This window comes from Hyperolius riggenbachi, chromosome 4 (assembly GCF_040937935.1).
Source record: "Hyperolius riggenbachi isolate aHypRig1 chromosome 4, aHypRig1.pri, whole genome shotgun sequence".
Taxonomy (NCBI): Eukaryota; Metazoa; Chordata; class Amphibia; order Anura; family Hyperoliidae; genus Hyperolius; species Hyperolius riggenbachi.
The window spans coordinates 106322899-106394987 of NC_090649.1; the positions used below are offsets into that span (position 1 = coordinate 106322899).

Sequence of the window (72089 nt, forward strand, 5' to 3'; positions counted from 1 at the left end):
GGTAACACTAAAAGAAAGACATATACACAATAAACCACTGGTGGCGCTATATAAATACGACAAATAAATAGTTACTATTAATCAAAAATGCACTTGAATTACGATCTACAAACTACCAGAATGCACAAACAGCAGACTTGGGTGGGCTAGTGAGCTAAATAGAACAGGGATTAAATGAACGGTTTCATATACACAAGGGACAGACACACAATGTAAATCCTTTTAGGGCATATCACTGTTTTTCACTTCCTCCCGCCAGAGTGCTAATAGTCTGTCTGCACCCAGCTACTCTCTGAGGCCTGACAGGCTGAGAACTCTCCTGACATAGAGCAGAGGTAAGAGGAAACAGGTGTCCCTTTCTTCTCTTACATATACAGTTTAAGCTGTCAGAAAGACAAATACCTGAATCTTCTCCTCTCATGTGAATAGCAGGTTTTGTGTTACATTGTTTTCTGGGAGCTGAAAGGCAGGAAAGGGGAGTGGATGTCTAACCTCTACTTACAAAAATCACATTACTCACTGGAATGATACTACAGCTAGTTTATATAAAGTCCAATATTTCTTCAAATATTTTGCAAGATTATTTTGTTTCATGAATGCGAGTAAATATTTTATATAGTATAAGTTAGTTTATAAGGTGAAGTCTCCTGCATAGGTAATCCCTGTAAATAAAGTTCTATCACCTGTCACCTATTTCAAACTGTTGGCTGTCACTGAGTTGTCATCGGCACACAGAGCAGAAACGTACCCGCAGTGCCATCATGTTACTAATGAGAAAACAGCCTGTCAGGTCCCTGTATGGCACAACCCCCTGGGTATTGGAATAGATTGGAGAGTGCAGAGTACAAGACAGGCAGAACATCAGTGATGCAATACATTTAAAGTGTAACTGAGGTCAGAGATGGATTAAGATGTATTGGGGTCCCATTAAAGGGGAACTGAAGAGAGAGGTATATGGAGGCTGCCATGTTTATTTCCTTTTAAGCAATACCAGTTGCCTGGCAGCCCTGCTGATCCTCTGCCTCTAATACTATTAGCCATAGCCCCTGAACAAGCATGCAGCAGATCAGGTGTTTCAGACGTTAAAGTCAGATCTGACAAGGCTAGCTGCATGCTTGTTTCTGGTGTTATTCAGATACTACTGCAGAGAAATAGACCAGCAGGGCTGCCAGGTAAACCTCAGGTCAAAAAAACGGATACTTACCTTAGAAGAAGGAAGCCTCCGGATCCTGTAGAGGCTTCCCATGTCCTCTTCCGGACCACCGTTGCTGCCCTTGAACCCATAAAAGAAATCCGACAAGAGTTTGTTGGATTTCTGATCCCTCTAAATGCTCAAATGTGGCCATACTGCGCCTGTGCAAGTACGGCTGCGCCTGCGCAGTAAGGCAGGGACACTTGTGCATGCGCCTGCGCAGTGTGGCAGGGCCACTTGTGCATGAGTGGCTCTGTGCTACTGCACAGGGCAGCCACGTTTGCGTGAATGCAGCATGGCTGCGCTTGTGCATGAAGAGGAGCGTGGCCCAGATCTTCCTGAGGGTCTCAGCAAGTGGACATGGAGTGCTTCTCGAGGGCTGTTTTTTTGAGGTACTGATTTACAAAGTAGGTGGTTCCGCCGCTCAGCGCCAGCTACACTAATGCCATAGTGCTCACCCCATGCAAGGGTAATTTGGATCCCAAATTACCTCTCTCTCTGAGTTTATTTATTTATTTGTTGTATTTATTAAGCGTCAGCATATTACGCAGCGCTGGACATTAGTTTAGGTTACATACAATATTTAGGGGTGACATACAGCAATATGACAATTCAGGAATACAAGAAACCCAGATCACACAGCACAGTATCAGTAACAGGTAATGCTTAGTGAGTCACTGGATGAGAGCATGGAGATTAGACAAGTTAGGTTCACTCAAATGCATAGCATGGGTACACAGTAATGGAGGTGCATGATCAGGTAGAACACAAAAGGAGGAGGACCCTGCCCAAAGGCTTACAATCTAAAGGGAGAGGTAGGGACATGAAAGGTAGGGGACCAGAGTTCAGCTGTGGGTTTAGAGCACTTGTGAGGGGTAGTAGGCCAGAGTGAAAAGGTGAGTTTTGAGGGTCTTCTGGAAGATGTTGGAGGGGGCTGCCCTAATGGGTGGAGGTAGGGAGTTCCATAGTGTTGGAGCAGCTCTTGAGAAGTCCTGGAGGCGTACATGGGACTGGGTGATGCGGGGGGGGGGGGGGGGGGCAGTCAGGGGATGTTCATTCGAGGAGTGGAGTGAGCGGCTAGGTGTGTACCTCCTGAGTAAGATCGGAAATGTAGGTTGGACAGGTTTTGTGGACAGATTTGTAGGTCAGACACAGTATCTTGAATCTGATTCTGGACTGGATAGGAAGCCAGTGGAGGGATTCACGGAGGGGAGCCGCTGTGGCTGAGTGATGGGAGGAGTGGATAATTCTGGCTGCCGCATTCATGATGGACTGCAGTGGGGCTATTTGGGTCATAGGGAGTTGATGTGAATAAGGGGAATAGTATTTTACGGCGCCGAGAATTTGTGCGGCAGCAGGGTGACCCATTATTCGTCTCACTCTGCACCCAACTCACCAGCGACGTACATATACATACGCCTGATTTATGTCTCTTTCACTGCCTGTAAGCTCCTCCTCTGTACTGGCCAGGGACATGCTAGCACTCGGCACAGGCAGTGGAGGGGCGTCTATTGCATCAGGTCAGATCTGAGTACGGCCACGTTCATGCTCAGATGTGACTCAGGTGTAAAGAGTCCGACAACAAGCGTGCAGTTCAACCGTCCGTGTGAAAGAAGCTGCTGAGGAGTCTCCAGGGATTTCCTCAAGTGAACTAGCAAACCTAAACTTGATTAAAAATAAGGCTAGGTTCACTCTAGACACCAAATCTGGCTTCTTTCTGCAAAATAATCCAAAGGATAAGTGGGTATATCGAGGAGTCCAATGTTTTTTTATATAATTTATTGAAGAAGTAAGAATATTTCCATCTTTCATATCAATTCCAATACAACGTATCATCATATTCTCTTCTTCCATTTTCAAAATTATAGAATACATATTAAACAAAAGAAAAGAAATACCACCCTCTATTCTCCTCAATCTTCCAATCAACACTCTTGCAAATAACTCAACATCATTAGGATTTTTTCTTCAAAGATTCCCCCCACCAATTACCATCCAAAGTGCTAAGAAATTTCAAAAATTATATTTATAATTATAATTACAGGAGGCTCCCTCCCTTACATCTCCACCATATCTTCATAGACCAGTCCAATGTTACCTGACCCTGTTGCAGTTGCAGAACACAAAGTCTCGTCCAGCACAGCTTTATTCCAGAAACCGCATGTCCTCTATGGTCTCCGCTGTCTGCCATCCAACAATGGCTAACAAAACGGACGTGTAAAGGGTAACTGGATTGTACATCTGATCCGCTGTGACTGTCCATGTTGGCAGTGCATTGTAGTGTGTAGCCTCAAAGCGGACCCAAACCAAACATTTTTTTAATTCAAAATATTTAGTTGCAGCACTCTGACACATACAAATATAAATAAACACTCCTTCAAGCCTATGAGCATTTCAGTGCATGCTTTTCACCCTCCTCTTTTCATAACTAGGGTTATACAGGTGGCAGCCATTAGCAATTCCTCCTTTGCTGGATGCCATCTACTCCACCAGTTTGCCGGATTATTTGCCGGCAATATGAAAATAAGGGAGGGGTTTCTCCAATAAATGTAAAATATTTTATGATTATCATCATGCAGCTGAAAAAAAGGCTGCTATTTATTATTATAATTTAGAAAATAGATTTTATTTCTGAAATCTTGTATTTTTAGTTTGGGTCCACTTTAACAACTTATGGGCCACAGGCTTTACCCCCCCCCCCCCCCCTCCCCCAGTAACCATGCTATATTATACAAATTCGGTCACTGCATTTTTAAGTGCTCGCTTCAGGGCCATACAACTCAACACACACTTTTCTACCCACCAACAGAGCTTTCTGTTGGTGAGTTCTGATCGCTGCTGCAGGCCATCGTTTTTTTTTAATTAATTTATTTGTCATTATTTTTTAAATAAAATTTCCTTTTTTTTTCACGCCCCTCCCTCCCTCCCCCCACCAGCCAATGAGAGCCGATCGCTCCTGAGCCCCCCAGGGGGACAGCCGAGTGACACGGCTTTCCCCAGTACAGCACTGCCTTAGATTGCAGCGCTGCGCTGATAGCAGCGCTGTACATTGTTTCGCTGTATAACAGCCTCCTATCGGCAATCGCCGCTGAGAGACTGATGATGGAGCGGAGCTCCGTCATTCAAGCGGTGATGCGCACGCATCGGCGTGCATGATCTCCTGCAAAACACACCCCCAGGACTTCACGCCAATTGGCGTTGAGCAGTCCTGGGGAGCCGGCGCGTTCACGCCAATTGCCGTGGAGCAATTAGTTAAACAGATCCAGAACGAACAGCGATGGCTGCAAACACAGACAAAGTTTCATTCAGTCCAGGTTTGCTGGACCACTTATGATATCTACGCTGGAGACACTCTACAGATGCACGAGGCCTACAGTAAGTACCGGTAGCGGGTTCTAGATTATTTTTATTTATATACTAGCTGACCTAAGCCCGTTTAAAAACGGGCTCTAGGTCTGTCACTGCGCGTGCGCCCGCCGCGTGCGCACCTGTCACGCGCATGCCCGCCTCGCGCACACGCCTGCTCGTTGGCCCCGCCCGCCCCTTGAAGACGCACGTCACTCCACCTCAGTGTCTGTGCGCACATGTGCAGTTCGTTATGAGCAGGGACACACACAGGGACACACACACGGACGCAGAGACACTTGGATATTATCATATAGGATACTTACCCCTTCTACCCCCTTACAAAGCCAAGCAATAGTAGTAATCTATGATTAAGAATAATCAGAGCCATGCTATTCTCAATCTTAACTCCATGGTTGCATGATAGCCAATGCACTCTTTCTCTTCCTCCTCTACTGTTCTGTATGCAGGGAAGTCATAAAAATGATCTACTGTTTCAATTTGTAACAAGCTATGAACAGACTTGGAGAGATGTTACTTCCTCTGTATTGTCACGTTAATTACTGTGTGGACAACGTCAAGGTCCAGGGGCGTAACTAGAAATCACTGGGCCCCCCTGCAAAACTTTTGCCAAACTCCAAACCTGCAGAGAATAGAAAGCTTTTTCTCTCCATGCCCAGACTCTTTAAACATCACTACTTTAAACACAGTACTTGGGGAGGTGTAGAAAGGCTGGGGGATGAAAAGAGCTGGACACAAGACCCTGCTGAACACTGAATAGGGATTGTCTACAAATCTTTTTCTGCAAAACTTTGTACGATTCCTTATCAGTGGCTGAGCAGATGCAGTCATTAGAACAATTGTGCAGAGAGCAGAAAGTTTTTTTCGCTCCATGATCTTAATTTCCAGTCTCTCAGGATGGGGCCCCCTGTGGCTGCATCCCTTGCAGGGTCTATTGTTACGCCCCTGTCAAGGTCGACAAAAGAATTACAGTTTATCCAAAAGAGAAACCATAGATGATGGCCACAGTTAAACAGCTTATCAGGGAAAGGAATAAAGCCTTTAGAGCAGTGGTTCTCAACCTTTCTTAGCACGTGTACCCCTTTGTGAGTCATCCTTAGGCAAATGTACCCCTCCCGGAAAAAGTGTCAAAAAGTGGGCATGGCCATTACATGATGTGGGTGGAGCCAAATACTAGTGAAATACAGGTAGTCCCTGGTTAACAAATGAGATAAGGACCGTGTCCATTTTTAACCCGAATCCATTCTTTTTTGTCCTCCTCTGTTCTCCCTATGCTTCTTTTGTCCCCCTCTGTGTCACCTCAGTTTGTGCCTCATTTGTCTCCCTCTGTGTCACCTCATCTCCCCACATTATCTCTGTTCTCCCTGTGCCTCTTTTGACCCCCTCTGTGTCACCTCTGTTCCCCCTGTGCCTATTTTCTCCCCTTCTGTTCCCCCTGTGCCTCTTTTGTCCCCCTCTAGGTCCCCCTGTGTCACCTCTTGACCCCCTGTCCTAGCTAGGTATAGGTGCTCCCCATATAGGTATCCAGGTAAAGGTTCCCCAGAATAGGTAGCAAGGCATAGGTGCCCCCAGTATAGGTATCCAGCCATAGGTGCCCCCAGTATAGGTATCCAGCCATAGGTGCCCACAGTATAGGTTAGCAAGGCACAGGTGCCCCCAGTATAGGTATCCAGCCATAGGTGCCCCCAGTATAGGTATCCAGCCATAGGTGCCCACAGTATAGGTTAGCAAGGCACAGGTGCCCCCAGTATAGGTAGCAAGCTATATGTGCCCCAGTATAGGTAGCCAGGTACAGATGCCATAGTAGGCAGAGAGGTATAGGTTCCCCAGAATAGATAGTCAGGTACAGGTGGTGCCCCAGAATAGATTAGCCAGGTGAAGGTGGTGCCCCAGAATAGTCAGGTACAGGTGGTGCACCAGTGTAGGTAGCAAGCTATAGGTGCCCCAGAATAGATTAGCCAAGTGAAGGTGGTACCCCAGAATAGATAGTCAGGTATAGGTGGTGCCCCAGAATAGTCATGTACAGGTGGTGCCCCAGTGTAGGTAGCAAGCTATAGGTGCCCCAGAATAGATTAGCCAAGTGAAGGTGGTACCCCAGAATAGATAGTCAGGTATAGGTGGTGCCCCAGAATAGTCATGCACAGGTGGTGCCCCAGTGTAGTTAGCGAGCCAATAAGTGCTGTAGTATATATAACCAGGCAGTGCCCCAGTATAATCTTATGTAGCCCCGTTCCCGTGCAGACTCCTCTCGCCGCGTCTTCCCGCTGTGGTTACTTCTGGCAGCAGCTCTGATGTCATGAGAGGCTGCTGGGTAGCCATGGAAACAGGATGCGAGGCAGCAACAGGGAGAGCCCGGACAGGAGGAAAGCCCGGCGATAGGAGTCCATGTGGGAACGGTACTAAGTAGGTTGCTGCGCCCATGCCACCGAGCCTGCCCTGTCTGACACTTCTGTCCTGGGGCGAGACCCGCCATTTTGTCTGCGGCCTCTGGGGGACCCCCTGACAGCTGCCGATGTACCCCCAGGGGTCCACGGACCCCAGGTTGAGAACCACTGCTTTAAAGGGACCCTGAGCAGCTCGTAAAATGAAAATCTGCACTAACAGGGGGGATTGCTGCATCAAGGCTGGTAGAGAAGCCCTGCAGTGAGTTCCAACCATCACTGGAACTCTTGTATAAGACTCGCTGTATGGGAAGGGCCAAAAACATTATGGAGGACAACAATGCCTTGTTTGAGCTCCTACCATCGGTTTAATGTTTTAGGTCAATCCGCATACACACAGATAAACTGAAAAACAGCTTTTTCCTATAAACCTTTCAAACTCTGACTGTTCTGAGATCATTTTTTGTATCGAATAATAATAAAATTGCATGGATAGGGAACTGGATAATGGACAGAAAGCAAAGAGTTGTGGTCAATGGATCAAACTCAAAATGAAGGTGGGGGAGTGGGGGAGGGGGTGTCCCACAGGGGTCAGGACTGGGCCCAGTTTTTTTTTTATTTATTTAATAATGACCGAATAGATGAAGAAGAAAGTAATGTTATTTTTGCAGATGACACAAAATTATGCAGAATTATCAACTCAGAAAATGATAATGACATATTGCAGAAGGATCTGGATAGAATGGCTATATGGGAACATAACTGGCAGATTAAATTGTTGTTGAAAAAAGTCATGTATTTTGGACGTCCCAACGGTCCAGTAGCATACAAAATAAATGGGAGGCAGATGGGGATATCAAACTTATCGACAACAAGTTAAATAATCGTATTCAATGCCAAGCCACTGCAGCTAACGCAAATAAAATTTGGTGAAATGTATAATTTATATAAAATGATCACGTTATGGCTCAACGGCTTGATAAAGAGCTCTTAGGCTGGAAACAGTGGGCTGTCATCGCTGAGGCCATTTTTGTAACATTTGTCATTTTAATGACTTCCTAATAAAGAGCTATGTATTACTGATGGTGGTGCCTGATTAAACGGACTTTATTGTACTGTATGTGAGAAGCTGGTGGGTCCCATTGATCCTGTATAATTGCATCATCAACAGGTTTCTTAAGGCTAATTTCACACACGACAGCCTGGGGCAGGACCAGGGCCGGTGCTTGAATAGAGGCAAAGGGGGCAATTGCCCCAGGGCCTTATAGCCTGTGGGGGCTCCCTAAGGTGCCCCCCTCCAGCTATGGTGACCCATGAGAGGGGGGATGCTGTGTGTTTACTCTGAAAAGGAAAAGGAGGAGGTGAATAATGGGAACCCCAAAAATGCTTTTTAGGGGACATATAAAGACACCTAATGACGGAGGAGGGGAAGATTGGATTGAAATAATAAAGATATGGTATAATTTTAGATCAAAGAGGTGGGTATAGTGCAGGTACAGCACTGGTAATCTACATATGCAAAAAAGAGAGAGAAAGGACAAACCAGTATATGCTGTTCAAAAACTGCACAAATTTATTGAACAATTCACAATACCAACACCAATGTTACTCCAAAAATAGTGTGAGCTGTAAACTGACACAATATGAGTTTGTAATGATTGTCAGCAGAATATTGCACATTGCAATGCAAAAAAAAAAACCGGGTACAGTGTCTCACTATGGATATTAAACATCAATTCAACAAGCACAAATATAATTAGCCTCAAATTACAATATTGGCCACAGGGGCATAACTAGAAATCACTGGGCCCCCCTGCAAAACTTTGGATAGGGCCCACTCCCTCCAAAACAAATCTACAAATCTTCGTCTACAAAACTTTGCATGATTCATTATCAGTTACTGAGCAGATGTAGTCATGAGAACAATTGTGCAGAGAGCAGAAAGTTTTTTTCTCTCCTACCCTAAGTTGTCAATCTCTCAGGACAGGGCCCCCTGTGGCTTCTGGGCTCCCCCTGCGGCTGCATCCTTTGCAGGGTCTATTGTTACGCCCCTGATTGGCCATCATGCTTAGTGTTAAATAGCATACCGGAAGCACCCAGCCATCACCTAAGGAGGTAATCCAATCATTATCAATAATTCCAAGGATTGTAACCACTCACGGAGGATAACTGAGTACGACCAATATGATCAATTAATACATATTCATAGAACAAAAGAAGATCCACATATATTATTAATCTGCCGGTCAGTAGTAACAAGTGCTATGTTTGAAATTTAGGACACAAGTCGTCAGAAATAATCTATGCTTTTCCTCAAATATTGGTGATAGGAAGCAATTAGATTCCTGTTTCAGCTCCAATATAAAGATGCTAATACATATAGACTGTGTTGTGTAGCTGCTGCTGTATAACTATTCAAGGCTTGACTGATGAATCAGCTCTCAAGTGCTGCAGTGTGCAACAAATTCAGCGCAAAGTCTATATGGAAGTTCCAAAATGCAACACACGATAGTAAACAGTGACAAGTCCACTTATCAATACTTCAGCTCCATCTGCAGCACCAATCGCACGCTGAAAGGGTGGCAACAACACTTCAGTTGCAAATCATCCAAGAGCATACAGAGAATATCACTGTATTTGGCATCAGAATCCAGCATGTTATAGCAAACAAATGTGTATATCCACTGTGCTGAGCTCCAGGTCCGCGAAAAGCGCCAATCGCGCGCATTGAAATGGCAGAGTTATTTACAGTCTAATAGGTTGCAGGAGCATATAGAAAGTTTTACTTATCTGTCCCGCAATGGCAAAAAGAACTCCGGCTATTGATATCAATGGCGTCCTTGTATATAGGGAAAGATGCAAATAAGCCGGAGTTTCTGTAGCCACTGCTGGATGATTTTCAACTGAAGTGTTGTTGACACCCTTTCAGCGTGCGATTGGCGCTGCAGATGGAGCTGAAGTATTGATAAGTGGACTTGTTTCTGCCCTACTGCCCCCCCTCCCTTCCCCCCAAGTTACTTTTGCCCCAGGGCCCCATTGTAGCTAGAACCAGCCTTAGGCAGTACGATCATAGCACATCATTCTTACTTGCATATTACGTGCAGCGGAGTGCCCCCACAGGGTAATATGCCTAGTGCTAGAGTTGGGCCGAACCTCCGATTTTAGGTTCGCGAACCTGGTTCGCGAACTTCCGCGGAAGGTTCGGTTCGCGTTAAAGTTCGCAAACCGCAATAGACTTCAATGGGGATGCGAACTTTGAAAAAAAAAAATAATTATGCTGGCCACAAAAGTGATGGAAAAGATGTTTCAAGGGGTCTAACACCTGGAGGGGGGCATGGCGGAGTGGGATACATGCCAAAAGTCCCCGGGAAAAATCTGGATTTGACGCAAAGCAGCGTTTTAAGGGCAGAAATCACATTGAATGCTAAATGACAGGCCTAAAGTGCTTTCAAACATCTTGCATGTGTATACATCAATCAGGTAGTGTAATTAAGGTACTGCTTCACACTGACACACCAAACTCACTGTGTAACGCACCGCAAACAGCTGTTTGTGTAGTGACGGCCGTGCTGGACTGGTGCGCACCATGGCGAGAGTGCAGGTTTTGGTGGCTTTACAGCCCATATGGTCGCCTGGCTGATGTTGAATGACAGAACAGTGACTGTCCAGCTGATCAAATTTGGTCTGACCACAATGAAGCGGGTTCACTGAACAGAACAGGTATACAGTGGCGGGTTCACAGAACAGGTATGCAGTGGCAGGTTCACTGAACACAACAGGTATGCAGTGGCGGGGTCACTAAACAGGTATACAGTGGCGGGTCCACTGAACAGAACAGGTATGCAGTGGCGGGTTCACTGAACACAACAGGTATGCAGTGGTGGGTTCACAGCACAGGTATGCAGTGGTGGGTTCACAGAACAGGTATGCAGTGGTGGGTTCACAGCACAGGTATGCAGTGGTGGGTTCACTGAACAGGTATGCAGTGGTGGGTTCACAGCACAGGTATGCAGTGGTGGGTTCACAGCACAGGTATGCAGTGGTGGGTTCACTGAACAGGTATGCAGTGGTGGGTTCACAGAACAGGTATGCAGTGGCAGGTTCACTGAACAGGTATGCAGTGGTGGGTTCACTGAACAGGTATGCAGTGGTGGGTTCACTGAACAGGTATGCAGTGGTGGGTTCACAGAACAGGTATGCAGTGGCAGGTTCACTGAACAGGTATGCAGTGGTGGGTTCACAGCACAGGTATGCAGTGGTGGGTTCACAGCACAGGTATGCAGTGGTGGGTTCACAGAACAGGTATGCAGCCAGACAGGAACAAGTTAAGCCTAACTAATCTTTCCCTGAGAGACAGTCTGCAGCAGCTCGCCCTACTCTCACTAACGCAGGCAGCACACGAGTGACCGTAATGGCCGCCGCTGCCTGCCTTATATAAGGGGGGGTGGGGCTCCAGGGGCTAGTGTAGCCTAATTGGCTACACTGGGCCTGCTGACTGTGATGTAGAGGGTCAAAGTTGACCCTCCATGTGCATTATGGGGCGAACCGAACTTCCGCAAAGGTTCGCCTGCGGGACGCGAACGCGAACCACTGAAGTTCGCATGGAACCGTTCGCAGGCGAACCGTTCGGCCCAACTCTACCTAGTGCCACCCTTCACTCAGTGACTTTCTGCTTGCTGGACAGGAAGTACGTCACTGGATTACCATCACTCTGTGCATGCGCTCGTGCACAGTTACCACATTGGCATAATCAGTGTGATAGACATGGATCAAGCGGCTACACACTGCAGAGTTCGCAGTGGGCTTGTGTCGATTTCTCTACTCCCTTTGCTCCACATCGCGCCGCCACAGTGTGTAAGTCTCCACAGACTTACATTGCTCTTGCGACGAGCTGCGGTAAAGAGGAGGAGGTAAAGTAGCCTAAGGAGGAACCAAGCTAAAAAAAAGCACCCGTCCCGCAGCATTATAAATAGAAGATACAGCAATACTGCTGGGCTAAACCTCACCCAATGGTAAACATTTCTGATCAGTGGGTTACTGTATCAAATGCAGGCCTTCTTGAAAATGCATGCGAAGTGCAATCCTGGGAGCCTCCTGAAGAGGAACCCAGAACTTGGATCTTGGAACCTGGAACACACCGGTAATTGGAGAGATAGAGGAGAGGCTACATCCTATATATTAATAGCCCTATGTCTCTGCGTCCCATGTCCCTGTGTCCGTGCGTTTGCTATACTGCACATGTGCAGCACGGACAACTGTTGGGACAAGGGGAGGATGGGCCAGGGGGCCGGCGCACTGACATGCAGCGGTGGCAGACCTAAAACCCGTTTTTAAACGGGCTTAGGTCGACTAGTTAGCTAATAAGACAATAGTAGAGCTATCAAACAAACAAAAAATGGACTATAAATGTTAGCAGGCCATTAGTAAGACCCAACACATCTCATATTAAAGAACTGGTATAACTGCAACTGGTTTAGAAATCGGGAATATGTTTGATTATTCAAAACTGTGGGCCAATTAAATACAATTTTTTTTAATCTGATTGATCTTATGGAAAATACAACAATTTGCTAAAAAAAAAAAGCATAATCAATGGGCACCTTTAGTGGAGAGAAGCTATTGCTGTGAGTTGAAAGTATCCCAAAAACTCTAATTGGGAGCTCAGAGAAACAAGACATAACTTCAGGGCTCTTGCACACTACATGCAATTCCGATTTGCGACTTTGACTCTATTTTACATGCGATTCCGATTTGCAATTTATCAGTACTGCATGCTGCGTTTTTCTTCTTATTTTGATAGCATCCAGGGAAAATCGGAAACACAAATCGGATTTGCAGTTTGCAGGAAGCCTTAGGGGCCTTTTTCCACCACCCTGCGATTTGCGACCTGTTTCTGGTTGCTAACGGATCGCAAAACGCAAGGTAGATTAAATTAATGGAAATGGCAGCAGCAATTTCTATTTGTGCGATCTGATTACGTCGCGATTTTGGTCCAAGCGCAATCGTTGTCCTGCCGTGTTTTGGTTACTAAGTACAGTAGCTCAATCGCAATCGCATAGTGGAAATTAAAACGTGATTGCGATCGAGATTGTGATCGCATTTCATAGTGGAAAAGAAGACTATTTAATTCCCGGCTATATTTGGAGGTTACCGCTGGTCAGAATCAGACATTTCTCAGGCACTCGGTGGATAAAGATAAATGACCCTCTTTGAGCAATGCTTAGTTTGACCACAAGAGGGGGTAGAATTGACACTGAAGCTTTAGAACTGGAGATCAAATCACAGAAGTGAACTTTATGTCATGTTTGCCCTATGAACTCGGTGAAACCAGATCTGCTGAATGCATTTCTTCAGTTGTGTCATTTCCTTAAAGGACTTACGAGGCCTGATTTTTAAAAAATAAACAAAAAAAGTTAGATACCTGTGTGTTTTTGTAAGGCACTGAGGACGCCGTTCCGCTGGGTCCCCGCTGCTGAATATCCCCCCGAACGACCCCCGACCGCACGGCCCGGGTCGGGCTCTCCAGCCTTCACCAAGATGGCCGCCAGAGCTGGCCGCGGCTGCGCAGTCCGCATAGCCGCGAGTGCGGCTGCGCAGCTCTAAGGCCAACTCCCCGATCCACGCTACTGTTACGTGGATCGGGGGGTTGGCCTTAGAGCTGCGCAGCCGCACTCGCGGCTATGCGGACTGCGCAGCCGCGGCCAGCTCCGGCGGCCATCTTGGTGAAGGCTGGAGAGCCCGACCTGGGCCGTGCGGTCGGGGGTCGTTCGGGGGGATATTCAGCAGCGGGGACCCGGCGGAACGGCACGGAGGGCGCGGACGGCATCCTCCGTGCCTTACAAAAACACACAGGTATCTAACTTTTTTTGTTTATTTTTTAAAAATCAGGCCTCGTAAGTCCTTTAAATACTCTGCTCCACTATGAATCAACCAATCATATCACACCGTCGCCTCTGGCGGTCACACCCCCTCCGTCCAGCCAAGCGGACCATATGGGGAACTGAATTCCTACCTGTGATATGTCCACACCTGGATGACCTCTCTACCCTGTGGGCGCAGGTCTGAAGCAGCAAGCGTCCCCTTACGCCGGCTCGTTCACCCCGTCCACTCAGGCCATGAAAGTTAGGCTGTCAGCCCATAAGAGTGCCATCAGAACAAAGAAGAAAGAACTAGCAGTTTCTTCTCACTTCGTGCAGGCCCGCCATAATGTGAGTCAACTGCGGTTCCAGATTCTAGAACAAGTGCCCCCCCTAAGACGAGGGGGTGATAGAGTTAAGAAACTGTGATATGATTGGTTGATTCATAGTGGAGCAGAGTATTTAAGGTGATGATTTGTGATGTGAAATTGAGACGCAGACATTACTTGACAAAGGAGGTTCGCATCCGAAACGTTGTATACTTTATGTCTGCTTGTCTTTTAATAAACGAAAGAGCATAATACTATGATGGTGCCGGCTTAAATTTCTACTTCAGGACGTGATTGGGACCTGAGTGCTGCAAGTTCCGTGGGCCTGGCACATCACAACTTTAATCCTACAGGAGTGCTGGTTATTCTCTTGATACTTCAGTTGTGTCATTGGAATGTTCCATTTTCATCTGGTTCCCCAAGTGCCACATTGTACCGTCAGTTGCAGGCCAATCACAACATCTCCCACAACCACCATCACACATCATTGATTGTCATGGACAGCCAATAGATGCAGGGCCAAAGTAACAGCCCAGCTGTGTGACTGGACATTGCTACTAGATCTTTTACAATATTACGTTATACATTTAGTAATTATTTGCCGATTGTAAATCTTTCCTCTCCCTGATTTACATTCTTAAATTTATCACAGGTAGTGACATCTTTGTCCTGTCGGGTGCATCACTGCGGAATGTTTTTTGTGCGTTCTGTAATGAGCAAAAAACACCTGGTCTCCCAGAATGCACTGGGAGGAAAAGGCTTTGTGACATCCTAACCTAGGCTACAGCAATATCTGGATGCAGGAAGTGTTTCTGATGCTGAAGCAAGGAAAATTAATGTAACATTGGGTATCCTGAATAATGTTGTACATTGTGCTATTTGTCATTGCAGTTGCTATTTAAATGACAGCAACTACTGAGAGAATGGTTCTATGGAACAGGGGCGCTGCCAGCGTACAGGCAAGCCATGCTCCCGCTTGGGGCCTCACACTAAGCGGGGCCTCGCTCTGCTGCTGGCGGCTCCCCCTAGGTGCAGGTGTCAGGCAGAGCGACAGGAGTCAGGAGGGTGTGCGCAGCGGTGGTGGGAGCGGGTAGAGTGAAGTTTCAACTCACCGGTCTCATTCCGGCATGCAGGCTCTATCTTCATCCTATCCTGACATCTGTCGCTATGGTAACAGCGCCCCCTGTGATGACATAACCGCATGTCATCACGGGGGAGCTCTTACCGATGCGATAGACGCCGGGACAGGATGAATATAGAGGCTGTGTGCGGGGAAGGTGAGTTGAAACTTCTCTCTGCCTGCTCCCCCCGCCCTATGCTGGAGACACCTACCTATCTAATCTATACTGGGGGCATCTACCTAACCTATACTGAGGGGTACCTACCTATCTAACCTATACTGCGTGCCCCTGCCTATCTAACCTATACTGAGGGGCACCTACCTATTTCATCTATACTGCGTGCATCTACCTATCTAACCTATACTGCGTGCACCTACCTATTTAACCTATACAGTGGGCACTTACCTATCTAGCCTATACTGCGGGCACCTACCTATCTAACCTATACTGGGGCACCTACCTATCTAGCCTATACTGGTGGCACCTACCTATCTAACCTATACTGAGGGCACCTACCTATCTAACCTATACAGTGGGCACTTACCTATCTAGCCTATACTGCGGGCACCTACCTATCTAACCTATACTGGGGCACCTACCTATCTAGCCTATACTGGTGGCACCTACCTATCTAGCCTATACTGCAGGCACCTACCTATCTAACCTATACTGAGGGCACCTACCTATCTAACCTATACTGAGGGCACCTACCTATCTAACCTATACTGAGGGCACCTACCTATCTTACCTATACTGTGGGCACCTACCTATCTAACCTATACTGGGGCACCTACCTATCTAGCCTATACTGGTGGCACCTACCTATCTAACCTATACTGAGGGCACCTACCTATCTAACCTATACTGAGGGCACCTACCTATCTAACCTATACTGCGGGCACTTACCTATCTAGCCTATACTGCGGGCACCTACCTATCTAACCTATACTGGGGCGCCTACCTATCTAGCCTATACTGGTGGCACCTACCTATCTAGCCTATACTGCAGGCACCTACCTATCTAACCTATACTAAGGGCACCTACCTATCTAACCCATACTGAGGGCACCTACCTATCTATCCTATACTGAGGGCACCTACCTATCTATCCTATACTGGGGCAAATATACTGGCTACCTATATTGGAGGCACCTACCTATCTAACCTACATGGTGGCACCTACCTATCTAACCTAGATTGCAAATGCAGTTAACAAACCAGCCCAACTGTACCGCACAGTGGAAAAACTCTGCAACCCGGCATGTCAAAAACTGAATATCGAGTCTTCAAAGGACCGCTGTGACCAATTTGCCCATTTCTTCACAGACAAAGTCTCCGCTATAAGGGCCGCCATCCAACTTACAGCATCTGAGCCTAATATAGCGCCGAAGACCATTAGCAGAGACAACGTAACACCTTGGTCAAACTTCAAAGAAATTGATGAAGAAGTCACATCAAGCCTCCTCCTTCACCTCCGCCTAACTACCTGTGACCTGGATCCTGGCCCAACACAGTTCATGTTGAACTGCTCAAACCTGTTCGTACCGGTATTCCTCAAAATTGTTAACTGTTCCTTACAATCAGGGATATTTCCTGCTTTACTGAAGGAAGCAATCATCAGGCCTCTCCTTAAAAAACCCTCCCTGGACCCAGATGCATTGACCAGCTACAGACCTGTCTCTAGCCTCCCCTTTTTGGGCAAGCTAATTGAAAAAGCTGTTTAACTCCAGCTAGAAGCCAAAATCCTACAAAACAACAGTTATAACCCATTCCAGTCTGGCTTCAGGAAACACGACAGCACTGAAACTGCTTTCATCCAAATATGCAAACACCTGCTCATGGCAAAAGACAGAGGAGAGTGCTCGATCCTCATACTGCTAGACCTTTCTGCAGCCTTTGATACAGTTGACCATGACATCTTGATAAACAGGCTACAGGAATACTGCCGCATTGATGGCATAGTTCTTCAGTGGTTCCAATCCTTCTTGAGTGGCAGAACCCAAAAAGTGTCTATGGGGCCCTTCCTGTCCACCCCTGTATCACTTAAGTATGGGGTGCCCCAGGGCTCAATCCTCTCTTCCCTGCTTTTCACAGTTTACATGTTACCGCTTGGAAAACTAATCCAAAAACATGGCCTGACATACCACTGCTATGCAGATGACACCCAACTATATCTTTCCTTCAAGCCTGGTGTGACAGACCCAACTCTAACTATAAACGCCTGCTTACGTGAACTACAGCAATGGATGAATGACAACTGGCTGAAACTAAATGCAGACAAAACTGAAGTCCTTCTGATTGGAGGGCAGAGCATGATAACAAAACAACTTAACTTGCAGTATTCACCACTGGGAATAGGAAGCACGGATCTACGCAGCTCTGATCGTGTGCGTAGCCTGGGAGTTCTAATTGATTGAAAGTTAAACTTCAGAACTCAAATCTCCGCTGTTGTGAAATGATCCTATTTTCACCTGAAGAACATTGCAAAAATCAAGCACATCATCCCCCCAGAAGATCTGCCAACCTTAGTCCATGCCTTCATCACATCCCGACTGGACTACTGTAATGCTCTCTACACTGGCCTTCCAAAAAAGGTCTTGCACCGCCTACAGCTGATACAGAATACTGCTGCCAGACTGCTAACCAACCAACCCCATCACTGCCATATAACGCCAGTCCTGCATTCCCTTCACTGGCTACCTATAGAACAGAGGGTCCTATTCAAGATCGGCCTACTGACATTTAAATCCCTGAATAATCTAGGCCCTGGATACATGAAAGATATGTTGCAGCTACGTACCAATCCCCGCATTCTCAGATCCACAGGTTCTAATAATCTAGTCATACCCAGAGTCCACTTGGAATCTTTTGGTCCCAGAGCCTTCTGTCATGCTGCCCCTACGTTTTGGAACTCCTTACCTCAACAGATCATGACAGCTCCATCCCTAGACGTGTTTAAATCCAGACTGAAAACCCACCTGTTCAGTTTGGCATTTGCAGAAATATAACTTTGTTGTGTGAATACTTCATCCTACTACCAATTACTGAATCTGAGAGAGCCTAAGCACTTTGAGTCCTATGGGAGAAAAGCGCTATAGAAATGTTATTGTAACCTATACTGGGGGCAACTCTATCGGCTACCTATACTAGGGGGACCTATAGCTGGCTACCTATACTGAGGGCACCACATGTAACTGGCTACCTATACTGAGGGCACCACCTGTACCCCTTCTCACATGTTGGGCAGCATGGTGGTGTAGTGGTTAGCGCTCTTACTTTGCAGTGATGGGTCCCTGGTTTGAATCCCAGCCAGATCAACATCTGCCAAGAGCTTGTATGTTCTCCCTGTGCCTGCGTGGGTTTCCTCTGGGAACTATGGTTTCCTCCCACATCTCAAAAACATAAAGATAAGTTAATTGGCTTGGCCCTTGACTAGGATACATACACTACATGATATAAACATATGACTATGGTAGTAGGGACTAGATTGTGAGCCCCATTGAGGGACAGTTAGTGACAAGACAATATACTCTGTACACCGCTGTGTAATATGTCAGCGCTATACAAATACTTAAAATAAATAAACCGTGGCTACCCAATTTTTCGCAGCAGCGCTGCTTCTTTCATGGAGGGATGCCTCAAGTTATGGACTGCTTGGGGCCACCAAAACCTTAGCTGCACCCCTGCTACAGAAGAGGTAGAATCACCACCTGCTCTCTCAATGCAAGAGGCACTCATTAGCAGCTCTCTCCATGGAAGAGCTCTGAACTACCGGCTCCTGCTAGTACTAATAGAACATGGCGGCTGCGCACTGATCCCCCCCCCATCTGCGCCACATCAGCTGTTCGGGGCCAGAGAATCAAAACAAAAACACGTGGTCAGAGTCACGTGACAGCAGCTCTCCGCCAATCCGCGCAGCGCTTCGCAGTGTTTCAGGACAGGCAGGGGGCTATGCTGGTTGCTAGCCAATGGCAGAGCGGGTAGGCGGAGATAGCGGCGCCATTAGCATAATAGGTGTAAGGAGGAAGAGAGACTTCCGCAGGCGATCCTGTAGCTGATCTGTGTGTGCAGCGAGCGGAGCGGGGGAGTACAGGTGAGGCGGGAGGGCGCACAGACAGGCACTTCTGTAATGGGATCTCTGGTCACTGGCTGATACTTGGGATGATCTGCACCCAGTGCGCTGTGGAGCTGGAGCTCTGCGTTATGTATTGTGTCTGTCTGGGCTGGTAGGGAGGGGGAGGGGGAAGAGTCAGGGGGGGATATGGGGTCCCCAGTAGTATAGAGGGGAGTACCTGTCCAGCTGTTTGCTACAGGGCTCTATAGTACTGGATAAGCTGCATCGAATCCCTTCCAGGGGCGTAACTAGAAATCACTGGGCCCCCCTGCGAATATTTGGATGGGGCCCCCCCCATAGGTGCCAAATAATCGTAATGGGGCAGCGTTTCACTGTAAATTAATTGTAAAGTGGGCAGCATTTTACCAGACAATCGTAATGTGGGCCAGAAAATCGTAATGTGGGCAGAGTTCACCAGAAAATCGTAATGTGGGCCTTTAGAAAATCATAATGTGGGCAGAGTTCACCAGAAAATCGTAATGTGGGCACCAGTCACCAGAAAATAGTAACGTGAGCAGCAGTCACCAGAAAATTGTAACGTGGGCAGCATTCACCAGACAATCGTAATGTGGGCAGCGTTCACCAAAATATCGTAATGTGGGACAGAAAATCGTAATGTGGGCAGAGTTCACCAGAAAATTGTAACATGGACAGCATTCACCAGACAATCGTAACTTGGGCAGTGTTCACCAGAAAATCGTAATGTGGGCCAGAAAATCGTAATGTGGGCAGCGTTCACCAGAAAATCGTAACGTGGACAGCATTCACCAGACAATCGTAACGTGGGCAGTGTTCACCAGAAAATCGTAATGTGGGCCAGAAAATCGCAATGTGGGCAGCAGTCACCAGAAAATCGCCATGTGGGCAGCAGTCACCAGAAAATTGCAATGTGGGCATCAGTCACCAGAAAATCCTAATGTGGGCAGCAGTCACCAGAATATCGTAATGTGGGCAGCAGTCACCAGAAAATCCTAATGTGGGCAGCAGTCAGTCACCAGAATGTCGTAATGTGGGCAGCAGACACCAGAAAATCCTAATGTGGGCAGCAGTCACCAGAAAATCCTTATGTGGGCAGCAGTCACCAGAAAATCGCAATGTGGGCAGCAGTCACCAGAAAATCGCAATGTGGGCAGCAGTCACCAGAAAATCCTAATGTGGGCAGCATACACCAGAAAATCGCAATGTGGGCAGCAGACACCTGAAAATCGCAATGTGGGCAGCAGACACCTGAAAATCGTAATGTGGGCAGCAGACACCTGAAAATCACAATGAGGGCAGCAGACACCTGAAAATCGCAATGTGGGCAGCAGTGACCAGAAAATCGCAATGTGGGCGGGCAGCAGTGACCAGAAAATCGTAATGTGGGCAGCAGACACCTGAAAATCGTAATGTGGGCAGCAGACACCAGAAAATCGCAATGTGGGCAGCAGACACCAGAAAATCATAATGTGGGCAGCAGACACCTGAAAATCGTAATGTGGGCAGCAGACACCTGAAAATCGTAATGTGGGCAGCAGACACCTGAAAATCGTAATGTGGGCAGCAGTCACCAGAAAATCGCAATGTGGGCAGCAGTGACCAGAAAATCGTAATGTGGGCAGCAGACACCTGAAAATCGTAATGTGGGCAGCAGACACCAGAAAATCATAATGTGGGCAGCAGTCACCAGAAAATCATAATGTGAGCAGCAGACACCAGAAAATCGCAATGTGGGCAGCAGTCACCAGAAAATCGTAATGTGGGCAGCAGACACCTGAAAATCGTAATGTGGGCAGCAGTCACCAGAAAATCGTAATGTGGGCAGCAGACACCTGAAAATCGCAATGTGGGCAGCAGTCACCAGAAAATCGTAATGTGGGCAGCAGACACCTAAAAATCGCAATGTGGGCAGCAGTCACCAGAAAATCGTAATGTGGGCAGCAGTCACCAGAAAATCGTAACGTGGGCAGCAGACACCTGAAAATCGTAACGTGGGCAGCAGACACCTGAAAATCGCAATGTGGGCAGCAGTTACCAGAAAATCGCAATGTGGGCAGCAGGCACCTGAAAATCGCAATGTGGGCAGCAGACACCAGAAAATCGTAATGTGGGCAGCAGACACCTGAAAATCGTAATGTGGGCAGCAGTCACCAGAAAATCCTAATGTGGGCAGCAGTGACCAGAAAATCGCAATGTGGGCAGCAGACACCTGAAAATCACAATGTGGGCAGCAGACACCTGAAAATCACAATGTGGGCAGCAGACACCTGAAAATCACAATGTGGGCAGCAGACACCAGAAAATCGCAATGTGGGCAGCAGACACCTGAAAATCACAATGTGGGCAGCAGACACTAGAAAAAAAAATGCACCTGTGAAAAAAAACCAATTCACTTACCTGACAGAAGTCTTCTCCTCTCCCGGCATCTGGCTCGCAGCTCCCCGAGTCCTCCTGCAGCACATCTCCCGCGCTGACAGGCAGAGTGCAGGGCTACGGCAAGATGGCTGCCGAAGCCCTGTACTAGAGACACATAGTCTCCAGTGTAGGGCTTCTTCGGCGGCCATCTTGCCGTAGCCCTGCTCTGCCTGCCGGAGACTATGCAGGCTGCTGGAGCGGGGCTGCGGGGACTGAACTGGCGCAGCGTCTATTAGACGCTGCGGCCAGTTGAGCACCTTGCTGGGGGGTCCAGAGCAGCGCTCCCCCCACGCACAGTGAGCGGGCCCCAGAGCAGCCCCGGGCGGCAGGGCCCCCCTGCGGCTGAGAGAGTCGCATCCCCGGTAGGTACGCCGGTGGTGACAGCCTTTCCTCCTCCGGGCCCCTGACTTGCTAGGGGCCCCCCTGCAACTGCAGGGGCTGCAGGGTCTATTCCTACGCCCCTGATCCCTTCTATCAGTCAGATGACAACTGAGGGGATCCTGTGTGGCTTATCCATTTCTATGGGGCCTGGGGAGTAAAGTGACTTGCGCTGAATCATTTCCATTTTTCTCCAGATTGTAAATTCGTGACTTTTAAAACTCAAAAATTGAGATACTTACCTCTGGATCCTAGGGGGGCTTCCCTCATCACCCTCTGTTCCAGCACTGAGACAAAATCCAAAAAAGCTTTATTGGCAGGACCAAATACATTTAGCATTGCCAAAACATTAACATGGGGAGGGGGATTGTGGGAATAAGGGAAGGATATAGGGGGTTGGGGTTTATAGTCCATAGGTATGTGGAGGCAGTGGTGTAGCTATGGAGCAGTGGGCCCCGATGCAAGTTTTACATGGGGCCCCCCAAGCACTCTATATATAATAATTAATACGGCGAACCAAAACCTGCCAAGGGCAACTACAGTGTCAGAGGTGCAAGAAAAGGATGGGAAACAGTTTGTTAGTGATTACCACTATTCAAAGTATCTATAGAAGTGATTATTATAAGCACAGGACCAATAGAGAGCTAATACTGCAGTCGAGGGAGGGTCCTTCGGGGGCCCCTCTGGCCCAAGGGCCCTGATGCGGTCGCTACCTCTGCAACCCCTATTGCTACGCCCCTGTGTGGAGGATGTAAGGGACAATATGGGGGGCTGGGATATACAGTCCATAGGGGGTATTGGGGGAATACAGTCCATGTGGAATCATGTTCCTCTCAGTTGGTGGCAGGCAGTGGTATATCGGGCAGCTATTTGCACGGTTGTTTCCTCCTCCCCCAGTAGGATGTAGAGTTTCCTCTCCTCATCTGTGGACCCTTAAAGAGAAGCTGAACTGAAAATTAAAAGTCAAAATAACCATACACAGGTTAACTCTTGTGTAGGCTACTACTCATTCTCTTTCTCCTCTCCTGCATCCTGTTTATTCACTGTGATCAATGGAATTCTCAGTCTTCTATTTTAAAAATGGCCATTACCCCATAATAGTGATGGGTCGTTCGCGAACGAGCCGGCTCTAAGAGCCGGCTCTTTGCTGCGAACGACAAGAGCCGGTTCTCAGTTCTGAAAGAGCCGATGCCTCAGCCGCCCCACACAGCTCTGATTTGCTGTGTAATAAAGGGCGCTGAGGCATGCTGGGAGATGTAGTCCTCTTGCAGCTTGTAGGAGTGTATGGGGTGGAGCAGAGCAGTAGCAGGAGGGATTGCCCCAGTCAGAGAAGCAGTCTGGAGTTGTCATGGAGATGGGGGCGGGGCTTTTAATCCGATTCTGAGTGGTGTCTAGGGATATTTAATGAAGAGCCGATTCAGAGCTGAAAGATCCGGCTCTTTAATGGTAGCCGATTCACAAGAGCCGATTCTCCAAGAAGAGCCGAAATTCCCATCACTACCCCATAACAGCTTCCTGGTCAGCCCACTGTTAAACTGTAATATCACCCACTTGAGCCATAGGGAAACATGGTCTATACCTTGCACATTCAGTTGTAACTGACCACAACTGGTATATTTCAGTTCTGACAAAGTATCGTCAGAACTGGAAGGGATCACTGTAAGAAAAAAATTGTGGGCTTCTGAGAGGAACTGACAGTGAGGTTTGTATGTTTGTATGTATATTCATTTGCAGCTAACGTTGTTTTATTTTAAATAAATTTACTTGCTTCAGGTTCCCTTTAAAGTTTTACAGAGCTCGCCTGCACAAAAATTGCACACCAGGACCCTTCTTCATAGCCTTTGGGCACGGCACTTGCTTTGACTACTGCCTCCACTTGTGCCAACCTAATTTGGTTAGTGGCATGGATAGTATTTCCCAGGGCTGTGGAGTTGAGGAGTTAGAGCAATTTTGGGTACCAGGAGTTGGAGTCGATGGTTTAAATAAACTGAGAAATCGGATGGTTTTTGAACCAAACCCACAGCCTTTGTAAAAATTAGGCCAAGGAATTGGAGCAATTTTGGGTACCTGGCGTTGGAGTCGGTGGTTTCATAAACTGGGGAGTCGGAGTCGGGTTATTATTATATATTTTTTCCCGACTCCACAGCTCTGGTATTTCCTGCTGTGTTCCCTATTTCTTACATATGAATTGCCGCAACCAAATTCCTGGGAGCGATCATGGGTCACCTCAACTAGACTAGCACTTAACTGACACTTCAATAGAAAATCTGTCTCTTTATCATAGATTTCCGTTTGGAATAATGGAGGATGATGCCACAGATCGACACTTTTAAGGATCAGTTCATAGTGTGCTTTGTGTTGTGTTCCCTGTAAAAACAAAAACTTCACATTATGCGAGCATTGCGTTGCATACAGTCAATGAAAATAATGCTTTACCGTTAATGTGTGCGTTATGCAGTACACACTCTAGGAGTCCCCGTTCACATCTGAGCAGGAATCGCGTGATTCCCGCTCACAGCAAACCGGTAGCGGTTTTTAAAACCGCTGAGCACATGGTTTGCTATGGCAGTGTTCTCACTGCCGCTATCAGATTAGCGATAATCGCAAATGCGTTACATGCCGCGTTTAAGTAATCACGATTTAGTATGTTTAGAACCGCTAATCACGATCGCTCCCAAACGCTAGTGTCCAGTGTTTGTTTTTGCTGCGTTAATCGTGGAAAAAATTCACTCCTGCGAAACGCTAGCGGCAATTGCTAGAGGCTTCCGATTTTAGGTGTGAACGGGGCCTTAAGCCTCATACACAGGCTTAATTAAAGTTGGCCGATTAAAAACCACCTCAGCTGGTAATCTAGCGTGTATATTGGCCCCCAACGGGCGCCGTCCAAGTGATCCGTTATGCAGATCAAGTTCACTGAGCGAGGGCCAATACCTGTTGTACCGCCGCTGGCTCCACCCGGCTGCCGAGTGACGTCACCTCTGCGCCACTCCAATGTACATTTCCAGCTAAGGAGTGCAATTGGGTTGTGTGCAGCTGGGACCACGCACGTGCAGTGGTCCACAACCTTCCTGATTGGTGGACTCCACAGTGGTAGAATGGATGGGACTGGATCGACACGTAGGGAGCTAACAAACAAGTGTTCTCCCCAGAATTTTGTTCCAGCTGGTGGCATGAAAAAGTTGCTGGGTGGGGGAGAATGCATGGCCGGTGCTTCTCTGTGCAACTCTGCTTACCGCATAGGAGTATGAGGAGGTGAGCCGATGACCGCTGTGTGCTCACCAAAATTAGCCAGGTGTAGCACCTGGCTAAAAGAGCCTGGGGAGAACACTGCACTACAGGGTGCTAGAGGAAGCCCCAGGTAAGTATAAATCCTTTTGTTTGCAATGTCTCAGGTTTACTTTAACCACTTCAGCCTACAGTGCTGAAAATCTCATGCATCCGAGCAACGTTCACCTCCCATTCATTCGCCGATAACTTTATTGCTACTTATCACAATGAATTGATCTATATCTTGCTTTTTCCGCCACTAATTAGGCTTTCTTTGGGTAGTACATTTTGCTAAGAATTATTTTTTTCTAAATCCATTTTAACAGTAAGATTAAAAAGGAAATGAAGAAAATTCATTATTTCTCAGGTTTTGGCCATTATAGTTTGAAATTAATATATGCTACCGTAATTAAAACTCATGTATTTTATTTGCCCATCTGTCCCGGTTATTACACCGTTTAAATGATGTCCCTATCACAATTTATGGCGCCGATATTTTATTTAGAAATAAAGGTGCATTTTTTTCAATTTGCGTCCATCACTACTTACAAGCTTATAATTTAAAATATTATAGCAACATACTCTCTTGACGTGCATATTTAAAAAGTTAAGACCCTTGGGTAACTATTTATGTTGGGTTTGTATTTTTTTCCCCCTTAATAAAAAATGTATGTGAGTAATTTTTGGTGTGGGAGGGAAACAGCCAATTTAAAATGTAAAATAAGATAATTGTTTATTGAAAAATGTATGTGGGTGCAGTTTACTATTTGGCCACAAGATGGCCACAGTCAAAGTCTTGGATGTGAACGATCTCGCATCCAGGAACTAAAAGAACAAGGATACGCTTCCTGGGGCCAGAAATACCGCACTCTCTCATTAGAAAGCGTCGTTTTTTTTCTGCGGGGAAGTTAGATCGGTGAATGTGAATTATATTCCCATTCACTGATCGGGGGGCTAGCGGCGGGAGCGCGCCCGATCGCGCGCACCATGTGGCGGCGGCAGAGCCTATCTCGACGAACTTACTCGTCCAGATAGGCTGAACTGGTTAAATCCTTGACGTTTCTTGAGGCATTTACCGCACAAGTCAGTAATTTACCTCACTAGTCAGTAATTTTAATTTTCTGTGTGGTAATAGGTTTAGTGAATTGGCATCTGAGAAGGTGATCGGAAAAATCATCTGTTTTCAGCATTACCGAATGTGATAATGCTGAGTGAATTGACCCATTGTGAGTTAGCTATTCATAAACTGTGCAAAGGTGGATGATCAACACAGCAGCCTGGCCAATATTATGTTTTTTTTAGGAAGTATATCATGACGGCATGAACCTTTCCATTAGGCGTTCTTGAAGGTTAATTGGCAAATTTGGCAGTACAATAAAATCCCCATATAGTAAATCTCAAAGGACCTTGCCAAGTACTTTACTATAACTGAAGGTTACTGTATAAAGACTGGTCATGCATTGTATATTCATACTGGTTGCGTGATTGGAACCTGAGGCTTGAGTTTACAATGGCCAAAGGTTTACTATAATTAGTCTACTGTAACATATTAAATATTAACACAGTCTTATCAGTTGTTTAACCAAGGATCAATCTGTTTGTTGTTAGCCTTGCACCATACCAGTATGACCATATTAACCTCCCTGGCATTCAATTTCCCCGGGATTCCTGTGCAAAAAGTGGTCCAATTTTCATTTTTTTTTTCCTGTAACTTGCAAAAAATGTGCCAAGCAAGGGTCTAATATACAGTGCAGGAGAGTATTGACGTGTATGCACATCAATACTGTTGACAGCATGTTTTGTATTGACGTGTATAACAGTCAATACCGCTAGGGATGTTAAGTCATCGCAGACTTGAGAGCGCTGACTAGGAGATCAACTTCTGCTGGGAGATCAATCAGCTGACACTTTCTTTGCAGATACATTGTAATCCATTTTTTTTTTTTTTTCTTTTTTCTCCTTTGCTTGTAACACACTAAATCATCCTGTTAGGGGAAACTTTGAGACTGTCTTCTCCAGTGTAAATGTATATGAGCTACATGGTGTATGCTTACTACATACTGTAGATGATTTTAACAGCAGCAGCTAGTTATGACCTATGTGGATAAGGGTCAGTGCTGTCGTTACTGAAAGACTTAAATCAGATGATCCACCTTCTGAGGTAAAAAGGACTCAACTAAGGCTCATTTGAGGTTTTACTCTCCTATATGCCTGAGGCCTATTTCCACTATCGCGAATCCGCATGCGGATTCGCATAGACAATATAAGTGAATGGGCCTGTTTCCCTTTATGCGTCTGCGGGAGCGTTTTATTGTGCGGAGAAAATCTGCACCAAACACCCTGCAGAATTTGCCTGCGTGTGGAATGCAGACGAATCGCACACAATGTATTTAATAGGGAAATCGCATGCGTTTTCTTCATGCGTCTTTTGCCACGAATTCGCATAGGTACCAATGTAAATTCACACAGGCAGTGACATGGTTAAAATCGCATATACCCTCGCCTATGTGAAATCGCGGCAAAAACGCATGCGGAATTGCATCCGCATGCGATTTCATCAACGGTGGAATCCAGGCGATTCCGCACCGCAATAGTGGAAACGAGCCTTGAAGGGGCAGAAACCAACTCCTGAGAAATGTGTTGCAGTCTCTATTTTGTTTGGCTCAATAAAGGTACCTCACATTGAGGTGTGTGTGGTGTTTTTTTTTTTTTTTTTTTTTTTCCCCCCCTCTCCCCTAGAGGAGGTAAGTTTACCTTTTTTACCTCTTTAATTTTTAACCGGTTTTAAATAGTTTTATTTCATTTTGGCGCCTCCTGAACCAAGGACACAACCTGAGTGAGGCCAGAAACACACTTGGGGCCCTTTTCCACTAGCGCGTTTGCGTTGGCTGAATCGGAAAGTCGCAAACCGCTAGCGATTTTACAATCGCTACGGTTTGCTTTTTAACATAGGAATCGCGGTAGGTCATTTCCACTACCGCGATTCGTTTTTTACAGGAACGCGAACGCGCGGCGGAGCGATATTTGCTGCAATTTTGCTATGCAGTGCATAGCATAGCAAAATCGCGGCCGCAAACGTCGGGAAATTGCCCGGTAATTTTTTTTTAGCTTTTCGATTCAGCAATCGCTAGCGTTTAGCGTGAACGCTAGCGACTGCTAGTGGAAAAGGGCACTCAGAGTGCTTTCTAAGCGCAAGTGATTTGAAAAGGCTCTTGCTAATGCGATGCTATGGGGGATTTTTTTTATAAAATCACGTCGCTTAAGTGGGATCACACCCATAGCATTACATTAGCAAGAGTTTTCAAATCACAAAACGCTCAGAAAAGTGCTCTTAGTGGGTTTCTGGCCTGAGACTTTCACCCCCCCCCCCTTCCCCTCTTTAGAAGTTTCAAATGGTCAGTCGCTCTACAGATGCGCAGGTTCTCCTCACAACGCAACGTGTTGCTTTGGTTTACTGTTAGCTGATCCTAAAGGTAGTCATGCATGTTGCGATTCTGGTGCGATTGACTTTATTAAGGAATCGGCTTCAGTATGATCGATTGACTAGTGGCCCACACAGGCTATCACCTATGCGATTAACTTTTACTAATCAATCTGACCGATGTTGTCTTCATGCTTTGAATGCAAAAGTAAATTCCGAGTCGATCAAATGATCTGTGAACAGTAGCCACTTCCTGTGTGATTCTCGCATCCTGCTCGATCGACTAAGCTAGTCGATTTGACATATCGGCCGCTTTTCATTGATTAGACATATTGGAACACACTCCATTCTATAAAATGATTGAATCAAATGGTCGATCATGCAGGAAAATCGCCAAATTGTATGGCCACCTTAACAGTCTCCTATACATTAAAGCCCTAGTTCATCCTCCCAGATTTTTCATGGCTAGTAAGGGCCCTTTCACACCAGAGGGCTTTTTCAGCGTTTTAACGCCACGGCCGAAGTTGGCGTTTTCCTAGGTAAAAGAAAGTCCATAGACTTTCATTTTACCATTCACACTAAACACCGCGTTTTGGAGCGTTGCGTTTCAACGCTCCCAGGCGCTTTTTCTGGGCCTACCGCGGCGTTTCTCATTACAATTGATTGTAATGTATTGGCGTTAAAACGCCTTGAAAACGCCTGCAGCCAAAACGCAGCGTTTTAGCCTTTGACTGCTGCCTGTAGTGTGAAAGAGCCCTAAAGGTTAATGGGGAGCTGTACCACTGCCCACACAATTTTCATATTTGTTGCAGCTATTCCAGAGAAAAGCCTTTAGGACATTGATCTGCAAACTTGGCTCTCCAGCTGTTAAGAAATTACAAGTCCCATGATGCATTTGCCTTTATGAATCATGACTGTGGCTGTCAGACTCCTGCAATGCATTGTGGGACTTGTAGTTCCTAACAACTGGAGAGCCAAGTTTGCAGATCACTGCCTTAGGTAAAACTAGTCCCATGACCAAAAAGTATAGGGCTGCCAGCAGTGTAAAAACCTCTTGCCCTGCACAAAGCAATTACCTGACTCCACTCATTATTTAAGATTGGATGAGTGCACACACACCTTCTTTATAACAAAGCACAGCCGCATACATTTGCACATACCATAATAAACAACGTCTGCAGCTATTCAGAATTGGTAGCGTCTCACTGACAGTCTCTAGTATTACCTTGGCTGCCTGTATGTCTGGAACTACTGATCATTTTTGTCAAGCAGTGTTTTATATATGGTGACAGGTCTGAATTAATACTTGTTGACCATACTAATTTATCTTGCTGTTTGAAAATCACCTGGAATAACTGTATTACTCTGATCATAGGACAGTCATGCCGTTTTTGGGACAAGACTGGCGTTCTCCAGGCTGGACCTGGATGAAGACAGAAGATGGGTGGAAAAGATATGAGTTCTGTGATGACTCTGAGGGAAACCACATTAATCTTCAGCTGTAAGTTCTGCAAAAGATGCAGTGTGCTGTTGGGGGACGGGGTTTGTGGAAACACTCACTACTTACGAGGTGCTGCTCTGGCCCCCGCCTGTACGGGATGAGCCATCTTCTCTTAGATGGGCCGCATCTACTAACTTTTTTTTTTTTATTTCCCCGCAGTCTCGTGCAGTGCGCAATGCATGCTGGGAGATGTAGTCTGGTTATGAGAACATCTCTGTACTGGTATCCTGGGACTACATCTCTCAGCATGCAAGAAACCCTACCAGGAACTATAAAATGCTTTCTGTACGTGTAGAAGTTGGCGCATCCTGTATGGCCTAGGGGCCAGAGGAGCAGCACCTTGTAAGTAATGAGGGTCTCTCTAAGGATTGCCGGAATTTGGCTACATTTTGTAAGAAACTGTAAGAAACTCTGTTTCTATCGGCAACACACCTTCATTCCCGGCACCAGCAACTCATTAGTAAGAGCTGCAAACATGACTCATCACAGCACGCAGCATAGGAGATAGAACTTCTTTTAGGGATCTTGCAAGTTCCATAGAGTTTATGCAGTTAACAGATATACAGATATAGTTCGTTACACCTTAGCCAAGCAGATTCTTCTTTAAGTCCATTTGCATTACAGCTTCTTGATTACCTTCCTGCTGAAGGGTAATCAGGTCATTTTCTGTCTATACTACGTTACATCTAGACTACCTATGTACAGCATACATTATATCAGATTGCATACATAAAGGAAAGTAGTTAGGGTTCCAGTCAGTAGATAGAGAGCGTGAAAGTAAGAGTGCGCTCCTTTGGCCCATCATGAACCTTAATACTGACCAGGAAAGAGTTAATTGTGACCTCATCTGAGCCATCCCCGAAACCCTACTATTGGCTCAGACCCCTCGTGGTGTCATAATACCCACCTACTTGATTAATATTCTATGATCCCTTTTTCCCTACATACAGGAATGTTCTGTTTATTAAATATTGGCCTCTGTTTTCCCCTTTGCAGTCTGAAAGCCTGTACATTTGAACAGATAGTGTCCCTGTCCTTCGGACGAGGACAATCTGCTTCTGGTAAAAGTCTTCATAATTTCTCTCCGAGAAATTATGCTTAGAGACCCTGTGCAAATCAAGCCTTTCAACTAACTCAGTTCAAATAACTGAGGCCTACATATAATACTTAAATTATAACACATTTAATACATCCAGGCTATTGTAATATTAACTGATATTGTCTTCCTTTTCATCCTGTATTTTATTCACTGGTGTGTTCTGACCTCTTCCCACAGGTTGGATATAAATGATAAAGAAGCGTACGCACCGGACAATTGTGCAGCTTCAGCTAATAAAACAGAAAAGGAGCAATTCAACAACACGGCAAAGTCACAATGTAAGAACTATAATATTATGTATGCATTTGGTCACATTCTGACAGAATATGAATCCACTCAATAACAAAATGATGCAAATGCAAAAGCTTGCCATCAGCTTAGGTCTGTCTACAGTCGTTTCTTGGTTTTAAATCGCACTTTAACACGAAAGCCTGGCACACAGTATTAATGATGAAGGGGGGGGGGGGGGCAGTGCCCACCCCCCGCTAGATTGTGGGACCCCCTAGGTGGTGAAATGGCTTGCAGCGTCACTCCCCGCAGCTCACCTCAGCCTGCAGGAGTCTTGCGGCAGGCAGAGCAGGGCTACGGGAAGATGGCGTCCGAAGCCCTGCACTGGAGACTTTGTGTCTCCAGTACAGGGCTTCAGGTGCCATCTTCCTGTAGCCCCCCTCTGCAGTGTCAGTGTGGGGGTTGTGAAGAACATCTGGGAAGCTGCACGGCGGGAGAAGAGTGTTCTGCAGGTGAGCAAATGCGTTGTTTTTTTTTTGTTTGTTTGTTTTTTTTTTTTTTTTTTACAGGTGCACATTATTTTCTGGTGACATGTTGCCCACATTACGATTATTTTCTGGTGAAACATTTCTACATTATTATTTTCATGGGGGTGGGGGGGACCTTATGTTAGGTTAGCGCCGCAGGTTTTCTCACCTGGAGTGACAAAATGGCTAGCGGCACCCAGACAACTACCCTGCCTGTGGACCACCTGTCAGTCACTGCCATATTTGGTACCAATAGCACAGCACCTGGTTATAACGCTAGTGCAGTGCTGTATCGGTTTATCTCAGTATAGATAGTTGCCAGCATATCATCAGACGTTGTATGCGGACGTTTAAAATTCTACTGTCGTGAACAACCAGACCGCTATTAACCACAATTACCTGTACGGATGTACATAATTAAGGATGTGTTAGCACTGTTTTGCAAGAGGTGAAATTGTACCCGCTAATATCTGAGAAGATGGCAGTGAGAGTTAACTTTACCCCTAGGTCCAACTATTGCCATGGCGCTCTATCCTCCCAGGGCTTCCAGTTTCACAGCTGTGAAATGGGAAGCATGGGGAGAGTGAAGCGCCACAGGAAGAGGCGGACCTTCGGGTAAGTTGACGCCCATTGCCACACAGCCGCGGCCCTCCTCTCAGACATAAACAGGTAGTTTCATTTTTTATTTTTTTCATGTAAAAATGGGAGATTCAGGTGAAAGAGTGTATGTAGACCTGCAAAGTTACTTTTCAGGGACCAATGAAATGCAGAAACTTCCACACATGCAACTTAAGGCTCATACACACATCAGACTATAGTCTTTGGAAAATGAAAGATCACAGACCAATCTTACCACCCTTCATGTAGTATGAGAGCCATACCTTCACAGTCTTTTCTATGGAGCTGAACTCCACATCAGAAAAAAATCTTTGCAAGATGCTGCACACACAGATGCTGTACAGACACAAAAGATCAGTATCTGCAAAAGATCTGTTCCTGCCAAAAATCTGTTCCTGCAAATTGCAATGATAGTCTATGAGATCTGCAGATCATCATACACACATGATTTAACTGACATTCATCTGCAGATCAGATCCACCAGGATGGATTTTCAGATCTGTGGATGATTGCTTGATCTACAGATGAATGTCAGTTAAATCATGTGTGTATGATGATCTGCAGATCTCATAGACTATCATTGCAATTTGCAGGAATGGATTTTTGGCAGGAACAGATCTTTTGCAGATACTGATCTTTTGTGTCTGTACAGCATCTGTGTGTGCAGCATCTTGCAAAGATTTTTTTCTGATGGGGAGTTCAGCTCCATAGAAAAGACTGTGTAGGGTTTGGCTCTCATACTACATGGAAGGGGGTAAGATTGGTCTGTGATCTTTCATTTTCCAAAGACTATGGTCTGATGTGTGTATGAGCCTTTAGAACTGAAGCAACATTGGTTTTGATTGGCTCAATTCCACACTGCGTACAATGTGCATACAAGCTGGAACTCTATGCATCTCCTAGCCCAGTGATGGCTAACCTTGGCACTCCAGCTGTGGTGGAACTACAAGTCCCATGAGGCATAGCAATACTCTGACAGCTCTAAGCATAACTCGGGGAGGCAGAGGCATGATGGGATTTGTAGTTTTGTCACAGCTGGAGTGCCAAGGTTAGCCACCACTGTCCTAGACCATCTTTACTTGTGCCAGATATTGAAGGCCCATTCATACCTGTGCTGTATTTGTCAACATTATTAGAAGTGTGTATTTTTTTGTAACCAGTTTCTTCTTTTCCACCAGACTTCTATAGAGAAAAATGGATATTTGTTCAGAAAGGAAGTACACGAGAGGTAAGTACACTTATGCATGTTTCTGCCTCATGCACAACAAGACTGTAACACAAGTATAAAACAGGCTTTAGCATGGGAACCAATTAAGCTGTAAGTCTTGTGCACACGCTAAATAATTCCCTGTCAGGGGCCGCCTCTGCCAATAATCTTGGTGTGTATACAGCAGAATTAAATTGCCTTCAGAGCAACTGCAAATAATCTGTCAGGCTGATTGTCCCGGCTGAGCTGAGGGCATTGTTCTACTTGCCCCGTCTGCTCTGTTGTGTGTCATGCACTCTGTCATAGTTATCCACCAAATCCATAGCAACAGAACACCTTGCTAGCCTATAGGCTAGCAACGCGTCTGTACAGCCTCACCCCAAACTATTCGCCCTAAGTATTGAGTCTGCAGCTTGTAGATCTTGTGGCTTCTGAGTTTGCATGATGTGTTCCCACAGAAAGAAAAGGCTACTATAGAGCTGCCAAGGTTAAAAGATTACAGAACTCCTGCCTGTGAGAACTCTATGGATGGAAATTATTATTATTATTATTATTATTTCCCCCCAGCCACCCAACTATGTAACCTCTTCCGCTCCCAGTGTAGTAGTCAGCTGACCAACTCTGAAACCTGCATTTGAGACTCCGCCACAAATAATTGTTGGGGGGGTTCTTTTTTATGAACATAAATTACATTTTACTTTTATTATAAAAACATGCAAGGATACAGTTATACGCAGTGAAACTAGAAATTACATTTTATAGTTTTGGGGATCTATGAGAACTCTAGCTCTGCTGAATTGCCTCAAGCTAGTCATTGACAGTGATGGGTTCAGCTCTGCGCTTCCGGGCAAAAGGCAGGCAACGGTACGCAAGCGCTTCCTAGCGCATGGTACTGCTGCGCAGCGCAGTAGATGTGAACGGTAGAAGGGCTGTCTATGCCCTTCTGCCATTCCTGCGTTTCAGCACATCATACGTGCTTCCAAATGCGCACAGAAGCGTGTATGATGTGAACGAGGCTTTAAATAGTAGAGTAGAAGAGTATGTCAAATGTACCGTATTTGGTAAATATTTTTGTTTTAGTAGTCTGTTATCTTATAAAATATTGCACCCGACAGCAAGTGACTCTCTGAATATTGCTATGGCCCCCTATGGCATCTTTTTGAGATTGCAGCCCATCTGCTAAGATTCCTGCGCAATTCGATGTTTATAAAGCTGCTATGTGGGACTTCCGAGCAGAAATTGAGCTTTTGAAAGCAGACCTGAACTCAGAACTACCTCTCTGCTCTAAAAGATAAGAAACAGCATTATAACCTTTAAAGAAAAACATTTCTTTGTCACAGCTTACAGAACTCATGAAATAAATCTGTAGTGTCTTGTTCCTGCTTTCATGGAAGCAGAAAAAGGGTTAACTTCCTGTGTTTATATGCTGTCTGCCAAGGACTGCCAAATTTCTGTGCTGACATAGCTGAGAGATCAAATTACACATGTGATTAACTACAGATGAGGGGGGCATTAGACAGGCTCGTCTCTCTCAGGGTACATTTCGCTCTCTGTTTTTCCTTGTGTCCTGTGCAAGAGTTCAGGTCCACTTTACCAGCAGTGTTGTACAGGGAGTATGTGACAGGAGGTCAAGGAGGCAAGCGCTGCTGATCATTGGATAAAACCTTAAAGTACAATCTCTCATTTTATATCCATCTTCATGTTGAAGACTAATTCTGATGCTGTCCACGTGCATCCAATGGTTTGATTAGACAATACAGTCTTATGATTTACATTGTGCAAGAGGGAGCAGCATATTCATTGTAGCTGTAAAATTTTATTGTGGTCTTTTTTTGTTTTGGACTGTTATAATAAAAAGGCTTTTTTTTTTTTTTTTTTTTTTTTTTTTATCATCTCTAACTTGCCTTTATTCTCTGACAGAGGCATGGCTATTGTACGCTGGGTGAAGCATTTAACCGTTTAGACTTCTCAAGTGCAATTCAGGATATCCGAAGATTCAACTATGTTGTCAGAGTAAGTCCGTTTCAGGAATTAACTATAGCACAAAGAAATGGGATGTTAGCAGTTAACGTAGCGCCTAAAACCCAGCATTTCTTCTTTGCTCTAAAATATTTACAGTCTATTATATACTACCACTTTTTTTTTTTTTTTTTTTTTTTTTTTTTTTTTTACTAGAACAGCAATCAGCTAGTTAAACACAGAACTTACAAGCTCCCTGCAGGGAAAGCTGGACCCATCCCAACTGTAGATAACATTATCTTGTGTTTACTTATATGTATCAAGTGAGGAATGTAAATATTCTCTGGCAATTCAGACACTCCAGAACACAGACAGCTACTCGGAAAGCATTTCTGGGTATATTACAATATGAATACACCAGTTATGAATAAAATGCAATGTCAGCTCTCAGAGCAAAAAATTGTACTTGGGGAATTTGTAATTTCTAAATGAATAATAATACTTATGCACAAAAGCAAATATAACTATAGTGGGGTAGATAAAAGATAGATGGGCACCAGGTGCTTCCAACAGACGGACACTATGGATAGCCTACCACTGATGGTCGTGCTCACGTTCCACACATATGTAACATCCAGTAAGAACAACAGCCGGAGCACCAACTCATGCAATTTGGGTTTAATGGCAGTCACATAGGCATACAGGCAATCCAGCAAAGGTGATAGGGAGAGAGAGATACCGGCCTTACAGCCGTTTCACGGCAACTGCCGCTTCCTCAGAGACCAGAAGTATCAAAAGTGCAACAGTAATGCATACATTTATATAGAATAAACATAAACACTTACCACTCCCCACTGTCTAAACGCCCCTATCGGTTCCCCGCCGCCAATAGTGCGGCCACGAACGCTTCCGGGGTATTCCCCGCCCCCTTCCGGGGTCGCTTACCGCACAGACCAATCGGCGCTCAGGAAGGTCAACCTATCCGGCGCTGCGCTGGAACAGATGCTGCGAGTGCGTCCCTGGTTACACTGTAACCAAGATAGCGTAGACAGTGGGGGCGTGGTTCTGTAAGAGAAAAACACAAGAAGAAAGAAACAGTTAAAATAAGCTTACTCAGACCAAATATCGCACAATTAAAACCATATTATACAGCAAAGTGCTATAGAAACATCCCACCAGCACATTAAAACTCATCACTCAATATTCATCTAGAAAGCAATGAAGCTCATTGCGTTCATTTAGTCCAGCCACATAGCACGCATCTGTCAGAGATATGAGTCGTGCCTCCTCTCGTAACAGCAATGGTTTACGATTTCCTCCTCTATGAGGGATAGGTACACTTTTTAGACCTGTAAATTTTAAACCCCCTGTCTTGCCTTCATGGCACTCTCTCATATGGGCTATCAGTCTACTGGCACCTATCCCTGTACGAACAGAATTTACATGTTGCTGAAAACGGGTAGCTAGCTGTTGTTCCGTCTTGCCCACATAAAACCTCATACAGGGACATACAATTGCGTAAACCACATAGGTAGATCTACAATGCAGATAGTCTTTGATGACAATTTTAGTTCCCCCTAAATGGACCACCTTTCCAGGTAAAAACTGATCACAATGATTGCAGGTTCTGCATTTGTAGTTACCCTTGGGACGGTAATTTTGAAACCAGTTTTCCTTTTTACATTGTCTCAACTCACTGGAGGTCACCATATCACCTATTATACGTGCCCTTCTAAATGTAATGAGGGGCTTTTTCTCAGCAATATGACTTAAGGAGGGATCTAATTTCAGTACTGACCAATGCCTGAGGATGGTGCTTCGTATTCTTTCAGCCATTGGTGAATACTCAAACACCATTGCCACCCGATCTTGATTCTGGACCCTATCCTCATTTTTGGTTTTCCTTGTTTTCCATATCAATTCACTACGTTTCTTGTATTTAGCTTTCACATATGCCTTCCCCACTAATTCTTTAGGATATTGTTTCGCTAAGAACCGCATTCCCAGATCAAAACTCTTTTGCTCAAAATCAGAGTCCAAGCTATTATTCCTTTTTAATCGTAGAAATTGACCATATGGAATTCCATCTAAGGTGTGTTTGGGATGATAGCTGTTATACCGAAGGAGAGAGTTAGTGGCCGTATCTTTACGGTGACCTCTGGTCTGAATACTCTCTCCCTGGGTAAACAGCTGGAGGTCGAGAAATTCAACCATATCTCCCCCCCCCACACCCCAGTGAACTGCATATTGAAGGAATTGTTGTTGATGTACCTCACAAATTCATCAAACTGGGTCTGGTCGCCCTTCCAGACAATTAGACAGTCGTCCACAAATCTCATCCAACAGGCAATCGAGTCGCGGAAGGGATTGGTGTTGCAATAAATATATAGCTCCTCCCACCTTGCCAAAAATAAATTAGCAAAGGTTGGTGCTACAGCCGTTCCCATCGCGACACCGGATGCCTGTCTATACCACCTCTCTTCAAACATAAAGGCATTATGTTCAAGAATGAACTTTAGGCACTTACTGTTAAACTCCACCCATTCTTGCTCTTCTCCATGTTGTAGTAAGAAGTTTTTAATCACTTTAACCCCCAATTCCTGTGGGATTCGTGTATATAAACTTACCACATCGATAGTGGTCCAAGAATTTGGACAATGGTTCCGTTAATGAGCCCCTTGCCGACTGGTACTTTCTTCCAAAGATTCACAAGGACTTATTACAGCCACCAGGCCGACCCATTGTGTCGGCAAGGGGCTCATTAACAGAACCATTGTCCAAATTCTTGGACTACACCTTGAAACCGTTTTTGGAAGAGGTACCTTCACTGTTAAAGGACTCCCTGGGTGTTTTACAAAAACTGAGTAACACCAATCCCTTCCGCGACTCGATTGCCTGTTGGATGAGATTTGTGGACGACTGTCTAATTGTCTGGAAGGGCGACCAGACCCAGTTTGATGAATTTGTGAGGTACATCAACAACAATTCCTTCAATATGCAGTTCACTGGGGTGTGGGGGGGAGATATGGTTGAATTTCTCGACCTCCAGCTGTTTACCCAGGGAGAGAGTATTCAGACCAGAGGTCACCGTAAAGATACGGCCACTAACTCTCTCCTTCGGTATAACCGCTATCATCCCAAACACACCTTAGATGGAATTCCATATGGTCAATTTCTACGATTAAAAAGGAATAATAGCTTGGACTCTGATTTTGAGCAAAAGAGTTTTGATCTGGGAATGCGGTTCTTAGCGAAACAATATCCTAAAGAATTAGTGGGGAAGGCATATGTGAAAGCTAAATACAAGAAACGCAGTGAATTGATATGGAAAACAAGGAAAAACAAAAAATGAGGATAGGGTCCAGAATCAAGATCGGGTGGCAATGGTGTTTGAGTATTCACCAATGGCTGAAAGAATACGAAGCACCATCCTCAGGCATTGGTCAGTACTGAAATTAGATCCCTCCTTAAGTCATATTGCTGAGAAAAAGCCCCTCATTACATTTAGAAGGGCACGTACAATAGGTGATATGGTGACCTCCAGTGAGTTGAGACAATGTAAAAAGGAAAACTGGCTCCAAAATTACCGTCCCAAGGGTAACTACAAATGCAGAACCTGCAATCATTGTGATCAGTTTTTACCTGGAAAGGTAATCCATTTAGGGGGAACTAAAATTGTCATCAAAGACTATCTGCATTGTAGATCTACCTATGTGGTTTACGCAATTGTATGTCCCTGTATGAGGTTTTATGTGGGCAAGACGGAACAGCTAGCTACCAGTTTTCAGCAACATGTGAATTCTGTTCGTACAGGGATAGGTGCCAGTAGACTGATAGCCCATATGAGAGAGTGCCATGAAGGCAAGACAGGGGGTTTAAAATTTACAGGTCTAAAAAGTGTACCTATCCCTCATAGAGGAGGAAATCGTAAACCATTGCTCTTACGAGAGGAGGCACGACTCATATCTCTGACAGATGCGTGCTATGCGGCTGGACTAAATGAACGCAATGAGCTTCATTGCTTTCTAGATGAATATTGAGTGATGAGTTTTAATGTGCTGGTGGGATGTTTCTATAGCACTTTGCTGTATAATATGGTTTTAATTGTGCGATATTTGGTCTGAGTAAGCTTATTTTAACTGTTTCTTCTTGTGTTTTTCTCTTACAGAACCACGCCCCCACTGTCTACGCTATCTTGGTTACAGTGTAACCAGGGACGCACTCGCAGCATCTGTTCCAGCGCAGCGCCGGATAGGTTGACCTTCCTGAGCGCCGATTGGTCTGTGCGGTAAGCGACCCCGGAAGGGGGCGGGGAGTACCCCGGAAGCGTTCGTGGCCGCACTATTGGCGGCGGGGAACCGATAGCGGCGTTTAGACAGTGGGGAGTGGTAAGTGTTTATGTTTGTTCTATATAAATGTATGCATTACTGTTGCACTTTTGATACTTCTGGTCTCTGAGGAAGCGGCAGTTGCCGTGAAACGGCTGTAAGGCCGGTATCTCTCTCTCCCTATCGCCTTTGCTGGATTGCCTGTATGCCTATGTGACTGCCATTAAACCCAAATTGCATGAGTTGGTGCTCCGGCTGTTGTTCTTACTGGATGCAAATATAACTGTATGGCATATAAAAAGTAGGAAAACCTGTTTTTATTAAATATTCATGTCAGAGTTTTATACCGCTTTAACTGAATAATCACACTTCTGAACACTCTATATAATAGCATGTACCTGTTTTTTATGAAAACTATATATAACAAAATTCCTTGCTGTGAATGTCCTCCAGCATCCAAGGCTGAGACACCAAAGTGCACCCCCCCCCCCCCCCCCCATCCATCCATCCATCCTCCATCCATCCCACTCCAGCCGTCACACACTGATTGCTATTGGACTAAGAGGTGCCCCAGGGGCCCCCAACACCTTAATCTCTAGGTATCTGGCTTGCAGTCGCTGCCATGCATCCCCATTTCTCATTTCTCTTTGCTTCAAACACAATAGGAGAATGATAGCTGAGTAGGTTGTGCGCGCCCTCCTACACTGTGCCCTGAGGCTGGAGCCTCTCTTGCCTCGGCCCAGCCCTGGCTTTGTGCAATAATGCACTGCATTGGGCTAAGCGTATTTTGATGGAAATGGCTCAGGCCAGGTGTTTTGGGAACAGTGCAGGTGGCCATTCGTCATAAAGCAACACGGGGTACCTGCACTTCTCTGCTCATCCTGCTGGGACAGAAAAGCAGGTGCTGAGGGAAGCGGTCTATATTTAGATGCAAACAATCATTAACCCTCTGCACTCAAAACCTACTCCCAGTAAGTGTGAACGGGGCCTTTTTCCTTTCACTACCCCCAAACATTACTGTTACCTAGCAGAGCTAACATGTGAAATCATAGATCTGGTGTGCTGGCTAGGTTCACACCGGGGCAATGCAATGTCTCATTGCATGTTTTGTGGTATGCATACAGTGAAGCAGACAGCACACGTGTGCTTCACTGCAACTTTTAGCGTACATTGTAATGGTTAATCCTGAACCGCACTGCAAGCATCGCAATATGCCAACCCATTCTGTCACCACACTGCTAATGTGTCATTGTGAATGTACCATTACAATATAATTGCATTGCGTTGGCAATGCGCTTATATTGTCCTCCACGAGGCCCGACTGTGAGCGCAGCCTGATATAATCAAGGGATGGGATTGTTTTGCTTCATGTCTGATAGTGCTTTGCTTGTTTCCTGACCTATTTCCCTCCATTCCCAGCTGCTGCAGCTGATCGCCAAGTCTCAGCTCACGTCACTGAGTGGGGCCGCTCAGAAGAATTACTTCAACATCTTGGAAAAAATTGTGAAAAAAGGTACCGTAATTTAATAGTGTTAAATGCATAATGAGTAGGAATGTGAAGGTGTTCTGGGTGACAGGAATTTGTCAGCAGGGTAGTGTTGTGACTCTCTGGAGTGTTGCATCAGGTCATATTAAAGTACACTTTAATAGGGATATGGGGGCTGCCATATTCCTTCATTTAAAGGATACCAGAGGTGATATATGACATGAAATAGACTTATGTACAGTGCCTAGCACATAAATAACTATGCTGTGTTCCCTTCTTCTTCTTTTTTTTTTTTTTTTTTTTTTTTTTTTTTTTTCCCTTTGCGTGAAAGAGTTAAACATCAGGTACGTAAGTGGCAGTACCTGTCTGAGTCAAGACTGGGCCAGACTACAGTGTGACCCTCACTCAGAAATTACTATAAAACGCTTTCCTAGCAGAAAATTGCTTCTGAGAGCAGGAAAGAGATAAAAAGGGTCAATGGTTCATAGATTTTAGCTCTGGCATACTTCAATTAATGTCATTGAGCAAAAACAATAGAAATTTAAATCTGAAATAAAACCGCAATATCTTAGTCATTTTTAGGACAAGGAAGATAGATACAACTGTTTATTTAATTAGTTTATTTTCACCATGAATGTCCTTTAACCTCCCTGGCGGTAATGATGAGCTCATCTCGTCAACCGCCGGAGGGCGCCCCTTTTTTAAAAACACGCAGCAAGCACTTTGCTTGGTGCGTGTTTCTAACAATCACCACTGCTTGCCGCCGATGCGTCGCTACCCGCTGCGCAGCCACCCTGGCGAAATAAATAGAACGCCAGGGTAGTTAAACAATACAATAAGGGCATCTCTTTGTTTGTGTTATACATCAAAAAGGTGTGTGCGTGTTAGAATTTTTTTTTTCCCAGTCTGATGTACGGTACATAGAAAGCACAGCCTTTGTCAGCTCTTGCTGAGTCTTTTGTGTTCATTTTTCCAGCAATGGAGGATCAGTACAATCCACGTCTGATACGAGACCTGCTACAGGACCTGAGCTCCACGCTGTGCATTCTGCTGCGGAGATTTATACTGATAGGAAGTATCGATCTCTGGGTGTGTCGCCTGGAGAGTGTCCTGACCTGGCAGGAGCAGCTGATGAGCCTGGAGATGAATCCGGTATGCTCACACTGATGCGACCTCTATTCTTGGTGTCTTCCTATAGAGTTGTCTTACAGTTTACTATTACATTTACTCCACCAGCAACTTGGAGACGGTATGAACCTCTGTGACCTGCCGATGCACATGCAGAACAACATATTCCACCGCTTCTCCGACGCCTGGGACATCCTCAACCTCGGCCAGATGAACCACTCACTGTATGTCCTGAGTGAAGACCGGCAGCTGTGGAAAGCATTGTGCAAGTATCACTTCTCAGAGAAAATGGTACATATTTTACTATGGAACGTAAACTTTTTTTTTTTTTTTTTTTTTTTTTCTCAATTCTAGACTGGTCTAGTTTTACATTTACAGGAAACATCCGGAAATAAGAACACACACACACACACACACACACACACACACACACACACACACACACACACACACACACACACACACACACACACACACACACACACACACACACACACACACACACACACACACACACACACACACACACACACACACACACACACACACACACACACACACACACACACACACACACACACACACACACACACACACCTCTCCAGACCCTGGAAGCCTATGTGTCCATCACCACAGCTCCACTCTGAGCGGGTCTCCTGGGTTCCCTTTCGTAGCAGCCTCCAACCCTGATAGGTCTATGGCCTCTGCGCGAGCCTGCGGGCGCGCCACTCGTGATCACGCAGCTGTCATCAGGAGTGTTCTGCACAGTACTTCTGCTCATCATGCCTCCGGGCGATAGGAGTAGCCTGCATGCACAGAGGCCGCCGAACTGGCAGCTGCTATGGAGGGGATTCTGGGAGACCCACTGAGAGCTTCTTCCTCTCTAAGCCACTAGAAAGCAAGAAACAATACCCCCCCCCCCCCCCCTTATTTCAGAGTGCTGAAAAGCTATTTTAAACCTGAAGTGGAAAGTTATACCTGAAGTGAAAACCTGGGGGAGGGGGGTGCACTGAAAAAGGGCCGGCATCTCAAATCTGACATGCAGGAACATTTAGTCTGGCCACAAATGAGTGGCTACAGATGACTTGTCCATTGCTTAATTTTCTATCTCCATAACTTGTTTAATGGGGAGATAAGGTACCATGAAGGTTGTTCTGTGATGAGCTCTTTGGACGCTTTGTTTTATGACGTGCTGTAAAATGAGAGTTGATAGATTACATGTCAGAAGCGCTGCAGGCAGTGTCGGGCGGCTCGCGTTACTGCGAATGCTGCGCAGTCCTCTTACAGCAAACATTAGACATGCTGACACTCTGCAGTATGACAGGATTAGGAACAGAGACCTGGCAGGATTTCTCCCAGAGAGTAATCTGATTTTAGTGACCCATGGCAGCTCCATATGTAGAGTAATTCTAGAATGCAGATGAAAGCAGCCTTAGCGAATGAACAGCTTTCCCTCAGGCAAAATAACAGTTCTGCGACTGATTATTCTGAAAACCCCTAGTAGTCTGTGAAATGACGGTAACACGGGTCATTGACATAAGTAAATGGCTATACAAATACTGTTTTTACAGCGGGCTTTTATGCCAATGGCATCCTTTCTAGAAGCTGTACATCCAGTTAGTGACACTGAATAGAAAAGAAAACAACAAATGATTAGTATGTGTAGTACGGCTAATTCATAGATCATACCGTAAGTAGCAAAGAAACTCGTCTCATGTTTTTATTTTTAGTTGTATACAACAACAAATAACATTTGTAGAGCGCTTTTCTCCCGTGGGACTCTAAGCGCATAAGCATGGCTCAGACCATCGTGGTACAGAGGAAGAATTTTGTAAGTCCGGAAATGCCAGGCTAAACAGGTGGCTTTTCAGTCTGCATTTAAATAGCTCCAGGGATGGTGCTGTCTTTACTGGGTGTGGCAGGGAGTTCCAAAGAGTAGGGGCAGCATGATGGAAGGCTCTATCTCCAGATTTTTTGAGGTGCACTCTGGGAGTGACCAAGTTTATAGAACTTGCTGATCTGAGGTTGTGAGAGGTGTGGTGCAGCTTCAGCAAGTCCTTAATGTATCCAGGGCCCAGATTGTGCAGGGATTTGAATGTCAGCAGTCCAATCTTGAAGAGTATTCTCCATTCTACTGGTAGCCAGTGCAGTGAGCGAAGGATCGGTGTAATGTGACAGTGGCGAGGCTGGTTTGTTAGCAATCTGGCAGCAGCATTCTGCACTAATTGCAGGCGATGCAGGTCCTTTTTGGGGAGGCCGGCATAAAGGGCATTGCAGTAGTCCAGCCGTGATGTGATGAAGGCGTGGACTAGGGTTGGAAGATCCTCTGGGGGAATCAGATGTTTAATCTTTGCAATGTTCTTCAGATGACAGTAGGAAGATTTAACTACAGATGAAATTTGGTTTCTGAAACTCAATTCCCCATCAATTAGTACGCCAAGGCTGCGCACAAGGTTGGAGCTGTTTGTCTTAATTCCCAATCCTGATTGGTGTTGCTTTAGGATAGAGCTGTTTTGATGGCGAGCGCTGGCTTTGGACAAACAGGACCTCAGTTTTGTCAGCATTCAGTTTCAACCAGTTATCACTCATCCATGCCTGTAGCTCAGCTAAGCAAGAGTTTATTTTTGGGGTAGGGTCTGTTCCACCAGGTATAGCTGTGTGTCATCGGCGTAGCAGTGGTACGTCAGGCCATGATGTAGGATAAGTGTACCAAGTGGCAACATGTAGATTGCAAACAGCAGAGGGGATAGGATTGATCCTTGTGGCACTCCGAATTGTAGAGGCGAACAGCGGCTACGTCCATTCACATAAACAGGAAATGTAACAATGAAAGTGTGTGTGTAAAAAAAAAAAAAAAAACTTCCTATAACGAGTGTTCACTAGCGCCATCTTGTGGCCAAAAAGTATATTACATCTACAAAATACATACATTTTCATGTACATACACTTCATTAATAAAATTACACTTCCAACCCCCCCCCCCCCCCCCCCCCCCAAAAAAAAACTTGTGTAAAAAAAAAAAAAAAATCAGCTTAAAAAAAAAAATAGTTGCCTTAGGGACTCAGCTTTTTTTTTAATCTATATTTTATGGGGGAAAATTAATTTTCATTTATTACATAGGGGCTTGTAATTATGGCCAGAACAAGAAAAACAGAACAGAAAAATAACACTTATATTTCAAAATAATATACTGTCGCCATACATTGTGATAGGGACATAATCTAAACGGTTTAATAATCGCAGGAGAACAGAGGCGCCAAAAGGATAAAAGGAAGCTAAATGAGCTTAAAAACCAAATTCTTGGTAAATAGAGGAGGTAGTGGTGGACTTACCTCCTCCAAGTAGACACACAACGACTGTAGTAAAGACAGTCAATATATTTTATTTATGAACTCCAAATATGCAACGCGTTTCGCAGGTTTGATCCCGCTTCATCAGGCAATAACAACGGAGCAATAGCATATGTGGTCAGTAGAAGAGCCAGGCACCTCTGGTTTAATAATCGGGACAACTGGGCAAATAAAACGTGTTTGTTTTATCCACAGGAGAATGTGTTTAATTTTAAAGCTATGATAAATGCCTTTTAATAGCCACCAGCAAGCAAGAAAATACTCAAAATAAATTTGATATACATTTTCACTAACTTTTTTTAGGTACTTTTTCATTTGTAAAATGCTGAAGTTATTTTAAAGCAAAGATGAAAATTATCTCCTAGGAGATAACTCAAGTGAAAAAGTTAATTGCATATGGTCCAGTGGCCCATATGCAATCCAGTTTTTCTCCTGAGTTGTCTCCTATTAATTTTCATCTTCAATTTAAAATAAAGGTACTATCAAAATTTATTTTGAGTTTTTGTTTGCTTGCTGGTGGTTTAAAGGGCATTTTATTTAGAAGTTGTGAAAATATCATCTGGTAGAAAACTCAGGTGAAAAAGTCAATTGCATATGGCCCGTGTGTCTTATGGACCAAATAATACACATTCGGACTGTTGCCAGGTGTCCCTCCAAAAGTACATTCTGCTGCCACAGGACCCGTTAATTACTGCAGCCCTATGTCCCCCCTTTTACAGTACAGCTTTACATGTGGATTATTCAACAGTGCAGTTCTAGAACCATGTTGCAGAGGGGTGGGCAGGAGGAGAGTAGATGATATTATCAGCAAGAGAGCATCATTGTCGCCCTTGTATGATGGAGACTATGGTCTAGCAGGGACGACCAATGCTCAGTCATTGGGGCCAATCACTGCACTTCCCTGAGTAGCCGTGACCTATCGGATGTTAGTGGGTGTTGTTGTTTTAGGAAGGAAGCCCACTGACATCTGATAAGTCACTGCTACTCAGGGAGTGCATTGGTTCCGCCCATGAGACCATTATCTTCCCTTTAAAGCGGAATTTAACCCTGCATTTCAACTTTGCTCTAAAACATTATTTACAGCATATTATATGCAAAAAGCATTTTTTTTTACTAGACCAGCATTGGAAGGGTTAAACACAGAGGTTTAAAGTTCCGTGGAGAGATATGCAGAAGTTCAGATTTTTACATTCTATTTAGTTAAAATGTATCTATTGATAAATGTTACACACTCTTTGGCTGTCCTCCAAGCTCCTTCTCAGTCAGAGAGTGAATCACATTTAACACTTAGATACATTTTGTTTACATAAATGTATCTATGTCAGCTTTGGATGCGTCTGCAGAAATCTCCAGGAACTTTGAAGCCCTGTGTAACCCTTCCAATGCTGGTCTAGTAAAAAAAAATGCTGGTTGCATATAATATACTGTAAATAATGTTTTAGAGCAAAGTTGAAATGCAGGGTTATATTCCGCTTTAACAAACAAGGGTGAAGTGATACACTCTTCCTGATAGAACCATCTGCACTCCTCCCCTCCGTGACACAGTCCCAGGAAGGAATTGAGGTAATAATCCACATGTAAAGCTTTTCTGTAGGAGGGGTACAAGGGGGAGAAGATATACAAGATGCCCCTGCATCATGGTCGCACCAGGTTTAGTGTAATTTTCCAACCCCCAGTTTATGTCCCGTAAACCTAGGTGTATCTTATGGTCAGGAGCATCTAATGGTCCAAAAAAATATGGACGACCTGACCAAGTGATTGCGCAAGTTGTATTTTCTGCTTATCAGCCAGCTGAATGACCAACTCATTTGCATACTGCACACGCAGGCAGGACTGCACGATAAGGCCATTTAATCGACTTGTACACATGTGGCCATCTGCATGATATCAGCCCAACCGTCGCATGAGTTGATCGGGCAAACCGCCTGTTATCCGTTGCTCGTCAGCCGTACACACACCGAACTATCATCCAACAGGCTGGACGATAGTTTGTAGGGCGGAAAAGCTGCAGGTGTGTACGAGCCTAAACTTGTATGTACGTTGTCCTTTATTTTTTTTCCAGTTCCACAAGCACTTGGTCCTTACAGACAACGGTCTGGTTGACTGGAAGGGGATGTTCTTCAGACTGCAGAAGCATTATCCGAAGCGCGAGCAATATGGCGACACCCTGCACTTCTGTCGCCACTGCAGCATTCTGTTTTGGAAGGTAACTCTTGCATAGCTAAATACTTGCACCTATGTCACTGTATTGTGGAAAGTGTAATGCTTTTCTAAATGTAGCTTTTCCTGCAGCTGCCCTTATTAGGTCTGTTTCTGGACCATCTAAGTGATTATTAGTGAAGTGGCTGGACAGTGTGCTGGTTAAAGGACCACTGTTGCAAAAATTTTAAAATACACCTAAACACATTCAAATAAGAAGCATGTTTCTTCCAGAGTAAAATGAGCCATTCATTACTTTTCTCCTATTTTGCTGTCACTTACAGCAGGTTAGGCTAGTCCATAGGGGATTCTAAACATGACCTTTATTCTTTATAAAGACACTCCTTACAAAAGATTTATAAAAAGATGCTGGCCAGCCTCCGTGCTAGCTGCACACTTTTTTGGCAGTAAGATGGAGCAACTGTCATTCACTAAGTGCTTTTGAAAATAAAGCATTTCAATTGAGGGGATGGGCTGGCCCAAAACGGTTCCATCAGATTTTTACTACTTACTGTAAGTGAAAGCAGTATAGGAGAAAAGTAATTTATGCCTCATTATACTCTGGAAGAAGCATACTTCTTATCTGTATATGTTAACATATATTTTAAATTGTAAGATTTTTGCGACAGTGGTCCTTTAAGGGCTTTAAGAGACCAGGGTTTGAATCTCCGCTTTTTCTGTTCAGTAAGCCAGCAGAAGACTTTGGGCTAGACTTCCTAACACAGCTACTGCCTACAGAGCGCACCCTGGTGGTTGCAGCTCTGGCGCTTTAAAGTGAACCTCCGGACTAAAAATCGACTCGGCAGCACTGAAAAGGCTTTGTGTTTAAGTTTCATAGCATCAGAACTTTGTTTCTCTTATATAAGCCTCATTTTTAGCTGCACAGAAGAAAACTGTCCGGGCTTTTTTCCCCTGATGCTGTGCAAAGCATGATGGGATTTCTTATTTTGTTCTCGTTCTGCTGTTTTGGTGCAATTTTTTGAATTTGACATTTGAAGCCTAGCGTGTGCAGCTGGAAGGGGTAATCAGAACACAGGACAGTTGGAACTGTCTCCTGCTCCTTGTCACCTCCTTTCAACCAAAAGGATGGCTGCCCCCATGACAAAGATGGCAGCCCCCATGAATCACAAACATTTGCCTGTTCTTTAAAACAGGATGGGTAAGAGATTATATTACCTATCTTTTCTAATTAACATAACTAATGTAACTTGATGACAGTATGTTTAGGCTGAAGTTCCCCTTTAAGTAGGCTTGCCAATAATGCTCTCTCTAGTCTCCATATTGGGGCATTGGAAAGGTCAGTGATTCTGCATGGAAACATGCCAGACTTTGCACACCTGCAGCACAGGCAAACTATAGAGCATTAGTTCTTAACCTGTATTCAATCGAACCCCAGGAGTCTGAGGAGTCAGTCTCTGGTTCGGTAGAGGTGTGTACGTGCTTATGAATGCATATATGAAACTTGCGTGGATCCATACCCCCAGCAAAGTTTAGATCCACTACTATAAAAATTTGCCAGCATGCACAAGGTGATAAGGTTCCAAAGTGTGCAGCCTTACTGTAGAACCCTAGGCAAAAATCTTCCTTCTGCAAAGCAGTGACTGCAGCATACCTACCACTTTCACATAACACATCTGTAGGCTGAACAGTCAACTGTAATGGCTGCTGATGTAAATCTCAGATTTAATCCAGAGGTACAGTAATGGCTTGTGTGTGCAGTACTGGCAAAAATTAAATGTAACTTCAGACAGAAGGCTATGGACTAATCTGGGGCAACTGGGATAGATATTTCACATGAGGACTAGGAAGACGCTATAGCAGGGGTTAGAGACTCCCCCATGCATACGTGACCGCATTACCCAGCTGCATATTTTTTACCATTCATATCTAACTCCACCGCCCCCCCCCCCCTCCCCCAACAGACTTCTCAAGTCCACAGCCAATGACACCGGTATTTGTCCTAAGTGTCCTCTCCTTTTCCCTAACTTCTTCCACCTAATCTGTCCAACAGCACTGGATTACTGGAGACAAGTAACTTGGTTTTTACATTATAAAATGGTATGTCCCAAGACCCTGAAAGCACTGGTAAGTTGCTACATGGAAGTGTTAAAATTGGCCAGTTGTAGGCCAATTTAAAATTGAATGTGGTACATGCTTGGCACTATTTGGAGACGTGGAAGAAAACCTACATAAACCAGAATGGGACACACAATCCCCATATTGAGGCCTGAACTAAAGCTCCTGTTGCTGATTGCCCATGTGCTGCATACTTGAGGGATAACTGACTGTAGGATGATGATGTGAACTGGTGTGATTATTAATCTGAAAGTTCTCATTTGGTCTCATTCTCCTTCACTCCCGCATAAAGGATTGCCAGCTAGCTCTTATATTTCAGGTATTTGCTGCATGCTTCTATCAAGATAAACCATAACTGTGTGTGTTCTATTGTAATTCAGTGCTCAGGCATCTTGGTGCAGTGTTAATCCTATGTAACACTTATATACAGTATTTGGAATAATTGCGTTAACCACAGCAACCATCATTCTGTTTATCCACCTAACCTGTACTACATGCATGGAAGGAACAGGATAGTTACCTGCTGTAAGCAAAGTAACAGGGCCAGTTTAAGACAGCTGGAGCAACATTAATGTGAGAGCTCTTGTAGAGTAACCAGTGGTGGCTCCAGTATTTGTTTTTGGGGGGGGGGGGGGGGGGGTGCGCTATGCAGGTGCTGGACCAATTTCCAGGGTAGCTGATGACCCGCGGCGTGCGAAGCGCACTGCGGCAAAAAATGGGTGTGGCTATAACATGCAGCGCGTGGAGCGTGCTGCATCAAAAAATGGGCATGGCCATGATCTTATGAGGGCGGAGCTTACTAATTTAAAGTGAACCCGGGGTTAGAGTGATATGGAGGCTGCCATATTTATTTCCTTTTAAACAATACTAGTTGCCTGGCAGCCCTGCTGATCTATTTGGCTACAGTAGTGAACTGAATTAGACTAGAAAGCTAATCTTGTCAGTTCTGACAATATTGTCAGAAACCCCTGACCTGCTGCATGCATAGTTACATAGTTATTTTGGTTGAAAAAAGACATGCGTCCATCGAGTTCAACCAGTATAAAGTACAACTCCAGCCTGCTCCCTCACATATCCCTGTTGATCCAGAGGAAGGTGAAAAAAACCTTAAAAGGCATGGTCCAATTAGCCCCAAAAGGGAAAAATTCCTTCCCGACTTCAGATGGCAATCAGATAAAATCCCTGGATCAACATCATTAGGCATAACCTAGTAATTGTAGCCATGGATGTCTTTCAACGTAAGGAAAGCATCTAAGCCCCCTTTAAATGCAGGTATAGAGTTTGCCATAACTACTTCCTGTGGCAATGCATTCCACATCTTAATCACTCTTACTGTAAAGAACCCTTTCCTAAATAAATGGCTAAAACGTTTTTTCCTCCATGCGCATATCATGTCCTTTGAGAAGGCCTAGGGACAAAAAGCTCATCCGCCAAGCTATTATATTGCCCTCTGATGTATTTATACATGTTAATTAGATCACCTCTAAGGCGTCTTTTCTCTAGACTAAATAAACCCAGTTTATCTAACCTTTCTTGGTAAGCGAGACCTTCCATCCCACGTATCAATTTTGTTGCTCGTCTCTGCACCTGCTCTAAAACTGCAATATCTTTTTTGTAATGTGGTGCCCAGAACTGAATTCTATATTCCAGATGTGGCCTTACTAGAGAGTTGAACAGGGGAAATATTATGCTAGCATCTCGAATTTTTATTTCCCTTTTTTAATGCATCCCAAAATTTTGTTAGCTGTAGCTGCAGCGACTTGGCATTGAGTACGATTTAACTTGTTGTCGATGAGTACTCCTAATGGCCCATACTCACGGGCAACTTTTTGTGCCTGTCACCAGCACACGTGAACATGTGGGCGACAGGCCAGCGACAGCTCCTTGCCAGGTCCCTCCGCGTACACACGCGGAAGAGGGACCAGCGGCTCAACGGAAGCTGTTGTCGACTTTCCTCCTCCCCCGCCGGAAGCTCCGTATACCTCAATGGAGGTTGCTGTCGCTAGTCCGTGTACTCCGCGGACTAGCAACAGTTGCGGCGGAGTTGCGGCGGCGACTGTCGCCAGACGATTGACCGCGCCAATCGCCTGGCGACATCAGCGACGGGCGACTGTTCGGGGTGCGCGCCCGTGCAACGGCCCATACTCACGGGCGACCTGTCGCCGCAACACGCGCGCGCCCCGCATGTTGCAGCGACAATGGTAGCCCGTGAGTATGGGCCATAAGTCCTTCTCCAAGTTTGATGTCCCCAACTGTGTTCTATTTATTTTGTATGGTGCTAGACCATTGGTACGACCAAAATGCATGACTTTACATTTTTCAACATTGAATTTCATCTGCCATGTATGTGCCCATATAGCCATCCTATCCAGATCCTGTTGCAATATGACACTATCTTCCTGAGAGTTGATTCTGCACAATTTTGTATCCTCTGCAAAAATAGCAACATTGCTCACTACTGCATCTACTAGGTCATTAATAAATTGAAGAGCACTGGACCCAGTACAGACCCCTGTGGGACCCCACTGCTAACAGTCTCCCATTTTGAGTACTTGTTCAGGGTCTATGGTTGAAAGAATTAGAGGCAGAGGACCAGCACGGCAGCCAGGCAACTGGTATTGCTTAAAAGGAGATAAATATGGCAGCTTCAATATTATTCTCACCTCGGGTTCCCTTTAAAAGTGCAGCGCAAAGACAGTAAGCCCAAGTTTTGGTGACCCTTTCCCCAGAAAATTCACATAATAGTGCAGGTTTTCTCAAGAAAATACACGTAATGTGAGCAGATTTGACCAGAAAATATGTGCAATCATGTGGCTGATTTGACCAGAAAATACGTGCAATCATGTGGCAGACCTGGCCAGAACATACACGATACACTTGGCTGCTAATATAAATAAAAAAAAAATTACTCGACTGAAGCAGAGCTCCTGTCCCGGCCTCCGTCCGCACGCAGCTCCCACGATCCTCTGCAGCCAGCAATTGAAACTCCCGTGCTGAGAGCAGGTCTACGGGAAAATGGCACCCGAAGCACTGCAGACTCAGTCTCCAGAGAAGGGCTTCAGACGCCATTTTACCGTAGCCCTGCCGCCGCTCCTGCGCTGAACTGACACGGTGTCTATTAGACGCCGAAAGTCAATTCACGCTGGGGGGTGCTTGGAGAATTTTAGGGGGTGCTTCAGCACCCAAAGCACCCCCCTGGCGCTGCCACTGAGCGTAACCAATCAGATTGCTTTGTTTCCTTGTGAGTTGTCTGAGCAACAGCTAAGTGCTCGTTTCCACTAGTGCAGTGCATGCAAATTCAGACAGGGAATCAGCCTATTGCATGACCCCACTAGAGGGATTCAGATGTGTACTCGGATCAGCACAAGTTCCGGCGTCCATCTTGGAGATGGATACTGGCACACATGAAAATGAGGCCTTGCCATTTAGCTACATTCAGAACTCCAGCTGAGCTTTGTGTTTTTAGTCAGGAAGGCTGTGGCTTTCAGTCCTGCTTGCCATGTGGGTGGACATCTCTGTGCTTTCACATGCATGTTGTATTCTCTTGCATCTCCCAATTGCATGAAAACTAATTTCAATGTAAGAAACTGTTTTTAAAATCCTGATTCAGGCTCTGTTTGTTTCCCTTCGTATTGTGCAGAATTCCTCTTGTGCATTTTTCATCCATTTATTACATGGTTTGCTGTGTGCTAAACGTTTTTCTTGAGGCAGTATCAAATTATGCTTGTCAAAGAGCACAGCAGTCTGCATTTTGTCTAAACTCCTTCCCCCTTCCCAATAATCAACAGCATGAGGTAGTCAGGGAGGAGATGGGAGGGGGCACCAGTAAGTCAGTTACTATAAACACAACTAATTCCGCCCACTTTTGCCCTATACTGCTGAGAGTTTAATTTTGTGGCAGCACAGCTCAGCAGAGTCTCGTCCTCCTAGCTAGTCCTTCCAGTGTGTGTATAAAAAGTATTTATTCCTTCCCACACACCTCCCCAGTGTGTTTATAAAAATAAAGTGCAGAGAGAAGTGCTTTGATATTGCATGGAAGGACATGGGTGAGGAAAGGAAGACCTCTTTTATAAACACACTGAGCATAACTGTACATAACATAACTATAGAGAGAAGTAGATGGAGGCTGCCATATCTATTTCCTTTTAATCAAAACCAGTTGCCTGGCAGTCCTGCTGGTCTGTGTGTGCAGTGGTGTCTGAATCGCACCTGAAACCAGCATGCAGCTAATCTTGTCAGATCTGACAATGTTAGAAACGCCTGGTCTGCATATGCTTTCTCAAGGTCTATGGCTAAAAGTATTAGGCAGAGGATCAGCAGGATAGCCAGGCAATTGGTATTGCTTAAAAGGAAAAAAAAATGGCAGCCTCCATATCCCTCTAATTTCGGTTGTCCTGTAAAGGGGATCAAGTAAGTTTGTTTTCCAGGTTTCCTCCCTCCCTTACTATCCATACTGCTGTTTCTCTGCCTCTCAGGTAAAGCCATAGGGCTCTTTCTCACTATAATTTGTGTTGGCACATTAGTGCATGTGTCTTCTGTTTACTCTTTAATCAGTAAGGACCCTTCCACACTGCATGTGCTTTAGTAAAATTTTTGAAGCACCAGGTGAATGCAAGGGTACCGAGATTACTTTGATAATCAAAGTGCCCTTGCAGAGTGGTGGAATAAGTTTTTAACCCAGTCGCAAACTTGGTGCTGGTTGCAGTTTTCCTGCAGTTGCGATTAGGTTAATTTAATAGTAGCGCATGCAAATCGCATAGCAAACAGTGGCATGCGATTTGCTATGAGATCTCCCATTTGGTAAGTTTCCCGTAGCTTTTTTTTTTTTTTTTTTTTTTTTTTTTTTTTTTTTTTTTTACACTTGGAATCCAATTTGCTGCAAAACATGCAAACAAGTGAAAATCACGACCGCAGTGCACCGCCATTTTCAGTGTGTAAGTCCCTAACATTAAACCGTGTGTGTATGTGTATGAGCTCATATGATCCATCTTTATTTTGCATTGCATGAGGTAACCATGTTGCTGGTCTCTAGAAGTAGATGAGCTCTGCCCAGTACCTCAATGTCTGTCTTTCTCTTGTCAGGACTCCGGACACCCCTGCACTGCTAATGATCCCAACAGCTGTCTCACACCAGTCTCTCCACAGAACTTTATCGACCTTTTCCAGTTCTGAACTCGGCGCTTTAGTTTTTTTTTATGTGTGTAGTTTGTTTGAATGATGCAGAGTAATTTAAGGGACTTGTGTTAGTTTTACATGTTTGTGAAGCTGTATCTCTGCTGGACCATGGTACAGGTGAGCGTGACCAAATATTTAAGTTGTGTTTTTTTTAGCTGATAATATACAGTATATGACTATTATAGTCTTATTACTTTCCTTGTTGTTTTACACTAAACTCTTATTTGTGACGTATGGTATTGTACTGGCAGTACAAGATACCGCAAAGTAAATAATATATTGCACATCTCCTTGCTTATTGCGCACTTCAATTGCACACTGCATTTCCTTATGAGCACTTTTTTACTGTTCTGTGAAATGGATAGAACATTTTTATTCAGGACACTGGTGCCCTCTAGAGGCCAATGCCAGAACATTAAAGGATAAACTAGCCGACTATATAGGAAATGTTGGCAGAAGTTGCCTACAACTGTTTTATATCACTAAGGAGCTCTATTGTGAATTTATATTTTGATTTCCAGCTTCTCCAACCTGCTGTGGTTGTTACAAAGGGACTTGTGTAAGTGTCATTTTGCACAATGGAGAATGCCATTTTAAATTTAATTTGTGTCAACAGCTTTTGATTGTACTTCTACAACTGGTATAATTCATGCCACACATGGAAATATGACAATTTCCCCAGCAATTTATGGTTTTTGATCCCATACTAAAATCATTTCAGGCAGCATGGTGGCATAGTGGTTAGCCCTCTCGCCTTGTAGCGCTTGGTCCCCGGTCAAATCCCAGCCAGGTCAACATCTGCAAGGAGTTTGTATGTTCTTCCAGTGTCTGTGTGGGTTTCCTCCAGGGCACTCCGGTTTCCTCCCACATCCCAAAAACATGCAGAAAAGTTAATTAGCTTCCCCCTAAATTGGCCCTAGCCTGATGCATACACTACACGATACATACATAGACTTATGACTATTGGTAAGGATTAGATTGAGAGCCCCTCCGAGGGACAGTCAGTGACAAGACAATATATTCTGTACAGCGCTGCGGAAGATATAAATACTAAATAATAATTTCTTAAAGAGGAACTGTACTGAAAATGACAATGCTTATTTTTTTTTTTTTACTATTCTATAAATTCTTGTTTGCCCACTGTAAAATCTTTCCACATCCTGACTTACATTCTGGAATGTTTTACAGGTGGTGACCTCTTTAGTGCTGGCAGGTGCAACTTTGCTGAATGTTTGTTTACTGAGAGCTCTGAAGTCAGTGAAAATAACACCTGGTCTCCCAGGGTGCTCTGGGAAGAGAATTCCACATAATAAACAGCCTAGGCTAAGCATCTCTGGTAGTGTAGGGCTACAGGCCAATATATAGATATTATCCTGAAACCAAGATAATTAATGTAAAAGTGGTAATCTAAACAATGTACTATGTCACTACAGTGCCTCTTTAAGATTTTTTTGGTTTGTGTGGGCTCTACCCTCTTCATAAAACAACTGTTGAACTTGCCCAAAAATTGCTCAATCAGATTGCTGCTGCTTTTAAAGCTGTTGGCTGAGGCAGCTGATTAGACTCCTGACCCCAACTCGCAAGCAATCTGTCTGGTAGATCAGCTTTCCCCCCAGTGATGCCTGATCCCATTGTGCATGCCGCCTCCAGTTTAGCGCCGCTCCATCTTTTCTCTGCTCCCCTGCATAGCGACACAGTATATTCTCGGCTACACAGCTGTGTCTGTGCAGCCTGGGCCAGCGATGTTGCCCAACCAAGGGGACCGTGCCCCGATTCCAGACTGGCATGTCACAGGTGTGTAGGCACCTGTTATGTTGCCCGTTGGATCGGGACCTGATTCCCCTGGTGACATATCTGGGCCGGCCTGTACAGATGTGGCGCTGACATGTTATGTTGCTATGCGGCGTGATGACTGAGCAGTGCGTACATGACGTCATGAGGTGGAGCGGCTTGCACAAAGGAGTTGGCCGCCGGGCAGATTGCTTGCAGAGCAGTGGTTGGGGGTACTGTTCACATGCCTGATTATCTGCTGAGACGGTAACTATTGGCCACTTTTGATGTGCAGCCCGATGTCCACATTTCCCTATGGCTCAGTTCATTCGAGGTGGTTTAACTGAAAGCTTTTCACAATGCACTACTATAGAAAACCTGATCAGTTAAAACATCAGTTTTACAGTGTTCAAACTCTGGATTACAAATGCTACCACATGTATATAGATGTGCACATCTAAAGGAATGCAAGGGCAAACCTCTATGAATGTGCCTGCTGCTGTTGTCCCACCTGGCATCTTATCGGCACCAATGGAGTGAGGAGTATAAATGGGCGGTTCCTTTTGCTGAATGTTGGTTAACAGCTCCAGACTGGAGGTACAGTAAAATACTGAATATCTTACTTATTTTTCCACATGCTCTAAACTTTTGTGAATTGACATTTACTCAAGTATGTACTGTACATAGCGGTAATTTACCTCACTAATTGGTAAATTACTTTTCCATGCGGTAACAGCCTAAGCGAATTGACATTTAACTGTTAGCTGTATCTGCATTACTAAATACGCCAGTGCTTAGTGAGTTGAGACCTATGTGGTAACTTCCCCCCCAAGTTTTTATGGGAAAAAATGTGGAAAAGTTTGAATGTTGTGTTTAGGCACAGTCCAGCTCTTGTGTAGACGGGCTCTGGTTTGGCCTTCCTCATAAGCCAAGAGCAAGGCTCCCCATGATGCAGTTCAGCATTGTGTTGCAGTTTATCTGTCAGTGTAGCTTTACCACAGCAGGCATGGTAATTTAAGTGGCATGGATGAATGCTAACATTAGTGATTAATAAAGACACGGACAACTAACTTGGATTTAAAATGGATTTAAAATGGCCGTAGGCTATATTTATTGCGGTTTAATTAAATAATTTAATTTTATTGTTTATTAAAACGGGTAAACAAACATCAACAGTAATGAAGTGATTCATAACCAAAGGTATCAACTGATACCTAATCAAATAACCATAAAGTCTTATACCAGTATAATGTTCGTTAAATGTCCAAATAGCAGCTAGCCCACCCACAATCGTGGGCGACTATAACCGCCAATAAAGTCAATCCGCCTACGACAAAAACCGAAGGAGGGGGATGGGGGGGGGGTGGGTGCTTCCAGCTTGTCTGACTGAAGACTGAGGAGAAGAGGGCAGAGCATCACAGGTTTGAGGTGAACTCCCCTGTGATTGGCCAGCAGAAATCTGGCTCCAACAGCCAGCTGCCAATCAAATGAGAGAGCCCCTTCACCTCTGCTCAGCAACCCAATTCACCTCACAGCTCCTAGGACAGCCCAGCATCTAAGAGATAAAAAACACAGCAGCATCAAAAGGAAGGGACACAAGTCATTATATATACTTCTACCACTGTATACATACACATTCCTACCCAAAATTATGAGGTAACCTTTCCCTAAACTATCCCCCCACCAAATTACCAAGAGGCCTGTGTTCCATGCTCTCACTATGGCCTTACAGAAGCTGTAATGGTGAAAGAGACTGAATTGTCATGTGTCCCTCTATATATACACAGCACAAGGATAAGGGCCTGCTTCCACTAGGGCTGAATGTGGCTCAAATTTGCAGCACTTCCCTGCAGGCGTGTCGGGTGGAGAAATGCAGCCTACACCTGCAATGTCTTAGTCTGAATTGCACTGTGGTGTGGTTTGGGGCTAATTGAACCAGGCCTTGTAAGGGTTTTGTCGCCTTCCTCTGGACCAACAGGGATATGTGAGGGAGCAGTTGTACTTTGTTCTCTGGTTGAACTTGATGGATGTCCTTTTTTCAACCCAAATAACTTGTGTAACTATGCTGCACTTTCCTGCAGCACGAACCTGAATCCGCTATTCAAAAAGTGTGGCAGAAAATATTTTTCTTTCAGGTAGGGTGTACACTCCCAAATAACTACAAGAAATAACTATCAATTATGAAAATCTGAATCCCCTATAGCCATGCGTATCACGGCTAAGTGGTACAGACTGCGACCGCTGCAGCATACATGGGTGCCACGGCTAAATCGTGAACAGATGTAACACCTAGTGGTAATGGGCCCTATGGGAAGGCTGCAATATATCTCACCTCTTTAGTGTCTGCATAGGAAGAGAGAGGTTTAGAAAAATAATGCGCACACACACACGCACATTCGTATGTGAAATAGGAATAAAGTATAGGAGAAAATATTTCTGATAAGTGGTGTCATTATTAAACTGTAATGCTTCCTTTCAGTTGTTGCCAAGCAGTGTGATCACCGATCTGCAACAATGCGCATCAAACTGCAGGACAACCAACACTGCAGATCCCCTCTTTATGTGTTTGTAAAAAAAAAAAATGGACAGTTCTACTCGGCAAAAATCTAGTTTGATGATTGGGGGGGGGGGGGGAGAGATATGGGGAAACTGAACCAACTGACTGGAGATGGATCCATTCAAACAGACATTGGATCAGTTTTACGAATCCGTTGTCATGAAAGTACCAGTGTGAGCCGGCCCTTACACTTTAAAATTGGATTTTCAGTGGTCCGTTGCATAACCCGCACCAGAGAAGTTTTTCTGAGCGTTTTGAGTTTTTAAATCTGCTGCTAATGTTATCCTATGTGTCTGTGCACACTGGAGCAATGAGGTTTTGTAAAAATCCCCATAGCATTACATTGAGAAGAGCTTTTAAAACTTCTAGCATTTGGGGAGCTTTTCTGGTGTGTCTCAGCCCTTTGAGTGTGAACTGCAATTGAGACTAGCTATAGACTTTAATGCAAAGCCTGCATGCAGCAAGTTAGAATAATGCGATCAATTACTTTGAACAGGTCCATAGAATTTGTATGGGCAGTGAGTTGACATGCAGGCTTATTCTACAATGCAACTCATCGACAGTTTCCACTATCGCGATTTCCACCGTGATTCCACAGAGTTTCCCCGCACATGAATCGCACGGGGAAACTCTGCCATAAGGGATAACAGCGCCGCGGCCGAATCGCTTGCGGGAGCGATTTGGCCGGAATCTTCCCCCCAACCCCCCCCCCCCCCCTGCAGAATTTGCGGCGGAGGCTCATGGCACGGCTCATGGAATTCGCCTGCGATCCTGCCCCACCCGCTCAGTGCCGGTGTGAGTCTGAGACGCACGCCCCACTAGTGGTAACGAGCCTTAAGGCTACTTTCCCACCAGGACGTTGCGTTTTAGGGGACGTTATGGTCGCATAACGTGCCCCTAACGCAACGCCTGATGGTGTTGGATGTGGACGTCAGAGCGAGCCGCGTTGTGCAGCTCACTCTGGCGTCCGTGATACGTACTCTTGGACGCATGCGGCATCACGTGGTCCCGCCAGCCAAACGCTGCACAGAGCGGCCGCTCCAGGAAGTAAACACTGCACACGTCACAAAGTGCAGTGAATATTAATTAGCCATGTGCCTGGCCGCTCTCTCCTCCTCCCCAACATTACTGAGCATGTGCAAGCAGTCTAACGCGGCTTAGCCGCGTATAAAGTGCTGCATGCGGTACGTTGTCTTGATGTCTTGCGTTACAATGTAACGCAACGTGGGCACTGTGAACAGCCCATTGATTTTTCATTACTGTGCGGTGGGTTGCGTTACAGGCTGCACTGACGTGCGCCTGTAACGTCTCGCTGTGAAAGCAGCCTAAAGGTTTACAATGAAATGGATAGTGAGACTCCTGTACATTTTTGTAAAGCATTTCCTGCGCACTCCACTCATTAGCAGCTAGACACAGAAAGATTCACACAGTGCATGACTGTATTAACTCACAATAAACACTCCATCAGGTGACTCACAAGCATTGGTCATTCTGTGCTCTCCACACGCCTGACTCTCAGGCACTCACCAACCTGCACTACTCTCCCACACAACGCATGTGGTTTTACATTGAAATCAATGGCTACTGTGTAAAAGGAAAAAAGTTATGCCTCTTTCACAGCAGGACGTTGTGTTTCATTGAGACGTTAACACAACGCATATAGACTTTAACTTGGACTTTATTGTGCGTTCTTTAACACAGAGATAAGTGTTATGACGTCTTTCTTTATGCATCTCTTGGTGCGCCGTTTTCGGTGCACAGTGATCTTTACGATGGAACGAAAACAGCGCATGCGTTACACCTTAAAAAAATTTTTTACTGAGCATGTGCAACACAAAAAATGCAGCAGATTCATTGCTAAACTCACAGCATGCAGCACTTTCTAGTAACTCTACACAAAAATGCAACGTGTGCACTGTGAATGTCGCACAGACTTAGTATTGCTGTGCGTTGAAACATTTTTCTAACGCACGACTTTAACGGCGCTCTGTGAAAGAGGCCTTAAAGTGAACCTCCAGACTAAAAATCGACTCAGCAGCACTGAAAATGCCTGGTGTTTCTTTAACAGTTTCACAGCATCAGAACTTTGTTTCTCTTATACAAGCCTCATTTTTAGCTGCACAGAAGAAAACTGCCCGGGCAGTTTTCCCCTTATGCTGTGCAAAGCATGATGGGATTTCTGCTGTTGTACTCGTTCTGCTGTTTTGGTGCAATTTTTTTTTTTCTTACATTTTTGAATTTGACATTTGAAGCCTAGCGCATGGAGCTGGGAGTGGTTATCAGGACACAGGACAGTTGGAACTGTCTCATGCTCCTTGTCACCTCCTTTTAACCAAAAAGATGGCTGCCCCCATGACAAAGATGGCAGCGCCTATGAATCAAACATTTGCCTGTTCTTTTAAAACGGGGTTGGTAAGAGATTATATTACCTATCTATTCTAATTAACATAACTAATGTAACTTAACAGTATGTTTGTTTAGGCTGAAGTTCCCCTTTAAAATGATTTGCAAAGTGCTTGCGGAGAATCTGCTGCAATTCCCGCTGCTGCAAGTGTAATCCCTCCCTCACGGAAGGCATAGCACGCCTCATTTTATATAGTTAATGACTAGGGATGATCAATAATGTGCAAATACTTTTGAGTTTATGCAAATTTATGTAAACTTTTATGCAAATATATGCAGTTTGAAAATAGACCAATCAAGTCGCACCCAGGTTTAAATTGATTGGTCCAATTTCAAGCTGCATATATTTGCATAAACTTGGAAGTATTTGCATATCATTGATCATCCCTATTAATGACATACTGAGGCTGCATTTCCACTTGTGCGGCGCGAATCACCGCGGTAAAAATTCACATGCGGGTCTATACCTCACGCGAATTTTCTTTTTTTTTTTTTTTTTTTTTCTCCTGCACAGAAAAACACAAAGGAATCCTGACAAGTGGAAACCGTCCCATTCACTTGTATTGCTATGCGAATTTGCATGCGAAAAACGCATGCGAATTCGCAATAGTGGAAATGGGCCCTTAGGCCTTTTTTTCCACGGACTGTCGCTGCTGCCTGGCAACTGCTCTCTGCAGCCTGGCAACTGCTCTCTGCTGCCTGGTAACTGTTCACTGCTGCCTGGTAACTGTTCACTGCTGCCTGGTAACTGTTCACTGCTGCCTGGTAACTGTTCACTGCTGCCTGGTAACTGTTCACTGCTGCCTGGTAACTGTTCACTGCTGCCTGGCAACTGCTCCCTGCAGCCGGGCAGCTGCTTGCTGAGCACACAGCCCAACTGTCTGTGGAAAAGAGGCCTTTTGTCAGCTCACATGCAAATGTAATGCAGCTTGCAACTGGGTCAATCAATTGCTCTTCCTGACAATTTGGATTGGTCCAAATGCAAGCTGCATACAGTTTGCATTCAATTTGCATGCAAGCTGGAATTATTAGCATGTCATTAACCTATTTTACTCCTCATGGATTTCCCCTTCCTGATATTACTCTTTGTTACAAAACTGCCTGTAAAGTTTTTTTACCAAGTCTGCAGTGTGACTGAGCATATATGTGAGGGAATGCGTATTGTGGCAATGTGTAAAGTACAACAGTGTAATGGTGCTTGGGGATAAGTGCTTTTGAAACACACTTCATGTGTATTTAAGAATGTGTATTATTTGCATATTATGTTGAATTTTTCCTATCTTGGTCTATTGAAAGAAATCTTAATAAAACCTTTCTTAATTTTAGAATTTTGTTTTTGTGTGTTTTTACTAATTAATAGTTTTTATAATGCTGCTGTTGTGGGTTTGGGTTGTGTAGTCCGCTATTTGCAGTGTGCTTGTACATCCCAAAAACACTGATAAGGTGACCATACATCTATCGACTTGTTGGCCGATCGACCATCCGATTTCAATAACAGATGAAAATGCTGCCACAAGCTTGCCTGATCGATGATTTGACTGATATCAGGCAACACCCACAATTGCTCAATACTAGTTCAAGCAATTTCCTACCTTTATCTGGTCAGCAGGCGCCAGTCAGCCAATCCAGGTGTATGGCCATACACCCTTTGCCTGCCATACCAAATCGAGCAGGAATTGCATAAATGAGCATTCAGGTGGGAGGCTCGGTTGGACATAATCGTTGATTACATCTTTTACAGGGACCGCCGCATGTAGGCATCTCCCACACAGTCCCCTCCCTAACCACTCACCTGTCAACTGCATCCTGGAAGCTGCAAAACATAAATTTAAAATCGCAAACACTGGTTCGCATGACAGCTGGGGGCCCCAGTCTCTCTCACTGGCCAGGGGCCCCTAAACCACCATTTGATACCTAGAGGGAAATGCAGGCGAGCCCTGGATCTCTCACTTCCAGGGACTTCACCCCCATTACCTCTAAACTGAATACTAACTGCAACACACAATTGCTCACCACCAGTTCAAGCAATTTCCTACCTTTATCTGGTCTGGCTGTCATGCGAACCAGTTTGTGATATTAGACATGCTGGGAAATCATGGACTGATAACGGCATGCAATAATCAAGAGACTGAAACCATCCGCCCACTGTTCCACCCGACACACACAAGCAATAGAACACAGCAGTACATGCATCCAGCTACATTTGAAATTGGTCAGCAGGTGCTCGTCAGCCAATCAGGATGCACTGTCATACACCCTTTACCTGCCATACCACATCTAGCAGCCATTAGCATTCAGGTGGGAGGCTTCAGTTGGACGCCATCGCAAGATTGCGTCGCTAGCAGGACCGCCCCGTGCAGGCATTCCTCCCACAGGGGTCCCTCCCTAACCACTCACCTGTCCGCCATGTCCTAGAGCTGAAAGAAAACGTTTAAAAACACACGATTGGTTCACATGATGGCCAGGGGCCCCGGGCCCCTCTCACTGGCCGGGGCCCCAAGGCCAACACGCGATACCTGGAGGGGAGTGCAGGTGGGCCTGGACCTCTCACACCCAGGCTCTGGACCTCTCACATCCAGAAAACCCACCAACACTGCCTCCATACTGAATGCTAAATCCAACACACACAAGCAATAGAACACAGCAGTACATGCATCCAACTACGTTTGAAATTGGTCAGCAGGTGCTCGTCAGCCAATCAGGATGCACTGTCATACACCCTTTACCTGCCATACCACATCTAGCAGCCATTAGCATTCAGGTGGGAGGCTTCAGTTGGACGCCATCGCAAGATGAGAGGTCCAGAGCCTGGGTGTGAGAGGTCCAGGCCCACCTGCACTCCCCTCCAGGTATCGCGTGTTGGCCTTGGGGCCCCGGCCAGTGAGAGGGGCCCGGGGCCCCTGGTCATCATGTGAACCAATCGTGTGTTTTTAAACGTTTTCTTTCAGCTCTAGGACATGGCGGACAGGTGAGCGGTTAGGGAGGGACCCCTGTGGGAGGAATGCCTGCACGCCTGCACGGGCCCTCCAGGTATCGCGTGTTGGCCTTGGGGCCCTGGCCAGTGAGAGGGGCCCGGGGCCCCTGGCCATCATGTGAACCAATCGTGTGTTTTTAAACACTGTTCCACCCGCCCAGCCCCCCGGATCAGGTAGCATTTTTTTTTATTTTTTTTAAGAGAATCTGTATTGTTAAAATCGCACAAAAGTAAACATACCAGTGCGTTAGGGGACATCTCCTATTACCCTCTGTCACAATTTCGCCGCTCCTCGCCGCATTAAAAGTGGTTAAAAACAGTTTTAAAAAGTTTGTTTATAAACAAACAAAATAGTCACCAAAACAGGAAGTAGGTTGATGTACAGTATGTCCACACATAGAAAATACATCCATACACAAGCAGGCTGTATACACCCTTCCTTTTGAATCTCAAGAGATCATTTGTGTGTTTCTTTCCCCCTGCAGTTCTCATGCACTGAAGTTTCAGGCTGCTCTTTTCTTCCTGCAAACAGCTTTGCCCTTGTCTGTAATTTCTCAGTATGTGAAAGCCCAGCCAGCTCAGAGGACGATTTATCCAGCTTGTAAAAGGTAAGAGAGAAGCTGCCCTAATCTAAAAAATACACAGGCAGTGTGCATAGAGGGGCCTGGAAGGGGGAGTTCATAGCAGAACCACAACACTGAAGAACTTGGCAGCCTTCCAGACATAGGCCGACAAGTCTGACAGGGGAAAGATACATTGATTTATTACAGAGACTGTGATAGCAGAAAGTGCTGCAGTAAGCCAGAACACATTAGAATAGCTTTTGGAACTTGTAGGATGATAAAAAACAGGATGCAATTTTTGTTACGGAGTCTCTTTAATGCGTTTTCAATGCGTTACAGCACATAGGAAAACGCAGGTAATTTTTTTTTTTTTCTTTTAGTTTTCAACTTTCTACATTGTTCCTCTGTTGCATTCTGGGACTGATTGCCTGCATTAACGGATAGTGTGCGTTTTTACATTGACTAACCTTGTAACGCATAAAACTAGCGTTGGCAGAAAAACTGCGCCTGGGTGCAGTGTAACGCAACGCACAAAAAGGCTGCGTTATATGTGAAAGCTAAAATGAAAGTCTATGAACTTTCATTTCACCTTGGGTAACGCAAACTTTACCCGTTGCGTTGAAACGCAGAAAATCTGCCCTAATGTGAAAGAGCCCTAAGTAGTTTCTGCTGTGCACAGCTCTGCAAACCACAGAAGCACTATCCTCATTCTCCCTCACAGGCATGCTGGTTATTCGAGACTGCTGAATGCCTGAGAATTAACTGAGACTCTATTGTACAGGATCTTCTCAAAACAGTAGCATATTGTGATAAAGTTCATTATTTTCTGTAATGTACTGATAAACATTAGACTTTCATATATTTTAGATTCAAATACACACAACTGAAGTAGTTCAAGCCTTTTATTGTTTTAATATTGATGATTTTGGCATACAGCTCATGAAAACCTAAATTTCCTATCTCAAAAAATTAGCATATTTCATCCGACCAATAAAAGAAAAGTGTTTCTTAAAACAAAAAAAGTCAACCTTCAAATAATTATGTTCAGTTATGCACTCAATACTTGGTCGGGAATCCTTTTGCAGAAATTACGTCTTCAATGCGGCGTGGCATGGAGGCAATCAGCCTGTGGCACTGCTCAGGTGTCATGGAGGCCCAGGATGCTTCGATAGCGGCCTTAAGCTCATCCAGAGTGCTGGGTCTTGCGTCTCTCAACTTTCTCTTCAATATCCCACAGATTCTCTATGGGGTTCAGGTCAGGAGAGTTGGCAGGCCAATTGAGCACAGTAATACCATGGTCAGTAAACCATTTACCAGTGGTTTTGGCACTGTGAGCAGGTGCCAGGTCGTGCTGAAAAATGAAATCTTCATCTCCATAAAGCTTTTCAGCAGATGGAAGCATGAACCCACTTTTGAATAGAGTTGGGCCGAACATCCGATTTTAGGTTCGCGAACCCTGTTCACGAACTTCCGCGAAAGGTTCGGTTCGCGAAAAAGTTCGTGAACCGCCATAGACTTCAATGGGGAGGCGAACTTTCAAAGTTTTAAAAAATTCTATCAACTGGAAAAATGATAGAAAACATGTTTCAAAAGCTCTAATACCTGGAGCCACACCTAATTGAGTGAAATACACATCACTGCTGGAGGACCTGCCCACCCTCCCTCTTCCAAGCAAGGTCCTTTATACCATTTGCCTACCTACACTAATTAGTTATGGGACAGCTGCTACACACTCTGCTAGGGAGATTTTAATTCCTCCCACCTCCCCTTCTACCGGAGGGAAGAGGGTCTCTTCTGCCAGGGAATTATACTATTTTAAAAACCAGTATACATCATACCATAGCTGGGAATACATACATGAGTATACATCATACCATAGCTGGGAATCGAACCCAGATCTCACTGTGTGGTGGACACGTCACCCTAAGCACTGTACCACTACAGAAGTAAGTGAAGCTAGCCTAAAATGTAACATTTATGCTCAATGCAATAGAACCATTAGGTTGCTTAAAGGAGAACTGTAGTGAGAGGTATATGGAGGCTGCCATATTGATTTCCTTTTAAGCTATACCAGTTGCCTGGCAGCCCTGCTGATCTATTTGGCTGCAGTAGTGTGAATCACACCAGAAACAAGCATGCAGCTAATCTTGTCAGATCTTACAAAAATGTCAAACACCAGATCATACCATAGCTGGGAATCAAACCCAGATCTCACTGTGTGGTGGGCACGTCACCCTAAGCACTGTACCACTACAGAAGTAAGTGAAGCTAGCCTAAAATTTAACATTTATGCTCAATGCAATAGAACCATTAGGTTGCTTAACCTCCTTAGCGGTAACCCCGTGTGTGACACGGGGTAAGCCGCCGGAGGGTGCCGCTCAGGCCCTGCTGGGCCGATTTACATAATTTTTTTTTTGCTGGACACAGCTAGCACTTTGCTAGCTGCGCCAGCACCCCGATCGCCGCCGCCGCGCGCCCGATCGCTGCTATCCGGTGCGGCGCGCGGCCCCCCCCCCCCCCAGACCCCTGCGCTGCCTGGCCAATCAGTGCCAGGCAGCGCCAAGGGGTGGATCGGGTCTCCCAATGACGTCCCGACGTCGCTGACGTCATTCCGCCCCGTCGCCATGGCGACGGGGGAAGCCCTCCAGGAAATCCCGTTCTTTGAACGGGATTTCCTGATCGCCTATCGCCGGAGGCGATCGGCGGGGCTGGGGGGATGCCGCTGAGCAGCGGCTATCATGTAGCGAGCCCTCGGCTCGCTACATGATTTAAAAAAAAAAAAATTAAAAAAAAACTGCTGCGCTGCCCCCTGGCGGTATTTTTCATACCGCCAAGGGGGTTAAAGGAGAACTGTAGTGAGAGGTATATGGAGGCTGCCAATCATATTGATTTCCTTTTAAGCTATACCAGTTGCCTGGCAGCCCTGCTGATCTATTTGGCTGCAGTAGTGTGAATCACACCAGAAACAAGCATGCAGCTAATTTTTCCTTTTAAAATAATACCAGTTGCCTGAATTGCCTGCTGATCCTGTGTCTCTAATACTTTTAGCCACAGCCCCTGAACAAGCATGCAGATCAGGTGCTCTGACTGAAGTCAGACTGGATTAGCTGCATGCTTATTTCAGGGTGTGATTCAGCCACTATTGCAGTCACAAAGATCAGCTGGACTGCCAGGCAACTGGTATTGTTTACAGGAAACAGCCATATCACTCTCAGTTAAGGTTCCCTTTAAAGGAGAACTGTAGTGAAAGGTATATGGAGGCTACCATATTGATTTCCTTTTAAGCAATACCAGTTACCTGGCTATCCTGCAGATCCTCTGCCTCCAATACTTTTAGCCCTAGACCCTGAACAAGCATGCAGCAGATCTGGTGTTTGACATTTTTGTAAGATCTGACAAGATTAGCTGCATGCTTGTTTCTGGTGTGATTCACACTACTGCAGCCAAATAGATCAGCAGGGCTGCCAGGCAACTGGTATAGCTTAAAAGGAAATCAATATGGCAGCCTCCATATACCTCTCACTACAGTTCTCCTTTAAGCAACCTAATGGTTCTATTGCATTGAGCATAAATGTTACATTTTAGGCTAGCTTCACTTACTTCTGTAGTGGTACAGTGCTTAGGGTGACGTGTCCACCACACAGTGAGATCTGGGTTCGATTCCCAGCTATGGTATGATGTATACTCATGTATGTATTCCCAGCTATGGTATGATGTACCAGCTATGGTATGATGTATACTGGTTTTTAAAATAGTATAATTCCCTGGCAGAAGAGACCCTCCTCCCTCCGGTAGGAGGGAGGAGGGAGGTGGGAGGAATTAAAATCTCCCTAGCAGAGTGTGTACCAGCTGTCCCATAATTAATTAGTGTAGGCAGACAACTGAGTCAAATGGTATAAAGGACCTAGCTTGAAGGGAGGATGGGCTGGTTCTCTAACACCGAAAGCAGTGTGTTTGACAATAACATGTCTGCTGACAGTGAAATGGAGGCTAAAAATTTTGCTCAATACTGCATTATGGGGCGAATCGAACTTCCGCAAAAGTTCGCCTGATGCAGGCGAACGCGAGCCCCCAAAGTTCGCCTGGAACCGTTCGCAGGCGAACCGTTCGGCCCAACTCTACTTTTGAACCAGAAACAGCGGCAGAAGCGCCTGACCTGGGCTACAGAGAAGCAGCACTGGACTGTTGCTCAGTGGTCCAAAGTACTTTTTTTGGATGAAAGCAACTTTTACATGTCATTTGGAAATCAAGGTGCCAGAGTCTGGAGGAAGACTGGGGAGAGGGAAATGCCAAAGTGCCTGAAGTCCAGTGTCAAGTACCCACAGTCAGTGATGGTCTGGGGTGCCATGTCAGCTGCTGGTGTTGGTCCACTGTGTTTTATCAAGGGCAGGGTCAATGCAGCTAGCTATCAGGAGATTTTGGAGCACTTCATGCTTCCATCTGCTGAAAAGCTTTATAGAGACGATTTAATTTTTCAGCACGACCTGGCACCTGCTCAGTGCCAAAACCACTGGTAAATGGTTTACTGACCATGGTATTACTGTGCTCAATAGGCCTGCCAACTCTCCTGACCTGAACCCCATAGAGAATCTGTGGGATATTGTGAAGAGACAGTTGAGAGACGCAAGACCCAACACTCTGGATGAGCTTAAGGCCGCTATCAAAGCATCCTGGGCCTCCATAACACCTGAGCAGTGCCACAGGCTGATTGCCTTCATGCCACGCCGCATTGAAGCAGTCATTTCTGCAAAAGGATTGCCGACCAAGTATTGAGTGCATAACTGAACATAATTATTTGAAGGTTGACTTTTTTTGTTTTAAAAACACTTTTCTTTTATTGGTTGGATGAAATATGCTAATTTTTTGAGATAGGAATTTTGGGTTTTCATGAGCTGTATGCCAAATCATCAATATTAAAACAATAAAAGGCTTGAACTACTTCAGTTGTGTGTATTTGAATCTAAAATATATGAAAGTCTAATGTTTATCAGTACATTACAGAAAATAATGAACTTTATCACAATATGCTACTTTTTTGAGAAGATACTGTATTTTTAGGTATATCGCTTTAACTTATTGCCTCACACAGTCACAGTTGCATTTTAAAACTCACACACTGCCTTTTATGCTGTAAAAGAAGCAGAACTGACACTTGGAACTTTCCTGCAGTAAAACCTTATGCCAAGCAGTCTGAGGTAGGGGTCACACTTGAGCAAATCCAAAGCATTTTGCTGAATTTAAAAAAAAATAAATAAATAAAAAAAAAAAAACACATGCAGAATTGATAGTCTATGGTGGTTCTGCGTTTTCCAAAGACATGTACAATTCCACATAGTGTTAAAGGGACACTTAAGCCAGAAAAGAGTTACTCACCTGGGGCTTCTACCAGCTCCCTGCAGCAGTCCTGTGCCCTACAAAAATATGTGTTGCCGCATATCTATGCGTAGGTAATGCAGCAACACATTTTTGTACACGTTGTGGCCCGCAATAGCGCAAATTACAGTCTGGAATGCGGAGAAACCTACGCGTGGACAGTCCTGTCGGCAAAAACAAAACTAGCTGGCAGCAGGGGACCAGAGGATTAGTGAGTGGCTGCGAGGGCACAGGACTGCTGCAGGAGGCTGGTAGAACCCCCAGGTGAGTAAAACTTTTTTTTTTCTGGCTTAAGTGTCCCTTTAAGGTTGAAACCTGCACTATTTTCCCACACAACACATGCAAGTTTTCATTGAAATCTGCAAGTTAAAACAACCTGTAAAATGCACAGTTGTGCGGCAAAACGCTGCAATTCCTGCAGATGCACGTTTGATCCCTCCATCACTGTTTCTTGGCTGTTTAATCTTTAAGGCTGGTTTCACAGTGGGACGTTACAGGCGCACGTTAGAGCAGCCTGTAACGCACACCCACCGCACAGCAATGATAAATCAATGGGTTGTTCACAGTGCCCACGTTGCGTTTCACAGTAACGCTTCACGTCAAGATCAACGTACTGCATGCAGTACTTTATACGCGGCTAAGCCGCGTTAGACTGTTTGCACATGCTCAGTACGGGTGTTTATTATTATTTTTTTATTTTAGGGGCGGAGAGGAGGCGGGGAGAGGCCGCTACGTAGCCAGGCACATG

At 45.1% G+C, this 72089-nt stretch overlaps 1 protein-coding gene across 2 annotated transcripts; it reads left to right on the forward strand.

Moving 5' to 3' along the window:
* The first annotated feature begins 19252 nt into the window (after positions 1–19252).
* Positions 19253–58815, forward strand: FBXO25 (F-box protein 25). 2 transcript variants are annotated; one of them, XM_068280376.1, is made up of 11 exons: positions 19253–19339; positions 30196–30321; positions 31598–31698; positions 33972–34021; positions 35921–36013; positions 41707–41800; positions 42750–42925; positions 43010–43192; positions 48314–48457; positions 50819–50845; positions 55609–58815. In XM_068280376.1, exons 2-11 carry the CDS (start codon positions 30203–30205, stop codon positions 55696–55698), a joined length of 1077 nt encoding a protein of 358 aa, XP_068136477.1. In that variant the 5' UTR covers positions 19253–19339; positions 30196–30202; the 3' UTR covers positions 55699–58815. The 2 variants fall into 2 exon arrangements, with proteins under 2 accessions (XP_068136477.1, XP_068136479.1); XM_068280378.1 differs by lacking the exon at positions 50819–50845.
* Positions 58816–72089: the final 13274 nt, after the last annotated feature.

What these genes read in the sequence shown, in the direction of transcription:
- FBXO25 (XM_068280376.1), top strand. Translation starts at nt 30,203, where the DNA reads ATGCCGTTTTTGGGACAAGACTGGCGTTCTCCAGGCTGGACCTGGATG. An exon ending in AACCACATTAATCTTCAGCT is followed by an intron (nt 30,322 to 31,597) that starts GTAAGTTCTGCA and finishes CTCTTCCCACAG; the next exon opens with GTTGGATATAAATGATAAAG. An exon ending in AGAAAGGAAGTACACGAGAG is followed by an intron (nt 34,022 to 35,920) that starts GTAAGTACACTT and finishes ATTCTCTGACAG; the next exon opens with AGGCATGGCTATTGTACGCT.